Source organism: Glycine soja, chromosome 19 (assembly GCF_004193775.1).
Source record: "Glycine soja cultivar W05 chromosome 19, ASM419377v2, whole genome shotgun sequence".
In the NCBI taxonomy this organism is placed as follows: Eukaryota; Viridiplantae; Streptophyta; class Magnoliopsida; order Fabales; family Fabaceae; genus Glycine; species Glycine soja.
Window position 1 is genome coordinate 3,890,329 of NC_041020.1, and position 72,089 is coordinate 3,962,417.

General features: G+C 33.4%; 3 protein-coding genes, 2 long non-coding RNA genes and 1 pseudogene across 5 annotated transcripts; 1 reads left to right on the forward strand and 5 right to left on the reverse strand.

Annotated features, from left to right (window-relative positions):
- Nucleotides 1-4,216: 4,216 nt before the first annotated feature.
- LOC114400445 (protein MAIN-LIKE 2-like) lies at nt 4,217-4,867 on the reverse strand. The gene has a single exon (XM_028362889.1). It carries the CDS (start codon nt 4,865-4,867, stop codon nt 4,217-4,219), a length of 651 nt encoding a protein of 216 aa, XP_028218690.1.
- An 8,537-nt stretch (nt 4,868-13,404) lies between these two features.
- On the reverse strand, nt 13,405-13,959 carry LOC114398187. The gene is made up of 2 exons (XR_003663518.1): nt 13,825-13,959; nt 13,405-13,751 (listed from the first exon to the last, which is right to left on the reverse strand). It is a non-coding gene; the product is annotated as an uncharacterized LOC114398187 (long non-coding RNA).
- A 15,916-nt stretch (nt 13,960-29,875) lies between these two features.
- Nucleotides 29,876-30,472, reverse strand: LOC114398422 (annotated as a pseudogene).
- Nucleotides 30,473-37,089: 6,617 nt separating this feature from the next.
- On the reverse strand, nt 37,090-39,222 carry LOC114400889. Its single transcript, XR_003664026.1, has 2 exons — nt 39,061-39,222; nt 37,090-37,646 (listed from the first exon to the last, which is right to left on the reverse strand). It is a non-coding gene; the product is annotated as an uncharacterized LOC114400889 (long non-coding RNA).
- Nucleotides 39,223-47,606: 8,384 nt separating this feature from the next.
- On the reverse strand, nt 47,607-49,659 carry LOC114400447. Its single transcript, XM_028362894.1, has 3 exons — nt 49,151-49,659; nt 48,772-49,066; nt 47,607-48,218 (listed from the first exon to the last, which is right to left on the reverse strand). Exons 1-3 carry the CDS (start codon nt 49,657-49,659, stop codon nt 47,607-47,609), a joined length of 1,416 nt encoding a protein of 471 aa, XP_028218695.1.
- Nucleotides 49,660-69,876: 20,217 nt separating this feature from the next.
- On the forward strand, nt 69,877-71,104 carry LOC114400450 (serine/threonine-protein phosphatase 7 long form homolog). Its single transcript, XM_028362898.1, has 3 exons — nt 69,877-70,718; nt 70,826-70,910; nt 70,988-71,104. Exons 1-3 carry the CDS (start codon nt 69,877-69,879, stop codon nt 71,102-71,104), a joined length of 1,044 nt encoding a protein of 347 aa, XP_028218699.1.
- Nucleotides 71,105-72,089: the final 985 nt, after the last annotated feature.

Consider the following 72,089-nt stretch of genomic DNA (forward strand, 5'->3'; position numbering starts at 1 on the left):
TTTGATGATGATTATTATTTAATATCTAATTCATACGTTGAGGACTCATTAGATGAGGATGAGGATATTGATGAAATATCTGACATAGATGATGAAGCTGCCCGTTTGATCGAACCACTTACAGTTGTGCAATCGGGAGAAGGTGTATTTATTGTTATATATAAATAAATATTATAATATTTAAATAATTCGCTACCCTTGAATTATAAATTTTTGGTATATTGTTTTTGTAGGTGGAAGTCAGACTCCATTCTGGGATTCTGCTTCTCACTATAGTAATATTAATTGGAGTCATCCTGACCAAGAAGAAATTTGCGGTTTAGATATGGGATCAAATTTTAATATGGGTCAAGAATTATATGTTGGTATGGAATTTGATACCAAAAGCGTAGTAAAAAATGCATTACAACAATATGAAATGAAAGTGCATCAAAGTTTCAAAGTTGTTGAATCCAAATCGCAGAAATATGTCGTCTGTTGTGGAAATAGAAGCGATGACATCCCATGCCCTTTTTATATGAGGGCAATTTTATAAAAAAAAATGATACATGGAAAGTTATGCAATGGGGAGGACCACACAGTTGCTTGAATATGAGTATAACTCAAGACCATGATAAATTGGATTCTGATTTGATTGCCACTTGTGTACTAGGTATGATTATAAATTTTCATTCTTATTTATCCTTTTTTTGTGTTTGTTGGTGTACAATAATTTTTCGTACTTATTTTTATAGGGATGATCAAAGAAGATCCGTCACTCAAGATTTCTTTGATTCAAGAGAGGATCAATGGAATGTTTAATTACAACATTTCTTACAGGAAAGCGTGGAAGGCAAAGCAAAAGGCAATAACAATTGAATATGGCGACTGGGATGAGTCTTATGCCGTTCTTCTGTCATGGCTGAAACACATGCAAAATCATTCGCCAGGATCGTATTATCAAATTTGTGATGATGATTTTGTTGTTGGCAATACTGTCAGTCGTGAACACCGACAGTTCCATCGAGTCTTTTGGACCTTCGATCAATGCAAAGAGGCTTTTAAATATTGCAAACCAGTTATACAAGTTGATGGTACATTCATGTATGGGAAGTATCGCGGGACGCTGTTAATTGCAACAATGCAAGATGGAAATAGTCATGTTCTTCTGCTTGCATTCGCTGTGGTTGAGGGAGAAACATTAACAGCGTGGTCATGGTTTTTGGCACACTTGCGTGAACATGTCACAGATAAAGATGGTATCTGTCTCATTTCTGATCGTCATGCAAGTATAAAGTCAGCTGTTGCGAATGAAGCACTTGGGTGGCAACCTCCTCATGTGTATCATGTGTATTGAGTGCGCCACATTGCAAGCAATTTTAATCACAAGTTTAAGAATGGGAAACAAAAAGAAATGTTAAAAAAATTAGGTAACATTTCATATCTAACATATATTATTTCATATATAACATGTTATTTTTTATGCAAATTTGACTAATGTGGATAATTTATTATGTGCAGGATACACCCCGTGTAAGCATATTTTTGATAGAAATTTTGATAAATTTTGTGAGCTGAGTCCCCCAGTAAAAGCATGGATTGGGAAGATCTCAAAAGAAAAATGGACAATGGCATATGACAAAGAAGGCCGTAGATACGGTCATATGACAACCAATCTATCGGAATGTGTAAATAAAGTTTTTAAGGGATGTCGCAATGTACCAATAATTGCCCTTGTGAAGTCAACATACAGTAGGTGTCGAAAGTATTTTGTTGATCGCGGTCGTTAAGCACAAAGGGAAATACGCAATGGTCAAATATATTGCTCACACGTCATGAAAAAACTTCGGGAAAATCAAGAAAAAGGCTTGTTCTCACATTGTTCGGACATATGATATTCAGAGAACAATATTTGAGGTTGAGGAGGCTTTCGACCCTATGACTCAATGAGGTGGACATAAATGGGCAGTTAACTTGAATGAGCACTACTGTCAATGTGGACAATTTACTACTTACCACTATCCGTGCTCTCATATCATTGCTGCGTGTGGTACTGTTAGCATCAACTTCTATCAATATATAGATGTTGTGTACACAAATGACTACATATTACGTGCTTACTCCGCACAATGGTGGCCTCTTGGGAATGACGATGCGATTGTCCCATCTGATGAGCCGTGGACACTTGTGCCTAATCCAAGTTTTATTCGTGACAAAAAAGGAAGGCCAAGATCAACACGATTAAGAAATGAAATGGATTGGAGGGAGCCATCGCAAAGTCGATACAAGTGTGGGAGATGTGGGACAATAGGACACAACCGGCGTAATTGTCCATTGCAATCTCAACAAGGCAGTTATTGATGTCATGTATTAGATCATATGATAATGAAATGTTTACTTCATTTTTTGTTATTCTTAAACACATTTATGTGTCAGTGACATTATCGTAATTTATTTTAAAAGCATTGCATGATAAGATTGAAACGTTAAAGTGACAATAATATAAAATTAACATGGAAACAACCATACAAAGTACATGACAATGTTAAAACATGAAAAAAAAAACAATACAAAGTACATGAAAATGTTAAAACATGCGAATAAAATGTAAACCCATTATTAATCAATCATCACTATGTCTGTGATGCCGCGACGATGTCCCACATGGCCAATCCCAATTCCTAGCTGCCCTATCAGAGTTTCTTCTTCTACGATTCCCCCTTTCATTCACTTCATCAGCCTCGGCAGAGAAATCATGACATAAATCGACCCCCAATAAGTCATCCATGTCGGGTATATTTCCAGGTACATTCCACAGACCACCAAGTGGGGCATTTGGGGTCGATAGTTCATTATTTTGGGTGAATGAAGGAGTTCCCCCTGAAGGAGGAAAGGATCCAAATATGCCTGCCATACTGTACCCTGGTTGGAAATCATGTGGGTATGAATACATGGGCGCCATCTGCGATGGTTCTTGGGTGAATACCGGCAGTGTGTAATACATTCCATGTTCTCGTTCTAGCATCGGAGGCAAACTGTACGGTGCTGCATCAATAGTTTGCCGACGTCGCGCTAAGCCTCGAGTCTCCATACTTCGCTGTAGTATATTAAACTGCTGATGTTCAAATTGTGGTTGAGAAGGGGGAGCATCTTGATGTGCCTCAAGTATCCTATCCTCTTCGTTAGACAGAAGAGTGATCTTCTCGATACATGGTAGTAAATCGTCAAAAGTACAAACCCTTCTCCCAAAAGGCGACACCATAAAATGTAGTGTTTCCGCGATTTCACCCTGCATAAAAAATAAAGGAATAGTTATTAAAATAATCTTCAATAAGCGCAACATTATTTTCTAAATTATAATGAACAATGTATACCAATAGTCCTCTTCTTGCATGTTTTGGGTCGACATAAATTTTTGTCTTACGCCTGTACCACCTCATATATTCAGAGTTCAGACTAAGGGTCCCTGTTTGTGGCGGTGTTTGCTCTACTCTCCTTTCATAGCGACTATTCCATTCATTAAGCGTGGGTTGCATTAGTCGCATCCAATTTCTTCCTTCTTTTCCCTTTAAGGTCAAGTCATGTATGTTGTTGGGTTGCATTACTGGGCCCGGAATAGGTTGTTGCATTCCAAACTGTCGCATGACTCTATCCGGCTGGTGCCATTCCACTTTTTGAAAACAAATAAGTGGTACGATACATGTCCATAATACAGACCCAATAAAACAAACTTGACTCAAATTCATTTCCACATGTCCAGCATAAGAGACCCAAACAAACCATATAAAAGTTAAATTTAATAAATTAAGTAACAATTACAACATCATTTAATAAACAAATGTCAAAATTATTACCTCGTCGCGTTTCATGACATCTAATTTACGACGAAACTCAAGTAAATTGTCATTGCCTATGAGATGCAATTCACCTCCCAACCATCTTCACAAAAAATCAAATAACAAAATAAAATGTTACGTACAATAATGATTAACATGAAGCAACCATATTTATTAATTATCAATTCAAAATAGTAAAGGAAAGTATACCTGTAGGCAAGTGGTGCGTTTTGTTGTTGTGGAGGAATAAACGATGGGGCTACCGTTGAGCATCGTTCTCATGCCCATAATTGAATCAAGAGAGTGAAACCGCCTATTGATTTAACATTATAGTCAGTTGCGATGCACATCTCTCTATAAAGGTTACCCAAAAGAGCAGCTCCCCATGCATAAGTGCTGCACTATCTAAGGTCTCTCAAAAATTGCAAATATCTCATTGGCACCCTTTTGCTGCTTTTGTCAACAAACATCACGCCTCCTATGAATCTTAAGATCCAAGCTCGAGCAAATCTTTCAAGCCCTTGTTGGTTGCCTATAAAATCATTAATATTTGCAAATTGAGAAGTCAACCAACTCAATAAAAGTGAGTTCCCGTCAACTGCATCATCGTCAGGCATGACACCCAATAATTCATGGCACAACTCAAACCAGTCAATATTTCTATTGCCAGTTAAAGGTCTTCCATCCACAGAAATACCAAGTAGCACAAAAACATCTTGAAGTGTAATAGTTGCCTCGCCACACTTCAAATGAAATGTATGTGTTTCTGGCCTCCACCTTTCAATAAAAGCATTAACTAATGCTCCATTTACCTTCAACTGCGCCAATTTCATTATCGGGTACAAACCCGAAACTTGTAATAGAGGAATAATTTCCTCGGGCGGTGCTTCTCTATGATTGTACAGTGGTATAGCTCGTCGAATTTTTAACGTCCTTTGATTAACACCATTCCAAATATATTGTGATATATGACTTTTTTGCATCCATAATAAATCATCCTGTAATGCTCCAGATGCCACATCATAATCATTAGATGATGACGAACTTGCCATATTAAAACTCCTGTATAAAAAGAAAAAAATTAATAATCACACATATCATAAAAAAAAAAAAAACTTCGTACCCCATTGTCCAGAGGCTCTTCGCTATGCGAATGTATGGGGGAGGGATGTTGTACGCAGCCTTACCCTTGCATATCATAAATAATTAATAATAAATTACAATATATTTAAATACATTTTAAATACGTACGCAAACAATATTCTAAAAAATACATAATGTAAATTTTAGAAATGAACACATAATTTAAGTAAATGAATTATAATGACAGTAAATTGAAATAAAAAATTTCTTCAAAATTATTTTGTTAATATATAATGTTGAAGGTAAGTTCAATTTTTTAAAAAATGATTTTATGAAATGTACGAGATATATGAAATAACGCACACACACGCACACGCACACGCACACGCGCACACACACACATATATATAGCAGCAATTTCAGCAATTTTTTTCTTAATTTTAACTTTTATTTTAAAAGTTATTAATTATAATTTAGAGTTTGATTTTAATTTTAAACTATTGATATATTGTATCAAACTCAATATGCCTTTCTTTTTTAAATACGCTCAATAGCAATATTATAGTAATATTTATTATTAATTTTAATTAAAATTATATTCTAGAAATTAAAATTATCAACCCAACAATAACCAAGTCTTACAATTGCAAATAACATCAATTATAATTAATATCATTAAATATTAACAAAAAAAAATAATATAATATTTAAACAACAAATCATAAATAGCAATATTATTATCTATAATTATCTTCAACAATAATTAACAATTTTATATTATTATAAAATAAAAAACAAAGCACTAAAAGTATATATCAATTTAAACTGCCTATCTATCATAAAAAAAAAATATAACAAAGCACTAAAAATCTAATACACTATCACTAAAAAATATAAACTGCCTATTTGCAAATATATATATATATATATATATATATATATATATATATATATATATATATTAAAATATAACAATTTATAGTATTTAAATAACAATATTATTATTTATAATTATCTTCAACAATAATTAACAATTTTATATTATTATAAAATCAAAAAACAAAGCACTAAAAATATATATCAATTTAAACTGCCTATCTATCTACAAAAAAATATATAACAAAGCACTAAAAATGTAACACACTATCAAACTAATAATAATTACCTCTACAAATAAATCCACTAAAAAATATAAACTGCCTATCTGCAAAAATATATATATATATAAATATTAAAATATAACAATTTATATACATTAAATAAATTAAAAACACAAAATAAAAACTAACCAAACAGGGGAAGGGGGAACCTGCAAACAGGGCGGGAGAACCTCGCTGCAAAAAAATATATATATAAATATTAAAATATAACAATTTATATAAATTAAATAAATTAAAAATACAAAAAAAAAAACCTGCTGGGAAGGGGGGAACACGGGAAGGGGACTGCTGGGGGGAAGCAAAACGAAGGGGATGCTTGGCGGGCGGGCGGGGGGGGGGGGGGGGGGGAAGCCTGGGTGGGGGAGGGGGGGGACCCATTTAAGGGCGTCTGGACGTGCCTGGGGCAAGGGCGCGAACCAAGGCGCCTCGGGGAAGGCCACGGGTCAACGCACCTGCGTGCAGGGCGCGACCCTTAGCGCCTGCGTGCAGGGCGCTTCCAACCCAGTCAGCACCGCTTTCCAAAGCCTGCAAGCCACACCACGTGTCACATTCTGGTGGAACGCGCCCCTCAGGTAAGTGCTTTGTATTATAATAACAGACCCCCTTGATAAATAAGACTAAAACAAACCCATTCTGGTAATTAATTTGTAAAAGTGACCCAATATGGTGATTTTGCCGTGGAAGGGGTCAGCCGTTGGGGGTTTAATTGAATATCACGATTTTGTTCTTCAATAACTTCCCCCATTTGATTCTTTTTTTATTTCTTAACAAAAATAATAGTACAAGAAAATGTTTTAAAACTAGAGTAGTGAGTGATGCATGCGGATAAATATTGTTATAAAATATTAAATTTTTATCCATATGATTCACGGGATAAATAGAATGTGAGAGAATATTTTTGTATTTTGAATTTTTTTTATGTTGAAAATTATTGATAAATAAATATAAGGTAATATGAGTATAATACACATGTACTTATAAGTAAAGTGACATGACTCTTATCTATAATCTATAACAATAGGTAATACTTTTACCCTTAAATATCATAAGAAACTTGTACATTATTTTCTCTAAGTAATGCTTAAATTTGTAATTTGTAATTTAGTCAAATGATGCTTGAAAATTGAATAACTATATACTTTTCCATCTTTTGTTATTTCGTAATCTATAACAATAGGTAATACTTTTACCCTTAAATATCATAAGAAACTTGTACATTATTTTCTCTAAATAATGCTTAAATTTGTAATTTGTAATTTATTCAAATGATGCTTGAAAATTGAATAACTATATACTTTTCCATCTTTTGTTATTTCGTAACTGCATCCTCTTAATTTTCTTTCAACCTTTATATGTGTAATGCTTCAATTGTAAACAAATTCCAAACCCCCAAAAGAAGTAAAACTCGAAGAAGATGAAGATTAACGTCAAGACTCTTAAACTTAGTCGTCCAACTCTTACGGTAGGAATTAAAAAAAAAAAGGTATTGTTATATTTGTGTCGAATGACATTGAATATTTATATTTTTTTCATAATTTTTTTTGGATTGTTAATTTCTTTTAGATTAAACCATTTTCTTTTAGTTCTTTTGTAATTTTCTCGTTGTAGGAATTTTGTTTTTAGTTACATTTGTGTCAAAAGCTATTGAATATTTTGAATTTACAATTTTTTTGGAATATTAGAGTGTGTTTGGTTTGTATTTTCATTTTCTGTTTTTATTTCTTGTTTTCGTTTTCTGAAAACTATTTTTATTTTCAAAAGATTAGAATTCGAAATATTTGATTTGACTTCTTGTTTTCTACTTTCAAGACATAAAAATCCTGAAAATTTATGATATATTGACTTCTTGTCTTTTTGTATTTTTATATTTGCTTAAAATTATATTTATTGTCATCGCGTTTTCATTTTACCCAAAATGAGGTTCTAGTCTTTCAACTGAAAACGAGATTTTATTATTTCCATGTTCTGGTTTGTTTGGAAAAATATTTTCACTGAAAATGTTTTCAAAAATCCAACCAAATACATTTCCATCACCAATTTATATTTCCCGTGAAAATAAAGACAGGAAACAACCAAACCAAACAACCCCTTAGTTTTTGGGGGGATTGTTAATTTTATTGATTGATATTAGATTGCTATTAGATTGCTGATGTGAAGAAGAACACAGAGACATCGCAAGGTGTTGATGTTTACCTTATTACACAACAAATGCTTATTCATCATGGGAAGGTGCTTAAGGATGCCACAACCCTGGAGGAAAATAAAGTTGTTGAAGATAATTTTGTGGTGATCATCTTAAACAAGGTGATGTAATGTTTTGTTTTGGTAGTTGCATTGTTTATGTTCTCTTATTTTTTTAAGAATGAAGGGAGAACTATAGATATAGAATATGAAATCATATTTAAATGGTCTAGATTGAAAAAAAAAAATGTTATGAGATTCATACTTGTTAATGACTGTATTTGATAAAGTAATTTTTTAACACTTTTAAGTATCAATATTGTAAACTAATTATTTTATTTAGAAAGAATAATATCTTTTAAATTTAAGATCTCTTATTATACCACTATTTTCTTAAATAAATAAGTATTACTTAAATATTTTCATTTACTTTTATTTTTAAAATATCAAACTATCCCATTACTTCTTTTAATTTTATTTTTATTCTGAAAAACTTGAAATGTATTTTTTAAAAGAAATATAAGAATTATTTTTCCAACAATAAAACAAATATACAATAATGCTTGTGTTCTCTCTCTTCAATTTATATAAAATATAACATAATAGAAATATTGACACACAAACATAACAACATTTGTATTTTCGATAGTAATAATAATGTTTTTTTTTATCAATAGTAACACAACCTTATTATACTAATAATATTAAAACTCAATAAGTTGATTTTTTTTTTAATATAAGTAACATTTGAAACTATTGTGGTAGAGTCTTGTGTCCCACCATCTTCAAACCGACAAGTAATTTTCATGCCATCAATTGATCTTTTTCTTATATTTCCTTGAAGTAGTATCAATCTCGTTCAAATATTGTTATCCATACTTATTAAATGACATGTGACATATTTAAACATTAAAAAATTATTCGCATAACATTAGTCTCTTCTACTTTCAATCAATTTACTTTCCCACTTAATTCAATGTCTTAAAGATTAACCTTATGAAAAAAATTTAAAATATATTAAATATTTGAGACTTGATGACAAATTTTAAAGTGTAGGGGTTGTTCTAGGGTTTGGTTGTTTCTTTGGCTTTTTGACTTGATCTGAAGGTTTGGGTTTAGATGAAGATGAGGGGTCTTTTTTTTTTAATTGTAGTTTAGGTCTGGGTTGGTTGGGTTTAGGTTGAGCTTACTCCCCCTGCATCTATTGAGATGCAGATCTAGACTCAAGATTGACAAGTTGATCCTGAGTACACATCGTCTGACCAACCACAGATCTAGACTCAATAACACAATTGATCAACACATGAACATGGGCTGATTTGTGTTGTTCATCAGTTAACCAGCGGGTCAACTCCTTGTCAAAATGAGGACCGGGTTGATTAAAAACCAATAACATTGGTGGAAGCTCATGTAGCTCCATGTAGAGCTTGTAGACCTTGGATTTTCTTCATCAATGGAGTCCTTTGCTTCTTGAAGATCAATGACAGTGGAATGGAGAAGGAAGAAAGATGATTGGAGACGCCAATTCAAGGAGAAGATGAGTCAAGATTAAGCTCACCACCATAGGAAGCCATGGATAAGAGTTTGAAGGTAGGAGAAGATGAGTGGAGGGAGAGGGAGAGAAGGGGCACGAATATGCCTCAAATGAGGTCTGAAATTTGAAGTGTAATTTCTCAAATGATCAAAATTGAAAAAATGCATACACAAGGCCTTTATTTATAGCCTAAGTGTCACACAAAATTAGAGGAAAATTTGAGTTTCTATTTAAATTTAACTTGAATTTGAATTTGTGGAGCCAAATTTTGAGCCAAAATTTCACTAATTATGATTAGTGAATTTTAGCTATGGTTTAGCCCACTAATTCAAGATCAAGTCCAATATTCTCCACTAAGTGTGCTTAGGTGTCGTGAGGCATATAAAACATGAAGGACATGCATAGAGTGTGACTATATGATGTGGGAATAAAGTATAGTAAGCAAATGTTCACCTCTCCCTCGAGGTCCAAAATTTAATTGTATTGGACTTCTCCCAATTCAATTAAATTTCTCTCCTAACACATATCAAATAGTGCACTTAATGCATGTAAAATTACAAAACTATCACTAATACAAAAACTAGTCAAGGTGCCCTAAAATACAAGGGCTGAAAAATTCTACATTACTAGGGTACCCTCCTTAGAATATGGAGCCCTAAATACAAGGCCCAAAAATAATGAAACTTTAATCTAATATGTACAAAGATAAGTGAACTCATACTTAACCTATGGGCCAAAAATCTACCCTAAGGCTCATGAGAACTCCAGAGTCTTCTCCTGCATCTCTGGCCCAATCTTCTTGGAGTCTTCTATCCAAGTCACTAGATGTATTCATTTCATTTCTAGTACTTCTGAATGATAACATGAAGTTTTTGAAATAATGAGAACAAAAATGAGTTGTCTCCCGATGCAATTAAGCCACGCAAATTGATCTTTCAACCTTAGCGTTATTTTTCACTGATCATTTAGAAATCCCCATGAATCTACAAAATTAATAACTAGATGGTGATTGAGAAGTATTATAAATGAAATTCAAATAAAACATGGTGATATTTTAGTACCTCTCAAATGGATACATCCACCTATACTGCACTTGTCCACCAAGTCTTGCTTTATATGCAAGATGAATAGGAAGATGCTCCATTGAATAAAAAAATCCAAGAGGAAATATTCTTTCCAATTTGAAAAGAATTAATGGAGTGTTCTCCTCTATCCTAGCTAGGGCATCCTCCTTCAACATTGCAGAGAATAAATCTTTGAAGAAATGACTAACTTCAATATGTGGATTTAAAACATGCATCGGCAAAGAAATAAATGCAATGGGAAGTAAGCACTCCATGAATACATGACAATCATGACTTTTCATCTCGTGCATCCTTCCCTTGTCAACATTGGCACATCTTGCCAAGTTAGAAGAATAACCATCAGGCATCTTTGGTTATTTTACCAAAGAACAAACTAAGTTTGCTTCCACTACAGTTAAAATGTATTTTGCCTTTGGCTTTAACATCTTTTTGTTACCCAATGGCTCCAACAAGTATGATCGCCTACAATACAAAGCTAAATCCTTCCTTGCCTTCTCATTGTCTTTTGTCTTGTTACTCATATTCATCACGGTGTTGAATATGTTGTCAATTTTTTTTTCTCTATGTACAAAACATCAAGATTGTGCCTTAAAAATTATGTTATTAGTCTGGAAGATCCCAAAAGATACTTCTTTTTCTCCAGTTATGCCACTCCCAACATCCTTCTATTGTTGTGACACCACTTTTTGTAACTTTTGACAAATTCCTGACTCTACACCACACTTTATGTGGTGTCAACCTAAGTGGTGGCCCATTATGCTCCCCCCACCCCCTCTTTTTGAAGGTTTTTTTTGTTCGTCCTAAATGGATGATCATTGGTTAAGAACATATGATGTGAGTCAAACCAACAAACTTTCCTTCCATAATGAAATGTAAATGACTTCTTATGTTCCATGCAATATGGACAGGCAAATCTACATGAGTCCCTCAACCAGACAACATGCCATAAGCAGAGAAGTAGTCCACATCAAAGTTGCCTTCATCATAAAATTTTGCTTCCTTGACACATCATATGTCAAAACATCACTCCATAACTTCTTCAATTCGTTAATCGAAGACTCTAGATAAACATCAATACCCACCTTCAGATTAGATAGGCCTAGTATGAGGCAACTCAAAACATTATAACTTTAGACATGCACATTTCATGAGGAAGATTTTACAGTGTAATAATTACGAGCCAACAAGAATAAGGTGAAAAATGATATTTGGACATACAGATTAAATCCATCAGAGCATAATCCAAGTCATATGTTGCGTGGATCAACAACAAAATCTGGATGTACTCGATTAAAGTGCTTCCAAGCCTCATCATTAAATGGATGGCGTAACACTACAAAACTTTGTTTGTTTTGATGGTTCCATGTCATTTCTCATGTAGTTTGCATTGATGCAAATATTCTCTGTAACCAAGGAATTATAGGCAAATAGAACATTGCCTAAACTAAAACTTGTTTTTTGTTACATGATCCAATGTTGCAGTCATGATACCTTAGTTTTTTTTACAAAATTTGCATTCAAGTAATGCTCCATCATTTTTCCCATATTCATTGTCATAAAAGAGCATACAACCATCCACACAACAATCAATCCTCATTACTTCCAACCGCAGCTTCAATACCAATCTCTTGGCATCATAATAACTTTTTGGCAAACTCCCTTTTTATAGGTGTTATGTCCAAAAGCATTTGTATAATAAACTCTAAGCATTGATATGGAACATTCCAATTGGACTTGCAAGATAAAATCCTCATGCATATTGATAATTTAGAATCTTTAGCCCCTTCAAACAATGACTTATTTGACTCTGCCAACAGATTATAGAATCTCTAAGTTTCTTCATTTGAAGGCTTTTCCATGTTGTTTGACTAAGTGTTTCAACTGACTCATGTTGCCCAAGAGCATCAAACACCATCTCTTGCTTTGACGTCAATTGTTCCACTCGAGCCACATTTGCACCACTACTTTAAACTCCCATACAAATATCTTCAACATGTAAATTAATATGTGACCTCTCTTCATCATGATCATTCCAAATCCAATAATCAGGTTTGAAGTCAACTTTGTAAAGGTGAACCTTTACTATTTCATCCTTCAAAATAGCACAAAAATTGCCTTTAAGGCATGGATATCTGATCCCCCCATCATCATTATCATAAATGTTTTGTTGAGCTTTGTCTACAAACTCGTCTACCCCACTTACAAAAGACGGTTTCAAACCTCTTCTACCATTATAACACCTATCATACATCCAACCACGATTCAAAATAATGGACTGGATGTTCTATATATTCAAACCAATTCTTAATGTTAAAAACAATCATGTTAAATATGGACACATTCCTAAAGCTAAGGTTAAACTATTTCAGCATATAAAACTTATACGTTCAGTGTTATAAGTTTTTTAATTGTCGTATAATTTGGAAAATGAGAGTATAGATAAGAGACTTAATTTAACTCTAATAAGTTAGGGACTTAGGGAATACATATTAGCAATTAGCAAACTTGTTCAAAATACCAAGAGCAAAACTAATTGCTAAAGTATCTATGTCAATAAACAAAATATCAAGTCTTATTTAAGAGTTCTGAAAACATCATTGGTTAAGAATATTACATAGGATTATTTACCCTGTTTTCGCATCTTAGATTGAATAACAATTCTACAAGGAATGTTAGGAAATATATTTAAAAAAATAGTAAAAATGAAACAGAGCATAATCCTCGCTCCCGTTCTCTATATTGTTATTCTCTCTACGATTCTGCCACTCCGTGGCTGAACCCAAACACCAAAGACTCAAATCCGACGCCACTTCCAGTCCAATGCCACCAACCGCCTCCTCGTTGAAAACCGCTTCGCCTTCCAAGACATTGTCTCTTGTCTCGTCGCTGCCTGCTGCTTCGACCACATTCACCACTAGATTTCACTCCACCACATCAAAACAAAGGGACCAAATTGAGGGACTTACCAATTTTGTAGGTGACTGTGGCAGCCGTGGCAGCCGTGGCAGTCGTGCGATCGTGGCTTCGTGCAGTTGTGCGACGACGGAAGTGAGAACTAGGGAAGTGAAGGTTTTAGAACTAGGGAAGTATGGGTTTGAGAATGAGGGAGTGAAGGAGTCATAACGAGGAAGTGAGGGTTTTATTTTTTAAATTAATTTTATTTACTATTCAATTTTTAAGAATTTTATATTAAAATAAATTGGTATAATTAAAATAAAATCACGTGAGCTATTCCAAATAAAAATATGTAAACTTATATAAATAGATTTGATTATTTAAATAAAATTGTAAACTTAATATAAATTTATTGATTATTATTAGATTAGTGTTTATGTATATGTGTAGCACACAATAAATATTTATTTGTATCTAATTATATTTCTCATCTAATTATACTTCATATAAATCAATATTCTTAAATAAATTAATTAAGATTCTAATAAAAATATTTTTAAATATAAAATTTATATTTTGAAATTATAATAAATAATTTAAATTATGGTATAAAGTTATTTTTAAATTGAAATGATATAATTAGTTAGAAAAATTAAATATATACAAATAAAGATAAAAGATAGGATAAATTGATGAAGAGATATATTTTTTTAGTTAGTTGTGATGAAACTATTGAAAAAAAAATTGATTCAAACCAGTTTTTCACATCAATATATTTTTTGACACCAATTCTTAAATTACAAGTCGTTCTAAAAAAAATTATGGCATCTTGAGCCATCCATGAAAGTCCAGGAAGAAACGAAGAATTAAGCATGTGGCATAAGAAATATAGGAGTTGCACATCTAAGAGCACAAATTAAATAAAATTTTAATTGAAAACTAAATTTCTATTTCTGGTACATAACATTTAATTCACGAGTAAATTCAAGATAGAATTATAAAAGGTTATTTAAAAAAGTGGAGGAAAAAAATCAGTAAATAGGAACCAACAATATAAAAGAAGTAAAAAAAATTACACTAAAATACATTACTATTGATATCTCTCAAAACACACACACGAAAGATGAAAATAAAAAAGATAGTAACAAAGAAAAAAATAACAATCATTCTTATCTATAAAAACCTGAAAAATTTTAATACACACAGGAACATTCTTTAAGTGAATTATTCTGATGATATTTGTAAACACACAGGAACATTTTTAAAAATAGTAAAAAAGAAAAAATAAATAAGAATTGATGAGAACTTAATTATAAATTGATAAATTTTATAAATATTAATTTATTTATTTACTAAGACTACACTGCATTGTTTTTAGGTTGATAAAAATATGAAAGAGAAACCCAAAACACTAATCATTAGAATAGAGAATCACCAAAAAAATTAATATAATTCTAAAAAAATATAACAATGTAAACATTTTTTTAATATCTCCAAACAAAATCTACAATGTAAGCATTTTTTTTAATATCTCCAAACAAAATCTACAATGGTGGCGACACCAAATCAGTCCATTATCAAAAAGTTAAACCAAGTAGTCCAAATTTATTTTGATAATAAATATGCTAATCATCTATCAAAGCTTGTTTTTTTAGGTTGGTCTTGGTTGTCCTTTTTTCGGCCTAACCTATTCTAACCTAGCTAACTTTTTAAAATTAACAATGTTAATGTCTTCATTCAATTACATCTTTATAACCTATTTGACTCAATAAGCTTTTTTGTAAGCCCCACGACCCAAACCTAGCTATTAGTTATCTAAATAGATCAACATAAGCCTTGTGAGCGATTTGGCCTATTCTCATCCTTAGGACTAGGAGTAATACATTTCAGGATAAATTCAGTGTCATGTAGATCCAGATTTTTTTTCAAGTTGAGTAGAAAAATAAACTATTATTTCTCAAATGAAAATTAATATAATCTTTATCAAGATGGTATTAGCTTTGGAAAAAAATAAAAATTAAAAGGATAAAGAAGGTAAAAGTTAATTAATATATATACATATATATATATATATATATATATATATATATATATATATATATATATATATATATATATAAAATTTGTTTTCTCTTCTATCTTTACAACATTTTGTAGTCATCTTTTCTAAAAGATTAACTTAATTATGAGAGCCAAAAAAACATATTTCTTTAATGTTCAAGTAAAAAAATTTAATATATTCAAATAAATAAAATACGTGAATCAAGGGAGGATTTAAATTCATATATATATATATAAAGATTAAATAATTTATATAATTTATTTAAAATTATAGTTAACATTAGAAATGAAAAAATAATTTTTTATACATATTTATCAATTTATCTAAATTTTTATATATGATATTAATAGATATTCAAATTTTCATTTTAAAATATATTTTAAAAACATTTTTAATCAATAATAAGTATAACAATTTAATATAATAAATATATATATATATATATATATATATATATATATTATCATATTTAGCAACATTAATTATTGAAATCTGCTTATGTGTTTAGCTATTTATTGAGTCATTTTTATTATCTCATGTGTTTAAAAACATTTAACAAAGATTGTTTCTTTTTCCGATGGATTTTGTTTATTATCGACGGATTTTATTACCAACAAAACATCTATTGGTAATGCTAACATTTTTTATGGACATTTATCCGTCGAAAAAGTTCCATAATAATTTAAAAATCTTCAAAAATTTCCGTCGAAAATAGTTCATATTTCCTACATACCATAATCCATTGGAAATGACAACAGTTTTGACAAACATATGTTTGTCAGAATGATATGTCGGTAATTATAACGCTGCTGATGGATTTAGATCCGTCGGTTATTTTCCATCAAAAATCAATGATTTTCTTATAGTGATAGACCTAGGTTTTAGAAATTTTATATGTGTTGAGCCATCTTATTAATTTACTATTTACATTTGATACTTATTTACTTATGTTTGGTGTTCATGGAGGCTCATCTCAGATCTTTATATATATACATGATGTTATTTCAAAGATGTAAGGTGTTATACTTTAAATTTAAGTGTTTATTATGTATATCAACTTGTGGCTTTAAATGAAACAACATTTTGTCAATACGTATGTCGCATACGATTTTGAAAATAGATTGCTTTCTATTCAAGTTGATTGTTTTCATTAAAAGGACAAGGATTGGGGGGCCTTCATGAAAAGTTTATCTTTTCGTTTTCTATTACAACATTTATGGAAAGGCTTTGAACTCACTTGTTTATAAAGATAAATAAAAGGTGTTTGAAATGTATTTGTAAACTCGGATTTTAGGGTGTTACACATTCAACTCATGAACAATGTCATTAGTTGAAGCTAAAAATAGCTCTATGTTGGAAAAAAAGATGGGTCTATAGTATTTTTCAAAAGTGATGGGTATGTGTTGTTGACAATATTTGTAAGAGAATCTTTTGTATTGTCAATAAGCATATAAGATAGTATGTAATGGTAGTATTTTCATCACTTATTTCACCAATTGTATTATTTCCAATACCGAATACCTAATCCGAAAATTATTTCACCTGAGTCACATCTTTAGTTGAAGTTTCAAATTGAAGTCTCGTGATTTTTTGTTAAGGTTGGAACTTTAAATAAAGTCCAAAGGCATGAAGCATTAATACTTGCATGACCAACATCTTGTTTTGTTCCTTTTGGTATGATTGGAAGTATTTGTCTCAAATCTCCTCCCAAAACTACAATTTCTCTTCCAACGGAAGACGTGATTTTTCCCTATCAGAAAATCTTAATATATCCCTAAATGTTCTTTCAACAACTTCAAAACAATGTCTATGAGTCATAAGAGTTTCATCCTAAATTATGACTTTAGTCATCGAGATTAACAGTTAAAGGATTACCTTGCTTTATGTTGCAAGTAGAATCTTCATTTACGTTGAATTGGAATATGAAATCTCGAATGGGCTATTCTTCCACTTGGAATCAACAAAGCAAATATTCTATTTGTTACAATTAAAATAATTTCTCCTTTAGACATAAATGCAAAAGAAATAGCTCTCCAAAGAAAAGCTTTACCTATCCCTCCACAACCATAAAGAAAAAACAATCCTCCAGTATTTGAATATGTGCTAAACATGACTCTATCATAGAGTAACAATCAACCAAAAATTGTTGAAACAAACGTATAGACAATAATAATGAAGATTGTTCCATGACTCTCTGTTGAATTCTTGATAACTGCTATATATAGGTATATTTTGGGATTAAATCATATAGGAATTGCTAATTTCTCTCTCATATTTCTTCCTTTTATGTGAATAATTGAAATTTTAACATTATTTAAGTTTTTGTGTAGAAAGTGGTCAAGTTTGTGAATTTACAAGTGCTTGGTGAATAATTGTCACAGAAAAACAAAGTAAAGGCCAAGAAAGCAAATTGAAGATCTGAAGTTACCTGCTCAGTGCATCTCAGGTGCTCAGTGTGATGCAGTCACTCAACAGGCATAACATGCTTAATGTCAGGAAGTATGGAGAAGTCTGAAATGTGGAGGCGCGCTTAGCGCGAGTCACGCTTAGCACGAAGGAGAAGCAATCATTAGCATGAAGGTTGCGTGAAATCCAAGTTGAACTGCACTTATAAAAAAAGGAAGAGGAGAAGGAGAAAAGACACACAACTACACAGAATATTCAATAGAATACAATTCCTTACCGAAGACAATGGTTAGAAGCAATCATTAGGAACCATTTCTTCCTTCCATTCCCTTTCTTATCTATTCCCTTCATTAACCATTACCCTCTTGCAATTGTAAAACCTCTCATGACAATGAGAGGCTAAAACTCCTTTTGTTGGGAGCTTAACAGTCAATTATTCTTAATGTAATTACTCTTCCTATCTATTTAATATTATTCCTTTTCATTATTTTTTTATGTGTTTAATTTCATTATTTATGGTTTGATTACCCATATTCATGGTAAGTTTTAGAGGTAGCATTGGGAAGTGTCATTCCCTAATAGATATGGAAAAATGTATCTAAATAATTCATCTCTAGGGATAGAATGATCTTATTTAGCTTGTTATACATCTTTATTCTTAATGTAATTTAACTGTTTTATCTCTTAAAAGGATTTGGGAGAAAAAATAAATAAATTAGGCTGTTTAACTTGAGGGATCATGATTAGAGTATATGAGTAGATGCATGTGATGATTGGAATAATCTTAATTAGAAAAAAAAATCATTAATATTATATTAAGAGTAGTTCTGGTAGGCTAAGCTCCCAACATTTTCATCTCTTGAGTCAACTTTTCTTCTAATATTGGCTTCTCTCATCTAATCTATTCTAATTAATTAATTTACCTTGTGTTTGTTTTTTTTTCTTGTTTATTTTAATTTAATTTTATGTCAAATTATTTTACTATTCTTTTCACAACCTTCTAAACCAATTTAATTATTGCTTGAGAATTTTATATTCATCTACCTAAGTACAAACGAAGCATTTGTGGACTCAACACTCAAACTTTCATTTTAACTTTACTACTTGTATACATTGGTGCACATGCCATTGATCAACGATTATGTATATAATAAATTCTCTCATTGAAACCTTTTGCCTTTTGTTTGGTGTTGTTTATGAAACATCCTTCAAAGGAATATCATTTGTGTATCCAGGTTCTCCTCTAGGAAATAGCAATGGATACTGCAAAGGAAGATAAGCTTTACTTACAACAAACAAACGCTTCAAAACTCTTGATGTTGTTTCAACAATTAAATCCTTGTTTGATGAATGTGGGCGTTGGGGGCATTTAATAACATTAAATGCACATGTTTTCCTCATGCAGAAAGTCCACTCTTCAAAGCTTGTGTATTGAGTACTGCAAAAGGTGATCACTTCCTTTGTGTCAGAGTAGGTCCTCTACAACAAAACTCTTCTTTTGATGACGATTTAGGAATTTTAGACCTTGCCTTTATTTATTCTTCATAGGATTCGACAAATCCTGAGAGAATGTTTCTGCAAAAGAAATCTCAAACACAAAGTATTAAATTAAGTCTTAAATGTTATCCTAAATGTCGTATCAAATCATGACTATATCTACCTATCATCTGAAACATCAGACACAAATTTCTCAAGGCATGTTCTAATAAAACATCAGATATGAAACATCAGACACATATTTCACATAAGACGTAACTTTTAACCTCTGTCTTTGTTTACATCTAATCAAAATAATTAAGGGTCCTGATTCATTTTAAGACATAAATGTCCTTTGACTTAACACTTTGATTAACACACTATTCAACCTCGCTTCTAGTATGATATTTGATATTTCACTTTGTTCTCACTCACACGCTTTCTAAGAAATTTCCCTTAAGGTTACTCATATCATAACTACTTCAAGCCATACACATTTAACTATGGAGTTCTTAGGTGATGGGTTACCAAAAAGTAAATGCTTCTTGTTGGTATAGATAGTATCAATTAATTTCTTTGAGTCATCTTCAATTGTATAGTCTCATACTTGTACAAAATCTAGATCCCTCTTTTTTCTGGTGTGTTACATGCCCACCAAGTTTTGTCAAGTTCATCCTTGAACCACACTGTACTAGGAGAAAAGTTTACTCTGATACCATTTGCGACATACTTGATTGTTTGCTTCTCAATAGCTAACACTATGACATTTAACAAGGTGACATTTCACTTAACTTTTTTTGTTAGTCAAAACCCTCCACCGATCAAAGCCTCCGTAGGTAGCCCTTTTCTAGACCTCGATAATCTACTTCAGCTGCTTTCAAGATCAATGACTATCCTCACAAACCAACACGAGACTTTTTAGTGTATTTTGTTCTCACTCACAAGCTTTTCAAGAAACTTTCCAAAAGACCACCTATCCCATAACTATTCCAAGACAATCACACTTAACTGCGAATTTCTTTAGTGATATTTTATTTTACACCCTTCATAGCTAATTTTCAACTTTAAAATGAAAATTTCACGTACACGCTAGATTGAGCTTGGACTCTACATGCAACAAAAACAACCTATAACTTCAACTTTTTTAATACAAGTCAAAAGATAATATTGACAAGTGACAAAAATGAAAATTTGAAATAAAAATACAATGCATATAGAAAAGAAATGTCCCCATCCTTATTAAGAAATTATATTATCTCAAGAGAACAATTCACAACAACGCATGATAATCCTTTCCAAAAAAGTATTTTAGTGACCTTTTTAATTTTATTTCACAAATTTTTATATTCCCCTTTTATCAGTAATAGATCTAGAAAATACAAAGCAAAGCTCAAACTCCTTACAAGAGAATAATCCAATGCTATATTAGTTATCCCTTCCTAAATTTATTAGTCCACCTTCAATTTTCTGTGTCTTTTTTAAAATTTGGCAAGCAAGCCCGCCAACCCTCCCTTAATTAGGATGGACTAGATGTCCAACCCAACTCAACAATAGCGGGGAAAACCAGGTCTGACCCATATTTGGAGGGTTGAATGCAAGACATGTCAAAACAGACCAGTCCAACCTGCATTGCCAATCCCATTGGTGGGACAGAAATTAGTTGAACGTCAAATAAGAAGTCTTTGATATCATCTGGTCAGACAAAAAAAAGTGAAAATAAAACTTGTTTAAATACATAGGTGTATATAAATGATAGTTTTATTGATAATAAAAAGTTCAAATAAATCTAATTAATAGGCCTTTAAAGTTTAATTTTTCTGAAACTATCCGAAATCAAGGTTACTTTTTTTATAAGGAAATCAGGGTTATTTTACTTTTTATTTTTATATTTATGCAATCTAAAACTTTTTTTAGGGGAAATAAAGTTATTACATTTCATTCATAATTTCTGTAACAATACAAGCTGGTATATGATGGAATTCATGAGAGCTAGCATAAAATCCTGAAGCCTAATGAGGTTATTTGTTAACTTGCTTCTTAATAAAACTTACTGGTGTTTGGAATAGGAGAAAGTGATGATCTACATTTCTTTTAAATAACACAACAATTAATGAGGTTATTTGTTACTGTCTTGCAATTAGGGACTCCGGGTTACTTAATTTGCTAGTGATTTGTAAATGTTCTATTAAAAAAGTAAATTGAGCATTGATTAAAGAAATTAAAATCATTCACCAATACAAAAGTTTAAAGAATATCACTACAACTCGTATTAATCTTTTCCAAAATTGTCATAACTCAGTATTTCACGTGACCTTTTTAATTTTATTTCACAACTTTTTATAATTCCTTTTTATTGAGATAAAATAAATCATTAATAGATAAAGAAAAATATAAAGCAAAGCTCGAACTCTTTCTTGCAAGAGAATTTTTTTTTTTGCTGAAGGGGAAAAGCCCAAAGACAGAAAAAACAAGCAAACTAGAATGGGAGTTGCTACGTGCACCCAGCATTATTGCTGGGGCACCCAGCAAACAGTGAAGTGGCAAAATTGCCCTTCAATAATTCTTCTTCCGGAAGAAGTATTTCCGTAAACTTTTCGGAACAAGCTTTTCCGGAAAGTTTCCGGAAAAAGACTTCTTCCGGAAAAAGAATTTGGGAATTCCGGAAGTAGTCACAAACTTCGTCCGGAAGATCGTCATCCGGAAGTTTCCGGAAGAACCTTCTTCCGGAAACTTCCGGAAGAACCTTCTTCCAGAACTGAACTTTTTTTAAAAAAAAAATTATTTAATATTTAATGCGTATGTAATGACGATTTTGCCCTTGTGTAATTTTCTTTAAATTAACGCGTAAACGCTTCTTTCTACTGCGCTTTCGCTTTCTTCGCTTCTTTTTACTGCCTTTCGCTTTCTTCTACTTTGTTTCTTCCGGTTGCTTTGTTTCTTCCGGTTGCGCTTTCGCTATTTTGGTGGTGGTCCCGTGAAGTATTTAGAGATTCGGTGGTCCCGTGTTCGGTATTTGAAGTTTTGTTAGTGGCTGTTCTTCCTATTTTGTCGGAGGTACGCTTTTATGGGTATTTTTTTTCTTTTCCTGCTACTTTTTAGAGAAGAAAAGTAGTAAAAAAAATGTGTATCCGGAAGAAATTTTAGGCACTGACGCCTTTTCCGGATGAAGTGTTGCCGGAAAACCCTTCCGGAAGACCTTCTTCCGGAAGTTACTGAGGCCTATTCTGGAAGAAGTGGTTCCGGAAGTGTCTTCCGGAAGCACTTCTTCCGGAATGGGCCTCAGAAACTTCCGGAAGACGTTCTTCCGGAATGTTAAATTATTAGATTTTTTATTTATTTATGTTTTATAATTTATATATATATATTTGTTTAATAATGGATTATTTGTTTAATTAGGTATAATGGTATATATTGTGGACATTAAAATTTATAACAATAAAATTCATTTAATAATTTTTTTGTTTTATAATGATATATATATATATATATATATATATATATATATATATATATATATATATATATATATATATATATATATTTCTGTTTTATAATTTTTTGTATTTCTGTTTTATATATGTTGTGGATAATTTAATTAGGTATAATGGTATAATATTAAATGATTTAGGTAACTTAAATGTATAATGGTACAAAAATGTTTTATTAGTTGTTTATTATAGTGATAAGTTTAGTTTAAGTAAATAATGTAGTTATAAATTTAGAATATAGTGATAATTTTAATATAGTCGTGTATGATGCATATGTCCTATTAATATGTTTGTTATTTAAGGTGTAGTAAATTTTTGGATGTGGTTATATGATAATTTGAATGTACTTGTGTATGATGCATATGTCCTTAAGATGGACGAAGATCAATGGAGGTATGACTTTGCGATGTCACAAGAAGTTCATATGGATTATGATTATGATAATCAAGAAGAATGTGGAGTGAATGAACCACATGTCGATTGTTCAAATGCTTTTAATACATCTCAGGTAATCATAGATAATTTGAGTCATTGGTTGAATTGATGGTTTGTATGAAAATTAATGTGTTAGGGTTGCGTTGTAGGTATTCGCTACTCGAGATGATGTTTTGCAATGGGCTCGAACAGTTGCCCATGAAAATGGATTTGTTGCAGTGATTATGAGATCTGACACAGAGACCGGTAGCAGAGGAAGAAGTTCATTTGTGTTAATTGGGTGTGAAAGGAGTGGTACGTACAAGTGTAGAAATAAAGAATTCGTTAGAAAAGACACCGGGAGTAGGAAATGTGGTTGTCCCTTCAGGCTTCGTGGGAAACCAGTGCGTGGAGGGGAAGGTTGGATGGTGAAGTTGATCTGTGGGATTCATAATCATGAATTGGCGAAGTCCTTAGTTGGACATCCATACGCCGGGCGATTGACTAAGGAAGAAAAGAAAATTATTGCTGATATGACAAAGTCGATGGTGAAACCGAAAAACATCTTACTAACGTTGAAGGAACACAATGCCGACAGTTACACCACGATAAAGCAAATTTACAATGCAAGAAGTGCATATCGTTCTTCAATAAGAGGAGCTGATACCGAAATGCAGCATCTGATGAAGCTTCTCGAACGTGATCAATACATTCATTGGCATAGATTGAAGGATGAAGTTGTGGTGCGTGATCTGTTTTGGTGTCACCCAGATGCAGTAAAGTTATGCAATGCATGTCATCTGGTGTTTTTTATAGACAGTACCTACAAAACAAACAGGTACAGACTCCCACTACTTGACTTTGTTGGAGTGACACCAACGGCGATGACATTCTCTGCTGGGTTTGCATATCTGGAGGCTGAGCGTGTTAATAATATTGTATGGGCTTTGGAACGATTTCGAGGCCTATTTTTAAGACACGATCGCCTCCCTCTTGTTATTGTCACTGACAGAGACCTAGCACTGATGAATGCAGTGAAAACTGTGTTTCCCGAGTCTACTAATTTGTTGTGCAGGTTTCATATCGATAAGAATGTGAAGGCGAAGTGCAAATCTTTAATCGGGGAAAAAAATGCGTGGGACTATGTAATGGATAACTGGGGTACTTTGGTTGATTGTCCGTCCGAATACGAGTTCCATGAGTCATATCAGAAGTTTCAAGTTGCTTGTTCGCCTTGGCCGATGTTCGTTGACTATGTTAACGACACATGGATTATCCCCCACAAGGAAAAATTTATTACAGCATGGACGAATAAGGTCATGCACCTAGGCAACACAACAACAAACAGGTATTAACAACTGATTTTATTTGTTAGTAACGATTAATATTAAATGGTATTTAATTGTTGTATATTTTCATGTTTGTTGTGTATTTTAAATGTAGGGTTGAATCAGCTCATTGGGCTCTCAAAAGAGTACTACAAAATAGCGTTGGAGACCTATGTAGTGTTTGGGATGCCATGAACAACATGATCACGCTGCAACACGTCGAAATTAAAGCATCCTTTGAAACCAGTACGCATGTGGTTGGCCATGTATATAAAAAAACCTTATACAAGAGGCTTCTTGGGATGGTTTCGAGGGATGCTTTAAATCAGATTGCTTCTGAGATTGACCGTCTACGTTATCTCGGCAACAATCTCTCTTCTTGTGGTTGTGTGATGAGAAGCACGCACGGGCTTCCTTGTGCATGTGAGCTTTCTAGGTATACTGCTAGCAGCATCCCATTGGAGTCAGTCCATCTTTTTTGGAGGAGACTTTGCTTTTCAGACCAAGGGTTATGTGAGACGGAAGTCACCATCAAGGAAGAAATAGAGGTCATATCTAAAAGGTTTGATGAACTTGATGTGGCTGGCAAAGTAAATCTGAAGAGTAAACTTCGAGAAATCGCATACCCTGATCATAACTCTATGTGCCCTCCTCCATCAAAGGTGAACACTAAAGGTGCACCGAAGAAACCGATGAAAAGAAGTCAAACATCCACAAAGCGTGATCCGTCTTACTGGGAGTATGTTGATGCTTTTCATTCTGTTCAAAGCAGCAACTCTCCAGTGAAACGAAGTGCATCATGTTCTCAACCGCGTCAGCCAACAAGGATCATCCCGATGTTGGATCAATTTGCGTCATTCTTTCAAGGTTTCATTCGTGACGTTGTGGATGTGAAAGCGGACGGTAACTGTGGATATCGGTCCATTGGCGCTTTATTAGGTATGGGGGAAGATTCGTGGCCGTTAGTGCGTAATGAATTGCTTAAAGAACTTGGCAGGTGGTCGCATGAGTACATGAACCTCTTCGGTGGCACAGAGAGATTTGAACAATTAAAGTTGTCCCTACTTGTTGATGGATTTTCAAAGGTATGTTTTTAGGTTAATTTTTTTTAATAACAATGTTTAAATTACTTACATGTGTATGTTTGGTTCATTCAGGTTAGTGTGGACAAGTGGATGGATATAACAGACATGGGATATGTGATTGCTTCACGGTATAACGTAATCCTTGTATCGTTGTCCCAACAACAAAGCATGACATTTTTCCCTCTTAGAAGTCAACCATCATCTGACTCTTCTGGCCACCGCATCATATGTGTCGGTCACGTGTTTGGAAATCATTTTGTTCAGGTACATTGAATATAGTTAGTGTAACAATTATGCAATGACTTCGCTTGTTCGTTTGGCACGGTCAGCGCATGATATAATGTTTGTTCATGTACAACCGGTTTATTTGAAAGACCATTGTCCGTTGCCGCCCCCAGCGCTGTTGTGGTCAACCAATTGTTATTCTCAGGCAAAGCAATGGGCAATTCCATATATTAGTAGAATGCAGGAATACACAAGCTTGATGTCAATCAAAACACACTATGTAGACCTAAATGAAGACTAAACATTCATTGTTTATTTATTTGTATTCATTATGCGATATAATTCGTTGTAACCCGTCACTAACCAATTAATATTATCAACTACTCGTTTGGTTAAGCAAGGAAATTGTTGGTCCAACAAAAATCATTTACGCGTACAGCATGCATCATTGTCATAATTGACAACACATAATGACATGCATGCGTGTTACAGTTTGAGCGTGACAACACATTGGTTGACTTCAGTACACATTTTGAAACTAGCAGTCGCTCAACAACACATTGGTTGACTTGACTACACATTAGCGACAACACATTGGCTGACTTGACTACACATTTACGCGTGTCTATTTTTTTGTAAACAAAGTTAAACAAAGGCTCGGTCACAACCATCTATATATATGGCAGACTAGGCTACTAAATCACACATTATCTTGCTTTCAAATAATCTCCCAACTGATACACAAACTATGGCATTTCTAGGAGAAACTAGCAGTCAGACAATTGTCAACTCAAGGTTGGCTTTCATTTATCCAAATGGATCGATTATTCACAATGATACTGGGGTTTACTTCCAAACTTCAACTCCGGTGCCCATTCGAGTACCAAATAGGTGTGATTTTGCAAGCCTAAAAACCAGAATACACAATACCCTTCAGCTATCCGACAAACAATTTTTGGATGAAATTCACTACCGGAAGCCATTCACCGATACAGGTAACCAAATTCGCTTTGAGTGTATCAAATTGATAAATGATGACGATGTCAACACAATGTTAATGTGTAATGATCAATTTTCTTGTGTTGGTCCGATTGAGTTATTATGCACCGTTGGAAGAACACCAGATGGAATAATAAACTTACTTGAACGCACTATGTCTCGTATTCATGACGCGATCCTGTATTACAACGGCAAATGGAACATGCCACCGCAGAACAAATTTGTTGGTTGCGCGTTCACAGGAAAAAATCCTAAGAAATTTCAAATTCCTTCAACATGTACCATCGATGAACTGAAGAATTTAATCAAGCAAGTTGCACCTAAAGGGATTCCCCCTCTTGGAATTCACGAATCACAAACGGTAAGACGATTGTTTTTCCGCCAACCAGCTCGGTTTGAGTATTCAGATACGGTTATAAAATATGAAATAAATGAGCTGATCACCAACGAAGAACTGCTGAAGGTGTTAGTACAATCTAACTACTGGAAAAAATATGGACCAATAGAAATTTTAGCTGTCTTTACTAAATATGTTGAAGACGAGGTCAGTGGGACGTCGCTAAACAACTGAATGTCATGTTTAATTTTTTGTTTTTTTGTTGATGTAACCTTTATATGTTTACGGCGTGTTTAATTCCCATAATAAAGTTGAATGCGTTGTTTCAGTGGTCCAAAAATTTAATTGTTAAAAGGGTTCATTTCGTAGTTTTTTGGATTTTGAGACTTTGTTTTGACGTGTTAGTTGACGGAACTGGGGAACGAGACTATTTTTTTTGGATTCTTTGACGTCCAAACATGAGAAATGGCCGCCCTCCATTGTCTCAGGGCACAGGCACACCCACGCAAAAAAATCCCAAACATGGGTACTTGAACATGGAAAAAGGGTTCATTTCTTATTTTTTTGGATTTTGAGGCTTTGTTTTGACGTGTTAGTTGACGGAACCATGGAACGAGACTATTTTTTTTGGATTCTTTGACGTCCAAACATGATAAATGGCCGCCCTCCATTGTCTCAGGGCACAGACACACCCACGCAAAAAAATCCCAAACATGGGTACTTGAACATGGAAAAAGGGTTCATTTCCTATTTTTTTGGATTTTGAGGCTTTGTTTTGACGTGTTAGTTGACGGAACTGGGGAACGGGACTATTTTTTTTGGATTCTTTGACGTCCAAACATGAGAAATGGCCGCCCTCCATTGTCTCAGGGCACAGACACACCCACGCAAAAAAATCCCAAACATGGGTACTTGAACATGGAAAAAGGGTTCATTTCCTATTTTTTTGGATTTTGAGGCTTTGTTTTGACGTGTTAGTTGACGGAACTGGGGAACGGGACTATTGTTTTTGGATTCTTTGACGTCCAAACATGAGAAATGGCCGCCCTCCATTGTCTCAGGGCACAGACACACCCACGCAAAAAAATCCCAAACATGGGTACTTGAACATGGAAAAAAGATTCATTTATGTAATTCTTACAAACAAAACTCATGATTCTAAAAACTTATGTTTTTTATGTAATTCTTACAAACATGGAAAAAGGGTTCATTTATGTAATTCTTACAAACATGGGTACTTGAACATGGAAAAAGGGTTCACTTATGAATTATTAATCATTTTAAAAACTTTTATTTTTTATGTAATTCTTACAAACAAAACTCATGATTCTAGGTTCCCTTTTTTAAAAATAAATTTAAAACAACCGTAAACTTCGCTTAAGGACCACAAACAATCGGAATAACAAACTATATTATAAAATAATAAACTGTGCAAAACACGTCAACTATATTAAACAAAAACTTTAATAATTACAAATATTCATGTCAACTACAACACAACAAAATAAATACAATGATCAATGGTCCGTGCGGCGTCTCTGACGAGCCCTGACCGTCCCATCAGCACTGGGTCCCCCTCTCGCGATCGTCAGGCAGTCCTGCATTATGTCATATAACTCTGTGCCTGCAGTGACTATCCTAAGGTTGAGCACACGCTCCAACCTCTGTGCAATCGCCTCATATCCCTCGTAATCATCCTGTCAAAGTCAGTAAAAACATTTATTATGAAATTCAAAATAAACAACAACTCATAAAACATTAAACGCGCAAATAATCTTACCACATATGGAGGGGGGTCAAATGCCACTGGAACCTGGGGGCTGGGCGGCTGTATGTAGTCCTCAGGGTCTGCAGCTGGTGCATCCCTCTGCTGGTCAGCTGCCTGGGTCGGTGTCATGAAAGGGTGAGATATGCGGAAAAACCACTCAATGTAATCCGCAGATACCTGCCCAGGCACTAGACAAGGCTGACCCGCAGGTAGTAAGTGATCCGCAAACTCCATCCACCTGTTATCTATCTGATCATGTGACAATCGTGCACTAACAGGCGGCGGAGGGATGCTCTGGATGTAACCGAACTGGCGTACCACCCTCTCCGGTCGAACTGTGACGATCATAGGACCCCATCTGAGCTGACCCTGGAACGATGAAATCTCCTGAAACGCCCTAACACCCCGATGCTCCGTGTACGGAAACCAGGACACATCTGTGACGGTCAAACCATCACAACGTGCCCTGTAGGGTGCTCCTGTGATGCCCTTCATGTGCGCCTTCGACGTCAACCACCGGGAAGCACGTGGGGACGTCTCCTGGTATGTATCGTCAGTCACGCACTGATGCACACTAGGGAAGTGCTCATAGATCCAGCACTACACAATAATTGAGGTTAACATAACATAAAAACATGTTTAAATCATAATCGAACCTAACATATTAATAAACACAAAATTTACCTGAAGTAGCGTCAAGTACCCCGCAAGCTGTCGGGTGGTGGTCCTACAAGCCTCATCTAACTGGTCATACATATGAACCAGCGCGGCAACCCCCCAAGCGAAACCACCACTATGAGCGAGGTCCCGGAAAGCGTCAAGGTGGACCACATGCACGTATGTTGCACTCTTATTAGCAAAAAGAGTGCAACCGACAAGGTGCAGCAGATAAGCGCGAGCTGCGACAATCCACCGCCGGGCCTGACATCTGGTCTCATAAATGTCACGAACCCATCCTAATCGTACATATGCTCCACGTGTGAGTGCTGTCTCAGCTCTGGCCTCTTCCTCAGACACTTCCAGCAACTCCGTAAGCAAGAATCTGGCCTCCTCCGTAGAAAGAGCGTGGAAACTGTGCAAGGCGCCAGTGATGGGCAAATGTAGGATGGACGACACATCATCCAATGTGATCGTCAGCTCTCCTACAGGAAGGTGGAAGGTGCTAGTCTCACTGTGCCACCTCTCCACAAATGCGGATATAAGTCTAGGATCGCCAGTAATAACTGAACAATCTATCAGTGGACTTAATCCTGTGGCAGCCACCAGGCCTTCAATCTCAGGCACTGGCCTCCCAATCAGTGCCACCTTCCTCCCATGTGACACTAACTTCAAATCAGGACGTTCCTGATTTGAAGTACAAATTATACAATTATTAAAAAAAATTTATCATAAACAAATAAATAAACAATGACAAATAATTAACAAATTAAAATACCTGTCCACTCCACACGGCGTGTGCAACATGCTCGGCAAATGATGTGAGCACTGACGGGTCTCGTGGACCACCAGGGAATCCCTCTGCAGCATCATCACCATCTGACCCCTCACCACTATCAGCACCCTGTGCGTCCACACGCATCTCAGGTGCCTCCGTAGGCTGCTCAGGGACATCATCAGTCATGTCAGCGACGTCTTCAGCCATATCACGTCCCTCCGCAGTCATCTGATGAACGCGTAGCCTACGGGCTGAGGCAGTAGGCCTACGCCTCTCAGGAACATCAGCAACATCCTCATCAGCAGGTCTATCTCTGCCTACAACTCTACCTATCGCACGACCTAAACCTCGTGTTCTGGCCATGATCTGCAAATCATGTCGAACACGTATTTTTTTCGGTCAAAATATACACAATTTTCTTTATAAAAAAACAACTTTATTTATAAACAAATAAGACTAACTTAAATCAAATTATTTTAAAACATACACAACATATTTTTTTTAAAAAAATTAAACTTCATTTATAAAAAAAACACTCCTAATGTAAAAAAAATTTATTAATAAACATCCACAACTTAATTTTAAAAACAAAATTAAACAACTTCATTAAAAAAAACACAACTAAATTATTTAGTAAACATCCACAAGTTAATTTTTTTTAAAAAAATAAACAACTTCATTTATAAAAAAAACACAACCAATATAAAAATAATTCATTACTAAACATCCACAACTTAATTTTAAAAAAAAAATTAAACAACATCATTTATAAAAAAAACACAACTAATGTAAAAAAAATTAATTAGTAAACATCCAACTCTTAATTTTAAAAAAAAAATAAGAAACTTTATTACTTAAAAAAACACAACTAAATTACTTAGTAAACATCCACAAGTTAATTTTTTTTAAAAAAATTAAACAACTTCATTTATAAAAAAAAACACAACTAATATAAAAATAATTCATTACTAAACATCCACAACTTAATTTTTTTAAAAAAATTAAACAACTAATGTAAAAAAAATTATTTAGTAAACATCCACAATTTTTTTAGAAAATAAAATACTTCATTTATAATAAAAAAACTAATTAATTTAAAAAAAATAGTATTTTTATAAAACTTCCAAAACACACAACTTTAATTATAAAAATAGACAACTTCATTTTTAAAGAAAAAACACTAATTTAAAAAAATCAACAATAAACAAAAACAAACACAACCACTTTTATAAAAAAAAATTTACAAATTAATATTTAATAAAAATACACAATGTAAATTATAAAAAAAAAACATGACATCAAAAATCCAAACCTCATTTTTCATAAAATCTATAAAACAAAATAATCAACAGAAATATAATAATTCATTTAAAAAAAAACAAAAATCATTTTTCATTTAAAAAAAAAAGAAAAAAAAACAACTTTCCGGAAGAAGTGTTCTTCCGGAATAATTCCGGAAGAACACTTTTTCCGGAAATCCAAAACGTTTCCGGAAGAAACCTTCTTCCGGAAAGTTTCCGGAAGCAGGGTTCTTCCGGAAAACGTTTGGTTTCTTCCGGAAGAACACTTCTTCCGGAAAGTTTCTGGAAAATGTTCTTCCGGAAGTTCCGGAAGAACCCCTAACGGGTCTTCCGGAAGTCTCGCCGTCAGCCCCCTTTCCCCATTTTTTCCGGCACCTCCTGCTCTCGTCTTCTACCCTATGGTTCTGCTAACCTAAGGTTCTTTTAACCTAGCCTAATGCTACAACTACACAGTGCATAATAAAACCAAATGGAAGGTTAACGAAACTTACCTCGAACGGCAATGGCGTCCAGGCGAAAGAAGCAGCAGCTGGGCTCGCGGTGGCTTGCGGTGGAAGAGAATGCTCCCGGAAGAGGAAAGAAAAGAAACAAAAGCAAAAGCAGAAAGTGAATCCGGGAGAAAAGAGGGAGTCTTTTAAAATTTTTTAATGAAGGGCAAACTTGACCTTCCAATAAATTGCTGGGTGCACCAGCAATAATGCTGGGTGCACCTAGCATATCCCAACTAGAATACATGCAAAAGGCCTGCTACATCAGAAGCTAAACAAGCAGCAATAGAAAGAGAAGGGCAGAAGGCTCTTCCAAAATAACAAGATACTTCCCAAGCCGCAAGGCATCTTTAGGATGGGAATCTGCAACATTATTTTGACTCCTAAGAACATGCCTAATAGAGAAGGCCACAGGCAAGCAAGCAAATCTTCTGATATATATCCAAGACTATTGAGGCATGCGTATAATCCACCAAACCTGAATTTGAGATCAACTTCATCGCTTCAGCTGAGTCAGACTCCACCGTGATATGCTTCCATCCTTTATCCAAAGACAACTTCAAGCCATGAAAAATGGCCCAAAGTTCAGCAGAAATCACATATGCTATTCCAAGACCAATTTAAAAACCAAACAAGAACTTCCCATGGTGGTCTCTAGCAACACCTTCTTGCAAGAGAATAATCCAATACTATATTAATTAACCCTTCCAAAATTTATTAATCCACCTTTAATTTTCTCTTTTCAAATCTACCGAACAGCCCGCCGGCACCGATCCAACCTTAAGGGGGTGTTGCTAGGTACGGATGAACTTCATCGTAAGAAGTTTCTTTTTTTTTTTTTTGAAGTTTTTTTCTAACCAATTGAATTAATGAATCAATTACATTATAAAATAAATAATGTTGTTATACGTAAGACTAAAATTTCTAATGTATATTTAATGCGCATGTAAATTTAAATAATAAATTTTGTGATAATTAATTTTGATATAAATTATACGAATTATTTAATCTGTATATTTTTTATAAATAAAAAATATTTAGTATTACAAAATTTAATATATATTAAATTTTGTAATAGTAAAAAAAATTTAATGCACAAATGAGTAATTTCACATATTAATAATTTAAAAAAATAAAACTTTAAGGTAAATTATTAATATGTTTTTTAACATATTAATAATTTTTTCTTAAAGTTTTATTTTTTTTTTTAAATTTTTAATATGTTAAATTACTTATTTGTGCATTAAATTTTTTTTACTATAACAAAATTTAATATATATATATATATATATATATATATATATATATATTAAATTTTGTTAAATTATTAATATGGTGCTCACAACCTATCTCAACTCCAAATCCATCCAATTCCACACCCACCAACATATCAAAATCATTGAAACAAAATAAAAGAAATAGAAAATGAAACATAAATCAATAAAATCAAGCGAACATTGTAGCTACAAAAATGAAATCAAAATCAAAGGAACATAAATTGATGAAAAGAAATAAATAGAGATGAGAGAGAGAGAGAGAGAGAGAGAGAGAAAGAGAGAGAGAGAGAGAGAGAGAGAGAGAGAGAGAGGAAAACCTATCAGTGAGTGGAAGAAAAGATTGTGATAAATAGAAAGAAAAACCTACTTGTCAATGGAGGTGGTCATGATTGTAGAGCAAGTGATAGCTCATAACGCCAAGGTGTGCTGAGAGGGAGAGAGAGCTATGGAGAGTGAGCTTGAGCCTATAGTTTGTCTAGAGTGAGAAATTTGAATTCCTTTATTTTTGCTGAGAATTTGAAATTATGTCAAGTTAGTATATTAAATGCTTTACAAAAATAATAACATTTCAATTACTTTTAAAATATCATATCCAAATAGATTACATTATAGGAAGACATTTTAATATTCCAGTTGAAATACTTTACCTAGTTTAATTTCTCCATCCAAACATAAGGTAAAGAGTCTTCAATTCTCTTTCTTGTATGTTGTCATATGAATCTCCAACCCTTTCTACTTGCATGCTTCCAAAGGAATCTTCTACTCTTTCTTCCAAACAAATATTATTACAAGTATCTTTTTCCATTCTTTTTTATCTGTACGTAGTTTAATTTCATATGCAACTTTTCCTTTTAAACAAAGATGAACACACTACTAAAAAAACTTAATTTTACGACACACTTTCTAAGACGGATATTAATAACCGATTTAGAATGTATGATGGTGGTATTTTTGTAATTAGGGGCAAAGTTTTTTATTTTTTACATCGCGATTTCTAAGACGGTCACACGTAACCGTCTTAGAATGGTGGACCATGATATTTTTGTAATTACAGGAAACTTAAACAAAGACGGATTTGCTGAAGGACCGTCTTTGTTTAAGTAACCCTAATTATCTCTTGAATGTACATTCACCATAAAGAAGCAATGAAACACTAACAAGTTCTCTCATTGGGAAAACAAAACATTTTATGAGCAGATACAAAGTATTGAAACTTCTCTCAATGTAACAATTCACATTCTTTTGGTGAATAGGTAATAAATACAACCTTGAATTTTTTCAATTATTTACTATCTAATTTTATGAAAATATATAAAATAATTAAAGGATACAAGGGTACAAGTGAGAGAAAAAAATCAATATTGCCTTGAAATATGAAAATGACATATAAGAAGGAACATAAAATTTCAAAAATGGGACACTTAATAAGAAACAAAGGAGTAACTATTAAAAATATTTATACTTAAATATGAGGTTAACTGAGTAATAATATTAAATATTGTATTCCTTTTTTCTTCTTTTTCTTTTACTTCAGTTTTTAGTAATTAAAATTACTTTTTTTTCTTCTAAAAACAAGTTACTTCGTGTTTGGGTGTTTTAATTTAAAATCAAGTTAGGAGTAAAACTCAATATAATTTTTTTTATCTAATGTAAAAGTACGCAAAGTTTCTTCAACGCAATCATTTCTAGATCCAAAAGCATTTCTAAAATTTTCTCCAACTTGAAATTAAAATGTAAAAATTTATCTAAAATTAATTCTAGACTTAAAATCAAAATTTTCTAATTTTTTTTATTGTTCATAGACACTACTTCATGGAGTTTTCTACACAATATGAATGATCTCCCATGTGTCCTATCTCCTAACATAGTCACACTCTATGAGCGGCTGACCATTCTAGGAGTCTCTTGGGTTGCCATACGAATAGGGACAAAGCAGAAAATTTTATTGAGGGGGCAAAAATTTAACAAATGCTACGAACAATAAAAGAAATTAGATAAATTGGATTTTGAATCTAAAATTAATTTTAGTTTAAATTTTTACGTTTTTTGTTTCAAGTTGGAGAAAATTTTAGAAATAATTTTGGATCTAGAAATGATTAAGTCGAAGAAACTTTGTGTACCTTTTACATTAAATTAAAAAATATATACAAAGTTTTACTCCTAACTTGATTTTAAATAAAAACACCCAAACACAAATTAACTTATTTAAAAAAAAAAAATTTAATTACTCAAAACTAAAGTAAAAGAAAAAGAATACAATATTTAATAACATTACTCTGTCAGCTTCATATTTATGTATAAATATTTTTAATAGTTAAAACTTATTACATATTGAATTTTTTGTATTAGATATAATAAAATAAAGTTTCCCGATATTAATGATTTTTTTTTTGTAAAGATAACACTACAGGGGTGCAATATATAGTAAGAGGGGGGCGATAACATTGAAATTTAGAAGTGGGAGTATATAATTATATACTAGTAATAAATTGTAAAAAAAAAACCAAAATATAAATAATATAAATATAAAAAAATAAACACAAATTTTATGTGATCTATCACGGTATTTAAAATGAAAAATGAAGATAAAAAAATCATAAAGGAAAGGAGATGTTTGAATAAAAATAATTCACCAGTGTAGTAATAAATATGGTGTGAGTTATTGTTCATAGTCGGCAAGTGTACCGATTTGCACAAGTAGTATATAAAATGATAAGATCGAGTATCGTATCCACATGGGAATTTGTTTCACCTAGACTATGTATATTCAATATGTAAACACTTTTTAACTTTGAAATGAAGTAAATATTGAGTGGTAAAATAAGTTTTCTGCAACTACTTAGACAAAAGTAAAATACTCAAAGCTGTAAAATGCCACAAATATCAAGATAAAAGCATTGGGGAGTTTCCTACTGAAATTTCTCTTGCTGTATACAAGAGTTTTTCTCTATTTAACGTTATCCTAGTGTTTTTACATCGAGAAAATATCCAGACCATGATTCCTCACATGAATGAGCCTAACTCTCTTAGCTTTTGTTCTTGATTTCTCAACAAACTTGTTCTAAAAGAGTGACACTAAGCATACGGTGTAAAATATACTAGATTACTGCATTCTATCCTTAGACATACAGATTTCTAGCTTGCTCTATCAAGTTCTAAGGTTTTAAAACATTTTCCAACACTAAAAAGCCTAACTAAACACACAAATGAGTGATCAAGCCATAAACATGTAAAATAAATATCGATAGAAACAAAGAACACCAGAAAATAACATTAAATAGATAGTTAGAACATTACATCAAGAGTTTTTAGTAGTTACTCCCCAACAAAGAAGTTCTAGCCTTCCATTACAAGCAAAGCTTCATACAAACAAGAAAGAAAATGTTTTTGGTGAAATAAAATGGAAAAAGATGAGGGAGAATGTCTTCTCCAACTTCTCTTCCCTATTTCTCCTTGTTTTTCATGTAGCAAATGCTTGCTAGATTGTCGTTGTGGTGGTGGTGACCTTTCATTTTCTGTTAATCTCAGTGTTTTAAAGTCTCTTGGACTTCTTAGCACACGAAGGCTCGCTCAGCTTTTGCTAAGCGAGCTTGGGCGCGCTGAACGCGAGAAGAGACGACATCCTCGCTGGGCGGGCTGATCACGTGTCGAGGGCGTGGATCTCTGACTTATCCTCTTCTAGGGTTTCCCATCCGCTAAGCGAGCTGGCTGCCTCGCTAAGCGAATGAGACTCGCTTAGCCAATCTGCCTCGCTAAGCGAGTTCATCAGCAGCTTTTTGCACCTTCTCTTCTTTGGCCTACAAACTGAGTTGAATTCAACATTAGGTCCAAAAATGGAGTTTCTATTCTCAAAATTCACACAAGAAAGAAAATATATACAATTTCCTAAAAAAGAACCATAAATTGGAGACACGCTGCTATTTTCTTTCAAATTTTCAATACAATAATAACTCATGAATAGCAACTAACAGTTATGGGGGTGAGTGGGGTGAACGTTGTTTTGTTCCTGCATATGAAAGAAGTGTAGTTTTATAAAAAAATATATGTGTGAACAATGACTTATCTTTGTAGGTTTGCAAGACCATACATTTATAGGAATTCACCCACTTGTCTATTTTATAGGTTCATTCCCGTTAGCCACCATGAAATCCTCTGACATTAGGTTAAGAGTCCACCTAACATCCTCAACTTACGTGCTTACTCATATGCACTATGCACCAATTGTGCATAAATGGTATATTTTTGTACACCAACTATGCACCTATCGTATACCAACGACAAACATATTCGAAATCCCCTGTGGTCTTAGATATGACACCTCTGTACCCGACAGCTCCCATGATCCAACTTAAGGGTCCAAATACATTTCAACACAACCAACAACAACACAATATAATGTTCTCAATGGTAGAAGAAATAGTCATAGACTAATCAATATATTTCAACATTTATAAGATTCATAATATCTAGTATCCACTTTGATATTCATCTTATCATTAATTCATTATTCTTCACCTTTATGAACCCATCTAGCAATTCTACATTATAGTAAGATATTCAACACCATGAATCCTTACAATTACAACACCAAAATCCTCATGAATGATGAATTCCATAACTTTAATAGAAATCCAACTTTACTTCTTCGATTTAACTTATAAACCAATTATAATTACACTCGGAATTGGTTAGGGAACTCTTTAGGAAACATTCAAGATTATTTTTTTTTATTAATTTAGATTAAGCTAGAAAATTTAACTTCATCTGAAAATTTAGTTTCAGCTAAATTTTTGCAGTTTCAATTCCTTTGGAATTTAGCTTTAGCCAAACATTTTAGCTTCATCTAAAATCAGGTAGTCCCAATTCTATTGAAATTTAATTCGGGCTAAAAATCGTGGCTACAACTAAAATTAATGTAGTGCTTTATTCTATTGAAATTTTCTGGAGGTAGAAAGTGTAGCTTGAACTAAAAGTTCTGCACAAAACTATATTTGAAAATCCTAGGTTTTGGTCTCATTAATAGCTAACCAACCTTCCAAACTCACAATAAACACATCAATATTGATCCTCTATGCTTTCTATCCAATTAATTTACACAAAAACCTCATCAATCTTACATAATCCTCAAAATTTCTTTACCTCCAAGCTTAGGATTCAAAGGGAGAAAAAAGAAAACAACAAATTTAAGGAAGAGATGGACAATGGAGGAAGCACTCACCTCTGGTAACACGTGGAAATGATTTTTGGGCATTGGGTCTTGGCACCGTAGCCCTTTCTTCTTCCTCTTCTTACTTTTTCTCCTCCTTTTCTCTAACCTGATTCCTTCTTTTCTTTTTTCTCTCTCTAACTTTCTCTTCTCCTCTTTACTTAAATCGTGGGGGTGTGTATGGCTTAGTGTGCCAACGCTTGTTGGTATTTCATACATTTATTTTTTGAGAGATTTTTCCATATTCTCTTCATAATTTATTATATAGCTTGAGAGATAACCTAAATTTAAATTTGTTTTCCCTTTTATGAACCTCTAGTAAGTGATATACTTTTTTATTTATTTATGAAGGGTAAGTCATATACTTGAAAAAAATTATATAGAAGAATATTTAAGTTGTGACATGGAATATATTAGGAAAAAAAAATTCACGAGTAGTGTGTCTGTGAGGATTGAAATTGTAAAGCACCTACAATTTTAGTATTTTTTTCTAGTATAGTCTAAGATAAGATGTAATCATGAGAAATATGTTAACAATATGTTCTTTAAAAAATTATTTTAAATTCATTCTTTATTATTAGTTGAAATTTATTAGAAATTATATTATATTTTAATTAATAATAAAGTATTGTTCGGTGTTTGAAAGAGTTTGCTAAAAAAGGTGTATTATTAAGTTTACCTCCTTAAGAATGCATTTGTTTAACAAATTAAAATTAAGTCTATTTTTGGGAATGTAACATTCCCATGTTTTTTTTATAAGTTTTAAAAATTATTTTTGAATATTGTTGATTCCTAGAAATGTCATAACTTCTTTTTTTTATTATTATGCTTTTCCATGTTTTTATTCCCACGAAGAGGGATGGAAATGCGATATTCCCATAAGAATATGAGAAGTTATTCTCTAATATACATGTAACTTCCTTTTTTACTTTTTTATTTAAATTATTTTGAATTTTAAAAAGTAATCCTAGAAATGTCAAAATGTAACCATACATGTTTTTAGATATACCCAAAAATGGCATTCATAGTCATATGATTCTGTGAAACAAATGCTTCCTAATATTTTTTTCCTTATTACCTTATATATGTTAACTAACTACTATTAGTAGTGAAATTTCACCAAACAAATGGGACAAAACTAGAAAATTTTATTGAAGGGGGGTCTAATTGTTGATGATGTTGCCTAAGTCAGATGTATAATGAATTTTGATGATTGGATGATGATGAGGACTTCGATAGTTGGTGTTTGATGTCACATGGTGGTGTTTGATGATTGAACTATGATACTATGGATTTCTAGTATGTATTAATGTACTTGCATGAGATGACTTTGTATAAATTGAGCTTTGTTGTTAATTTCTAGCCATTATATGCCTTATTTTTTAAGTTTATAAAGTTTAGCTTTATTTCCTTTTTCCTTGATTGGAATTTGTTTATGTTACATGTATGAATGAGTCTAACTTATGGATATATCTAATTAGCTTGTAAAAAGATGTCATATGTGATAGAGAAGTGATGTGAGCTCTAATTTGATAGTTTAGAAAGTGAAAGGTTATAAACATTTCTATTCTAGGTAGCACTGAAGTGAGATTAGAATGCTTGTGAGATGGGATAATGATTGTGAGATTAGAATGCTTAAGTAAAGAGAAAGGAAAAACGATGATAGTTAATAAAAGGATCGCTAGAATTAGAGAGTTAGCCAAGAGTTCGTGGGGCACTTACTGAGATATTATGTCTCATCCCTTTTAGTTTTCATTTTTTTTACTGGTTAAACAGATGGACGCTAGATGAGTGCAGCGTTGCACATGGAGCTTTTGCTTGAAGGAAGGCATATATCTATCTCCCAATTGATGGGAACATGTATTATAGCATATGTGTTTTGTTTAGGTTTTGTAAGCTAGATAAGTGCTAAGAATTTTGTTTTAGGTTTTATTCATGTTATGTATTCCATAAATTTTAGTTTCCGCATAGACAACTATGATGGTAACATTATTTTGGGTATTACAAATACACTTTGAAAAATATTTTTTTTTTAAATGTATCACCAAACATCCGAATTCGAATGTTGAAACTTATATTAGTGCAAATAGACATTAATCTAGATTCTTCATGTAGAAATGCTATTAAACTTGGACTTTTTTGTATGATTTACAAACAGAATTCAGTAAAAAAATGCTTTGTTGATCAAAGAGTACTACGAAGGCTTTATCACCTACAAAAGATCTTGTTAGAGACATAACACATATGGCGATTAGTCCTAAGTGTACATATCTTCTGTTTGTATTTAGGAGTTGTCGTCCTGTTTGATCAGAGATTAGTCTGATAATCTCATGTCTTCCGTCAGGAAGATGAAAATCATCAATCCTTCTGTATCTGTATAGGCTAGTTCTATCTGAAGCCATCCAATTTAAGTTATATAATTGTCTAGGATTAAGAGAGTCTATCCTAGAATTTGATCCGATATCAACATTGGATTCTATATCCACTATTTGTTCAAGTTGTCTGGTTCGAGAATTTGTTCTTCTAAAGAATCTATCTAAGATTCCAGGAGATTGATTTATGGATTCTGCAACAGGATTGTGTCCTGAGACTGTTTGTGAGGTTCCTGTAAATGGAATAGTCCTCATTTTCTAGGTTTTTCCAAAACAAATTTTGTTGAGGTCTGGCTTGGTGTCTTTCCTAAATCAAGTTTGGAAAGTTGTGTAGTAATTTTATCTAGTTCGGTTGTAGACAAACGAATTTGTTGGTCCTTAGTTTTTATGATATTTAGAATATTGTTAATTTTATTTTCTAATGTTTGGATTTTATTAAACAACAAATTTTGAGTTTTTGTTATGTTGTCTAATGATTCAGATAAATCTTCAAAAGATTTTATCGAAACTTTGTTGTTGGAGTTGTTATTATTATTGTTATTATCACGATATCTATCCAGAGCTAATGTGAGGCTCTGATACCAAAAGAGGTACCAGAAACCTAAAAAATAAAAGTAAAGTAAACAAAAGTAACTATAAAAGTAAATAAAGCATAATAAAGGTAGAAAATAATAAAAGCAAAAAAAGTAAAATAAAGCTAGTGGGAAGTACAAAAATATAATATAGATTAGTAAAGGTGGCAAAGCCTCCTAGTTAGATTTATATTATATTTCAAAGTTAAGAGTAATAACAGTTGAGAGTAAGCGATATGCGGAAAGAAAGGATCAAATTAGATGGATCGAGGGCAATCCTCAAGTGGACACTATAAGTTATCTTATTTGGAAAAATATAAAATATGATGAACCCGTAACTTTTTTTTTTTTAAAAAAAAAAAAAACAACGTCCTTATCAATTTTCTGGGTATTAAGCTGAGTACTGAAGATCGCGAACTGCCCAAACTTTCTTTTGGGTCTTATGTAGATCTTATTTTCCTCAAAGCACCAGCCTAACTAAAAAGGACTTTCATAGTTTTTCAAAAACAGTTATCAAGGGCACACCTTTGCAGGCTTACCAATCCCAGGTTTTCGAAAAACAAGTAAAGGAGAAAAGAAAAATAAACATTACTGTTTACAAGCAGCTGGGTTCTAAATCATATTCGCATTTTCCAAATAGAGATAACTAAGGCCCCTTGAGGGTGCCTTCACAAGAATTAGTCAGACATAGTGAGATTAGTACTTATAGTTTATCGGTGAAAACTTTTGGGGTAGAGGGGGAAAGATGTAGAAAAGAACTTGATATTATTGCATAGACAACTATTACAAGCTTCTCTTTCTAAGTAAAACTCTCTCTTAATATTGGGTATGATATTGTTCAGCGTGTGTCTTCAACTGAACCTCAACACCCTTTATATAGAGAAAGTTTACACAACAAGACAAAACCCCTTCAGTCGAGAACAGTAAAATCACTGTTCCTTTACTCTGTCACAGGGCTGTCCTTTACAAATACATTTATTACAGATAAGCTCAATGTCTAATCTATGCAATAGTAAAGATTCCTACCTTGGATTTTAGCTTTTCTTTAGGCAGGATACATTGGTCTTTAACTCTTGCTTGTCTTTGTAATTGTAACATCTTCTTCATCTTGGATATTTCCAGAACAAAAAATGTCAGATGAGTCTTCCATTGAGAGATTAGTAGAAGGGAAAGGAGGAGTTTGTTGTCCATGGCATCCGCTGGCTTCATAAATCTCCTTGTCTTTTTTCTCTTTCTGGAAGAACTAAACTAATTTGTTGATGTGGTCCACAGGAAAAGGAATGAAAATTTTTCCATTGTATAAGGGTAGGAAAAGTTTTGTGTCATGAGTTTCTTTTATCAGATCAAACTCACGTTTGTCCTCTTCTGAGAAGAACCATTGATAGCCCTGGATTTGTGCCCTCATAAGGCTATATTGGTATTGTGTATTGCCTTGTACATCCCAGCTTTCATATTCATCATTGAATAGGCAGGGATAATCTCTATGATCCTCGGGTAAGAGTTTCATAACATGGCAAGGATAATTCTGATCACTGAAATTGCTCGGGCAGGTAGTTATCTTAATGGCAATGTAGTCCATCATTTCTGCCTGGATTAAGTTTATGGCTTCATTGATTGAGGGATTAAATTCCTCGAATCTATCAGATGGAGGAATCAGGATTGATTCCAAACACCCATAGTCCAATAGACTTTTTGCAGAAATTGCTAAGTCTTCATATCCGAAGGACTTAAACAGGTCCATGTCCATGTCCAGTCTGGCTTTTCTAAAGAGGAATTTTATCTTGCACGGACAATTAGTTTTGTCTTGGCAGTATGGGGTTTTATTGATACATACAAATTTTTGGTTAAAATAAGCATGTACACCTATGTATAGTCCCGGAATTTGAGTTTGGTTATTGTGTACCTTAAATAATAAACTTTGTATTTTCTTAAAATTATCTAAGTTTAGGTCATTTATTGAGCCTGGGACATTTGGGCTAACTGTCTCTTTGTAGGTTTTTTGGCTGGTTTTGGTCTGGCCAGCGTTTATGATTATGGTCGGGTTTTCTGGTTCGATAGCCCTTTTTATTTTGTTAATGTCGGTGGTATTTAATTCAAGGGCTTTTTCTGCTTCTTCCCTTGAATAGAAACCTTTATAGATTGGGCTTTGAATACCCTCCTTTGCGAGGCAAAGGTCTTTGAAATTGGTATAAACACCTTTATGCGGTCCTGATAACAGGACAAAAGCTGTATAGCCTTTTCCAGAAGGAGAGGCTTTTGTAAGAAAAGGAACTCCTTGGTTATCTGCAATGCAGAAATTGTATAGAGCACAGATGATGCCCTTTTTTACTGAACAAACAAACTGCTCATTATTATTTGTATTTTTTGGAATATTCCAAATATTATCAATGAGACAATTGAATTTATCATTAACAGCTTCTCTACCGGGATAGTGAAACTCATTTGTAAGTACCGGCAATTCTTGATTACCGAACTTCATTTTCTGCTTTATGTTTTGGTAGGAAACCTTACAAGGTTTCATTTTGTTGTATTCCTGCAAAACGAGAGAGAATATCAGCAGCAACATTTTTTACTCCTTTTATGTGTTCAAAATTTATTTTTATTCCATTATGATACACATATTCTTGGAATAAAAGCCATCTTTTGTGGGGTTTTTTATTTGTTGACTACCATAAGCTACTATTGCTTCACAATCTGTTTTTATGGTGATTTCGCTTTTATTAATCAAGAAGAGTTTGAATCCTTCTAAATCATTTATTACAACATTTACTTCATAGTCTGTAGATGTTGAGTATACCTGAGGTTTTGTATGATATTTTCCCAAGGCATACCTGCAAATTTCTTCATCATGAATTTTTTTCATATTTATTTTTCTTTTTCTTTAGGATGGCTCTCCATCCTTGTTCACAACCATCACATCCTATAACTAGATAGTCAGAATCTAATGGTAAAGACAGATATGACAAGTTATTAATCATTTCTTTAATCTTTTGAACTAACTTTATATCCTCAGTATTGAATTTTCTTTGTCCAGTCAAAGATGTTTTGTTATAAAGAGGGGTTGTATATTTTCCTAGGTCTTTGATGAAATTTCTTGCATAATTAAGAAGGCCTAGAAAAGTTCTTAGGATTTTTATGTCTTCCATTTTGTCTGGGAAACTAAGGATTTTTTGGGATATATGGGGTTGTAGTCTTATTTTTCCGTTTCCTATTTCCGTACCTAAAAAGGAAATATGGGTTTTGCAAATTTCCATTTTTGATTTTGAAATAATTAACCCAAATTTTTCAAATAAATGAAGAACTTGTTTGAGATGCAAATAATGTTCTTCTTTGGTTTTTGAAAAAACAAGTATGTCATCTATATACGTACAAGTAAATTCTTTATAATTTCCAAAAATATTATCCATTTTTCGTTGAAAAATTTGTGGCACATTTTTCAGTCCAAACAACATTACTTTCCATTCAAATAATCCTTCTGAACAAGAAAAAGCAGTCCATTTAATTGAATCAGGATGCATTTTTACTTGGTGAAATCCTGATTTTAAATCAAATTTTGAAAACCATTTAGCTTTCTGTATCCTATTTATCAACACATCTTTTGAGGGGATAATATATCCATCTATGTTAGTGTTATCGTTGAGCCTTTTGTAATTATAGACCATTCTAGTCTTTCCTCTTTTTTGTTCTGAGTGTTTATTAACAATAAAAGCAGGGCTTCTATGAGGACTAGTACTGGGTGCTATAACTTTGAGATTTAATAGGGTTTTTATGTGATTCTTACATTCTTCTTGTTCGAAATTCCCATACTGAATATCTTTAGTTTTAATTATCAGGTATGGGTTTATGATTTCTAATTTGCATATAACTGGGTCTTTTTCCCAATATTTTGTAGGGTCTTCTCCTATTATGCTAGTTTTATTCAATCCATCTATAATTTGTTGTATATTGTCAAAGGTTATAATTTTGATAATTTTGACAACTTTGTAATCAGATTCTGCTATAGATAACTCATATTGTAGCTCTGTTTCAGTTTTTATGCTTTCCAAAATACTTTCATAATAAGAATCATGGGATGATGGTACCAAATCATGGGATGTGTCGTATGTTTTTATAGTGTTTATATTGCCATGATTTTTTTATTCTTTTATTTTACAACTACCGGGTGTATCACAAAGACATTGTTTATTCTTGGTGGGATTAGTGGAGGCATCACCACGCTGTGTTCGTAACTTTGATGTGATCTCATCTATTATAGGTGACATTTGTGAGTTTGTAGAAATTAATAGGTAATCTTTTGTAATAGTAATTGATCTATTATTATGTATAATAAAATCAAGTCCTAAAATCATTTTCTCCTTAGCAGGTCGTAAGTCTACCACATCTGCTTTATTTATAAAAATTTTACTACCAAAAATCACAATTTGTGGATAATTGGATAGTGAAATTTCGTGTTTCTGTATCGTTTGTTATTATGTCTCCAGACATTGTTCTAGTTTTGGTTATTATGTTGCTTTTGAAACAATTGTGCTTGGGTACAACACTTTGGCATATAGAAGTGAAAGAACAACCAGTATCTACCAAGGCTTGCAAAATTATTTCAGTTTGGTTAAATTTATTTATTTTTGGAAAATTTATTTTGACTAAAATGTGTAGGCTTTTATTTTTTTCTTTGTTACAAATTATGGGAATGCAATCTTTGTTTTGTAATGCCATAAGCCCACTAGTATGTTCTTCAGTACATTTTGGATCTCTTTCTTTTTGGAAATTTTCGTAAAGAAAATCTACCGTTTTTTCTATTTGGTTTAACCTGATTTCTAGAGTGGAGATCCGATTATTCATGATTTTATTTCCAGAATCATTTTCCTTCTTTGAATCAGGGAAATCTATTTTCAGGATAGTTTGTACGCAACTTATTTACTATTTGGTTTAACCTTATCTCGATCAGAGACAATTGTCCTTGGAAATCCATGCAGCTTTACTATAGTTTTCATGAATAACTCAGCAACTTATTTGCTATTAAAGTCAGACTTCAAACTAGCCAAATGAGCATACTTGGAAAGTCTATCAATGACTACCATAATGACCATATGTCCATTAGAAGAAGGAAGGCCAGTGATGAAATCCATAGCTACATCTTCCCATATTTGGTCTGGAATTGGTAGTGGTTCAAGCAAGCCTGATGGTAATGTTGTATCATGTTTAGCCTATTGACAAATGAGACAACTCTGAACAAACTCCTTGATGTCTTGCTGCATACCATGCCAATAAAACTGATAAGCAATTCTTTGGAATGTTCTAGTAAAAATGTACTGTGAAACTCATACAAAATTTTCTTTACAACTTCATGGCCTCGTGGTAACACTGGATGACCTTTCCAATACAACAACTTATCATAAACTGAATAACTCAGATTTGGAGGCTTGTTCTGCAAACAAAGCTGCATAATTAGATTCAATTGTTTGTCCTGTGCAAGGGCTTCCCTTAATTCTGGAATCAGCTGTAACTTAGGTTGAGATATAGCCATCATAAAAGATCTAGAAAGAGAATCAGCAACTACATTCTCTTTTCCTGACTTATACTCAATGGTGAAATCATAACCAATCAACTTATGCAATCAATTTTGCTGCTCAGGTGTGTGAACAACTTGATCAGTGAGTGACTTAAGGCTCTTTTGATCCGTCTTGATGACAAATTTGTGACCAAGCAGATAATGCCTGAATTTTGCTATTGCTTTAGTAATAGAAAAGAATTCCCTTGCATAAGTTGATTGTTTTTGCATTCTAACATTCAACTTTTTTGAAAAGTAAGCAATGAGGTGTTGCATTTGACTTAGTACAGCACCTACACCTATTCCATATGCATTTGTTTCCAAGGTAAAAGGCATTGAAAAGTTTGGTAAGGCTAAAACTGGTGCTTGTGTGATAACATTTTTGAGCTTTTTGAAAGCTTCATCTGCATCTACTCCCCACAGGAATTTATCTTTCATAAGCAAATTAGTCAAAGGTGTTGTAATTACCACATAAGATTTGATAAATTTTCTGTAATATCTAGTGAGCCCGAGAAAGCCTCTTAATTGTTTAATGTTAATAGGTGTTGGCCAATCCAAAACTGCCTGTACTTTGTCTTTATCCATTGACACACCTTGGCCTGAAACAGTATGTCCCAGGTAATCCACTTTTGGCAACCCAAATGAACATTTGGATAGTTTGGCATATAATTGGTGCTTCTGCAGCAATTGAAGGACTAGTTCCAAATGTAAAAGATGCTCTTTCTAGGTAGAACTGTATACTAATATATCATCAAAGAAAACCAGGACAAATTTTCTGAAGAAGTCTTTGAAAACATCATTCACGAGGCTTTGGAAGGTAACAGGGATGTTGGTAAGCCCAAATGGCATGACTAATCATTCATAGTGCCCTTGATATGTTCTAAAAGCAATTTTGTGTCTATCCTCAGCAGCCACGAGAATTTAGTGATAACCTGACCTCAGGTCAAGTTTGGAAAAATAATTAAAGCCATATAACTCATCAATGAGTTCATCAACAGTTGGGATTGGGAAGCTGTCCTTAAATGTTATTGCATTCAAGGCTCTATAGTTGGTACAAAACACCGCCACGTTCCATCCTTTTTCTTTACCAAAATGATGGGTGAAGAAAATGGACTAGTGTTGGGTGTGATGATGCCTGCAGTAAGCATTTCCTGTACCATAGTTTCAATTTGTTGTTTTTGACTGTGGGGATATCTATAAGGTCTCACCTTTACTGGTTGGCATCCTTTACCAATGGAATGGCATGTTTCTGAGTTCTTAAAGGAGGTAATTCAGTAGGCACAACAAAGATACTTCTATAATTATGCAACAACATCACCAAATCGGGTTCCATATCTTTAGGTAATTCAAGCCATTTATCCTGAGGCACATCTTGTTGCTTATACTGCAAGGTAAAAACTTCAGCTATAGCATGTGTATGATGCATTCTCCTCAGCTGGTTAAATTGAACAAGGCCCGATAATTTAGGGTGATCACCACGTAATGTGACAAACTGATTGTCCTTGTAGAACTTCAAGGTAAGCTGGCTATAATCGGAAACATAAGGACCCAATGTAGCAAGCCATGTCGCTCCAAGTACCAAATCAGCACCAGTAATTGGTAGGAGTTACACAGGTAATTTGAGAGAATGACCTTGAACCATGACTTCTAGTTGCTTCACCAAACCTTCAACAACTAATGAGTTTCCATTTCCCACAAGGACTTGGAAATTGGAAGCATGTTCAATTGGAAGCTTCAGACAATTAGCAATCCTAGGTTGCAAAAAGTTGTCTGAACTACCACTATCAAGTAATATCTGAACCACCATGCCATTAATTGTACCACTAAACTTCATAGTTCCTAGGCTCGAGGAACCTTTAAGGGCATTATAAGATAGGTGATGGTCTAAATTCAAATTTCCCATGGCTTCCTCAATTCTAGGAGGTGGGTCCGGTTGCACTTCAACATTTTCATCCTCATCCATTTGCAACAATAGGTATTGCCGATTAAGACACCTATGAGAATAAGTGAACTTCTCATCACATGTATAGCATAGCCCTTTCTCCCTTTGAATATGCATTTCAGTTGGTGATATTCTTCTGACATTTCTTGGTTTTGGAAAATTGGAATTGTAATTCATGTTGGGGCTTGGAAGTAAGGGTGGTAGGCTTGTGGATTTGATTGACTGAGAAGAAGGTAGGCTTGTGTTTATGTTTGTGTTTTGGGTTGTGTTTTGGTTACGGTTCTAGTAGGGACTTTGAAATGGCTTGTGCTTGGGTAAGTATTTCTCCTCAAATAGCTTGGCTAGAGATACACAACGTAGTAGTGTAGTTGGTGATTGGGCTATTACATCACGTTGAATATCAGGTTTAAGTCCTCCCACAAAGCAATCAATCAAAGCTTCACTAGTAACACCTTGTACGCAGTTTGCAAGAGCAGTGAACTGAGTGTGATAATCGTGAACGAATCCTATTTGTGACAATTTGAATAACTGAGATCTAGTACATTCATATGGAGATGGACCAAATTCCAGTTCTAAAGCACGAGTAAAATCAATCCATGACTGAAATGGAGTAGATTGATTAGTCATTTGGAACCAGGGAACTACCTCTTTTTCCATGTGAATTGCAGCAATGGTAAGACGTTGAGTATCCGGAGTGTTATAGTAGTCAAAAAATTGCTCAGCCTTGAAAATCCATTGAAGAACTTCAGATCTGTCGAAACGAGGAAAGTTAAGTTTCACATTGTGCACCTGAAATGGTGGAGGAGATGGCGAACCTCCAATGGAGTTGTTTCCCGCAACGTTCATGTGCAAATTCGCACCAGAGTTGTTGTTCGATTTCAGCAATGTGTCCATTGTAGCCTCTAGAGTTTCGGATCGAGCTTTATTCTCTTGCCTATCGGCTTCTAATATCTCGAGCAGCTTGGACATGTTCACAGAAAGCTCCTTAAGACGTGTATTATCTGGCATGTTCGAATGAAATCACCAAATGTAACAGTGATACCACAAGCAACAAGAAAAGGACAAGAAAAGGAAATGGAAACAGGAGTTGTATTGATTAAAATGCCAATTGCAGAAGTACAATGACAGAAATTGTAGAAAGGAATAACAGAGAAAGTAACTAGAACCCCAAAGAGGAAGGAAATGATATCACATAATAACTGCCCCCCTCTCTCTCGCATTTTTCTTCTTAAACTACTTTTGGGACCACACAAAATCAGCCAGCCTAGAGTTAGTTATTCTGGCCCTCATGCTACGCCTCTCTCCTTCCTCATTTTCCATGTGTCTTCTTGCTTTGGTCCCACCTTTTCCTTCTTCATTTCCCTCTAAGGCTGCACTTGTTACAGGTTCTTATGTGCTTATGGGTCATGCAATTGATGTACCACAAATTGTGGGTTGACAAATTTTTTTATTGGAGTGCTATGATGGGTTGATCGGAAATGCAGCTGAGAGATCTGGGTTAGGTGGCTTGCATCAAAGAGAGGAGACCAATGAGAGTAGTGAGTTATTTAACTTTTGAAAGGAGTGAGTGGGACAATAAGGCATGTGCTCTGATGAAATAAAAGGGAGCAAAAATTGCTCATTCTAAATTCCACTTTTTTGTCCAACATCTTTTATGGAATGCTATTGCAACAAAGAGGTATAAACCAGATTATGTGCAAAATTATAATTCCCCTTCAAAATTTCTCTTTCTCATTCTATGATCTATGTGTAAACAATTCAAATTGCACTGACTAGACCTTACAATTACTATCAAAGAGACAATTTACTAAGGTCAATATTTTTCCAATTAATTAATGTTGATACACTCATATTACAAATTTACAATTGAAACATTCATGCTACACTGTCTAGGTTTGTGCCTTTTCTGAATTTATCTCCACTTTACTTGTGTCTGTAGGTTGACTTAATAGAATATTGAGAAACATGAGTTTGTTTTTATGTTGTGTTGAATGAAGATGCTTGAAATGATGAAGTGAGTATTTAGTTAGTTGTAGCTCTTGTGACCATGTTGACTAATTATTCATTAGTTTCAATAGATTAATTACTTTTTTGTTTGCTCTAGGTGTATGTTGAGACCGTGGAGTTGATTATTCCTTTGATTTTCCAACAAACAAAAGCAACTTGCTTTGCATATGGTCAAACTAGTAAGATGTTGTTTATTTCTAATTGACAAATGAGTCGTTGAGCACTAACCACCAAATTATAGAAACTAAGAATACCTTTCAACATTTTAGAATTGAATTGAACAATTACTATCTTTTCACTATATTTTTTTTAGGATAAAGTCATTTAATGCTCCATGAATATTTCAAAACATTTTGGGTTTACAGGTATAGTGAAGGACATGAATGAAACTGAAGATGACTAATGATTTCAATTGTTTGTATGTTCTATGACTTTTTACTTCCATATCCATGAAGCATATATAATTGACAGTTAAACATATTAGTTTGCAACTGTAAAGCACTAACACTAACATGGGGACACTTCAAATTCTAAAAATTGTAGTACTTGGACAATGGACTCTGTGTGTGTAGGGAAGAAATGCACTTAGTTCAGTAGTAAATCTTCAATACTTACTCCACTAATATAGGATATATCAATTAAAAAATCTAAGCATTGAGTAATGTAATATTATCTCAATGACCATACATACCAAATTTTAGATTAAGTATTCTGTAATAAGTGAAATTAGAGGCTTGATTAACAAGTTAGTTGTCATATTATTTTAAGAAGATAATTAGTTATTAGCTGTCAAAAACAAAATAAAAAAGTAAGGGATAGGTTGCTTAAAATAGGAGTAGTAGTAATTAGAGGAAAATCTGGATTAAGAGGGTATAAATCAACACTCTTATGTACATTTTTATTCATTTATGAATAAAGTTCTGAATTGTTCCTCTTGTACTTTGAGGGTAGAGAGTGAGTGAGGGTTCAATTGGGTAATTCTATTCCCAATTGCTATAATTGGTATCAGATTAGCTCAATGACGATGGTGACCACGAAGGAACTCGAGAATTGCATGGAATTCTATGAAAAGAATCTCTCTAATCATCAAGAATCAATACAGAAAATGTTGGAAATAGTGCAGATATCGATCGAAAGCCTCACATCAGCAATCGCAGCGATGAACGCCAACAAGAAAATCACGAAAGACGAAGGTCATCACAATGAAATGCCGGAAACGGTTCTTTCAATACATGATAGAGCACAAATTCCATTTCTGCCCTTTGATGGCTCCAACTTTCGAGATTGGAAAGCAAAAGTAGAACAATTTTTTGAATTGGAGGGTACCCCTGAAGAACAAAGAAGTTGTTTGTTATTACTATCGATGGATGATAAAGCCTTTGCATAGCAAAGGCATTACATGCAGAACAATAATAACATAGGGAATTCTTGGCAACAAATCATTCACGATGCTGGAAGCAGATTCAACACGGGTGCATTCGATGATCCAATAGCAGAAATTTCAAGATTGAAGCAAGATGGCCCTTTGATCGATTACCTGGAAAACTTTGACACATTGTTAGCTCGAGTATTAATTACAGAAGACTTAGCATTAAGTTTCTTTCTTTTTGTTTTAACCCCTAAGCTTGAGAAATCAGTAAGGGTTCATAGGCCAAAGACAATTCAAGAAGCTATACGAATTGCAAGATTACAAGAGGAGGTCCTTCAAGGAATGGCAAAGAAATTCTCACTAGCAAAATCCATAAGTTTCGAATCTTAAGTCAAATATACAAGATCTTGGTCTTCTACATCTTCACACACTAAAAGTTATCCAATCACCACCTTACAACAAAGTCAATCTCAAAATCCTACATTTTCAACACTTCCAACAGATTCTAAGGTATCATCCACAAATCTCAGCTCTAGGAAGCAAATTAGTGAACGAATTGTAAAGGGACTATGTAGATTTTGTGGTGAAAAATGGGATAGGGATCATAAGCAACTATGTAAAGTATGGGGTAAACTAACTGCTATTTTCAGTGCACAAGATAATATGACTGCTGAATTTACATTTGAATATGAACGAGAGCAAGAAACTGAATTAGTAGAACAAAGTCTGGATTTAATTTGGGATGCAGATGTTCATATATCCCTTAATGCATTACAAGGTGTAGTTGGGGGGAAGACCCTACAGATGACAGGCTTAATTAAGAAACAACCAATGCCTTTTTTAATGGACACTGGAAGTACACATAACTTCATTAGTGCCAAGTGGGTAAAATCACTCGAACTTAAGTCTCAAAGCATAAAATTTTTTCCAGCTATGGTTGCATCTAATAAACAAATGGTTATTACTATAAGTTGTACTCTGGTAGAATGGCGGTTTGGTGATCATATTTTTCAAGCTGATTTTTTAGTTTAGCCTAGCAGTATTTTTGGGGTGATTCTGGGTATGCAGTGGTTCAAGACACTATGTGACATCAACTGGAATTGTGCTCAGCTGACAATGCAGTTTCAACATCAAGGAAAACTGGTCCACTTACAAGGTGAACAAATTTCAGAGAACATCATGGAATTGGAAGGTAAATTAAAACTAGCTCATTGCCAGGCCATGTTAGTAGCACTACAAGGACCAGTTTGCTATAAGGAGATATCGGTGAAGGATCACAAGTTGACTCAAGAATAGGAATCTAAACTGCATCCTTTGTTAGAGACATACTAGCAGTTATTCAAGGAGCCCACAACATTGCCCCCCAAAAGACAATACGATCACAAAATCTCCTTGGTTAGTGATAAACCATTCTTTTTGAAACCATACAGGTATCCACATGCTCAAAAGGAGGAAATAGAAAGACAAGTTAAGGCTTTACTCAACACTGGGTTTATCAAAGAAAGTGGAAGCTACTATGCATCGCCATTAGTTTTGTTTAAAAAGAAAGATGGCTCATGGAGATGTTGCACTAATTTAAGAAAACTAAATGCTTTGACAGTAAAGAACAAGTTCCTTATGCCTTTAATAGAAGATCTATTGGATGAATTAAATGGTGCGAGTTACTTTACTATACTGGACTAACAAAGTGGATACAACCAAGTCAGAATGGTAGAGAGGACATTCATAAAACTGCCTTTAGAACCCATAGTGGGCACTATGAGTGGGTTGTGTTACCTTTTGGACTCAGTAATGCACCATCCACATTTCAAAACCTGATGAATGATATTTTCAGGGAGCACCTTAGGAAGTTCATTTTGGTTTTCTTTGATGACATCTTGGTCTATACCAAGACATGGTCAAAACGCATTCACTACCTACACACTACACTACAAATATTACGAGAACACAACTTGGCACTCAACTACAAAAAATGCAGCTTTGGAACGACCAAAATCAATTACTTAGGACATTTGATTTTTGCCAAAGGTGTGCATCCAGATCCAGATAAAATTAAGGCAATCCAACAGTGGCCAAGACCTGAGACAGCCAAAGAATTAAGAGGATTTTTAGGTCTCTCAGGCTACTATAGAAGATTTATTCAGAACTATGGCAAGCTTGCTCATCCACTTACACAATTGTTGCAGAAAGACATTGAGTTCAGATGGACAGAAGACACTGAATCAACACTTGTTAAATTGAAAAAGGCCTTGACATCTGCTCCGGTATTAGCTTTACTAGAATTTGGTCAACCTTTCACAGTCAAAACAGATGCTTCAGGAGTAGGTATTGGTGTTGTACTTCTTCAAAAAGGCCACCCAATAGCCTACATTAGCAAAGCCATGGGCCCAAAGTATCAATTACTCTCAGCCTATGAGAAAGAATTCTATGCTATATTATTTGCTGTGAAAAAATGGCAACACTACTTCCTTGGACAACACTTCATAATCAAGACTGACCAAAAAGCATTAAAGCACCTTCTTGAGCAACCTCCAACAACCTTGATGCAAAATTGGGGATTAGAGAAACTCATGGGATTGGATTTTAGTATTGAGTATAAAAAAAGAAAAGAAAATGTGGTAGCTGATGCATTGTCAGGGCAAAAACAAGGAAGCATAGCAGCAATCTTCCAAGTCACATCTCAGTTACTGATGAAGGCTACAGATTCATGAAAAACTGATACAAAATTACAGAAGATAGTGGACAAAATCAGGATAAATCAGGGTTCTTACAATCAATACACATTTGATGGCACATTTATTAGAAGAAAAGGAAAAGTGGTAATCAAAGCATATCTGCAAATGAAAGAAAGGATCCTACATCACTACCACAACACTGTAACTGGAGGACATTCAGTGGACTATCTAACATTTAGGAGGATTAAAGAGTAATTTTATTGGAAGGGATTATAGAGGGAGGTCAGGAAGTGGGTGTTGTAATGCCATATCTGCCAGAAAAATAAACCATTGTTACAAATGCCTACTGAATTGCTTTAGCCATTATATATCCCAGATAGAGCCTGGAAGTCCATTTCAATGGATTTTATTATGAGGCTCCCTTAATCTAATGGAATGACAATTATCTTTGTGGTTTGTGATAGATACACAAAGTATGCTCATTTTATACCATTAGCTCACCCTTTTGGAGCAGCTAAAATAGGACAAGTATTTATGGACACCATTGTAAGATTACATGGTTGGCCATCCGAGATCATTTCTGATAGGGATAACATCTTTATGAGTGCTTTTTGGTCTGAGTTAATGCAACAACATGAAGTTAAATTGCTTAAATCCACACCCTTCCACCCTCAAACTGATGGACAAACAGAGACATTAAACAAGGCTTTAGAAGGATACTTGAGGTGTGTTACGGGTGAATTACCTAAGAAATGGACAGAACATATAGCCTTGGCAGAATTATGGTATAACACTAAGTTTCATACAACTATCAAGATGACACCATTTGAATCACTATATGGCTACTCTCCTCCTATGCCAAATATTACAGTACAAGGAGAATTATTAGTAGAAGCAGTAGCTTATATGATAAAAACCAGACAACAAATAGCAAAGCTTTTATAGGACAATTTAACAAAGGCTCAGGAGAGGATGAAGAAGTATGTTGATCTCAAAAGGGCATACAAAGAATTCAACTGTGGAGACTTTGTTTACTTGAAAATACAACCATGCAAGCAACTAAGTTTGGCAAATTCAGCATTCCACAAGCTGGCTGCAAGGTACTATGGACCTTTCAAAGTAGTAGAAAGAGTGGGCAAAGTAGCTTACAGAGTTGAGTTACCTGCTGGAACAAGAATACATGATGTATTTCATGTTTCCCTGCTAAAAGAACATCATGGTCCTCACATAGCATCACAAGAACTACTAGTGTACAATGATGAGGGTGAATTTGAACCACAACCACTAGTGGTTCTGGATAGATGAATGAAGAGAAAGGGCAACAGAGTTGTCACATAGGTATTGATTCAATGGCAACATACCAACCCATAAGATGCAGTTTGGAAGGAATTATACAGTATGCAACACCAATTTCCAGATTTTAATTGGAGAGCTAACAGGCCTTGAGGACAAGTCCTATGTTTGAAGAGGGGGAAAGTTGTAATAAGTGAAATTAGAGGCTTGATTAGCAAGTTAGTTGTCATATTATTTTAAGAAGATAATTAGTTATTAGATGTAAAAAACAAAAGAAAAAAGTAAGGGATAGGTTGCTTAAAATAGGAGTAGCAGTAATTGGAGAAAAATCTGGATTAACAGGGTATAAATAAACGCCCTTATGTACATTCTTATTCATTCATGAATAAAGTTCTCAATTGTTCTTCTTGTACTTTGAGGGTAGAGGGAAAGTGAGGGTTCAATTGGGTAATTATATTCTCAATTGTTACATATTCATAGGTATGTGTAATCATATAGATGAGCTAACATTTACTTATATCTTATAAAGTACATTATACATTAAAATGAAGTTGATTGGTGGAGTATTGTTATAAGTTGCTTAAAGTATTGTCTATGTATCTGAATAATTTTAAAATTAGTCACATCTGGATATGTGTAGTCAATATGTTATGTCGGACACCACCAAAATGGCATCTCTATGCTAGATAGGCTTGCAAACTTATGTCTGTGTTTCTTACATTAAAGGTTTGAATTACAAGACAAATTCTATGTTTTCTTTTTAACCCACATGAACTTATTTGGCTTTTGTTTTGATGAATTTCCCTTTGATAAGATTTAGCACTATCTCCAGACCTTTCAATGCCATAAAGAGTGTTCATTTTAATTCTCTCCTTTCAGATATTAGTTGTATGTGGTATTTGTTTCAATTTATACATGTCAAGTAAATATTGTCTTGGGCGCATAGTGGATCAAATTTTATTACATATACTGATATACCATTTAAAAAATTATCTGGGTCAATGATTTAGTCGTGCTTGATTTATTTTTTCCTCTTCAAATCTTCATTTTCTTCTTTGAATTCTATAAACTCACTCTACCCCATTTCCTATGTTTTCTGAACTACAAGTGTTATCCTAATTAAATTAGAATATCTTATGAATGTCTCTCTTTTTGGAGATGAATTTGAACAGATGTCGATGTTCTACTATATACTTTGAATAAGTTAATCACTATTTCATCAGTAATCGATGAAGCAGTTTGTTAAACATGTATTTTATTTACCTCGAAACATTTTAGTTGATATTGAATTACTTCATTATCTAAGGAGTGGGAAGACATATACTATGCAACAATTGCCTCTCAAAGCATCCCACAAGATTTTAAGATCATTGCACCACACATACTGGAACCAAGGTTTCCAATAGTTTCTTCGAAATATACAGGGGAAAACTTTTTTATCTCCTCAATGAACGAAAGTAAGTTATCAACTTGCAAACTGGAATAATTATAACTTTGAGGATTATTTGCTTGATTAGTTTTTGATTTTGTAGAAAACTTTGCATGAGGGAGGATGGGAAACAGCAGGTTTGCATTGTTAGCTTGCAAGAATATAAATTATCTAAAGTTGAGACAATCAAGGAATTTATTGAGAGGAAATTCCACAAGAAGTACTGGTACAAGAGGAGCAAATGAGGAATCCTCTCGATCACATGCTATACTTCAACTTTGTATCAAGGGATCAGCTGATGGGACTAAATCAAAGCCTGCTCGACTTGTGGGCAAACTATCTTTTATAGATCTGGCTGGAAGTGAACGTGGTGCAGATACGACAGATAATGATAAGCAGACTAGGTGGGATTTTGTTTTTATCTTCGATCATATTTTTAGCTGATATTTCATTTGAGTAACCGGAAGATTGCCTATTTGGTTGATTCACATGTTTTTTTAAGATTGCCTATTTGGTTGATTCACATGTTTTTTTAAGTTTTATTCTAGGATTGAAGGGGCAGGAATAAATAAAAGTTTACCCCGGGCATATCCCTTTCAGAGGAAGTAAATTGACTGAAGTTCTGCGAGATTCTTTTGTTGGAGATTCGCGCACTTTAATGATATCATGCATTTCACCTAGTTCAGGTTCATGCGAGCATACACTTAACACATTAAGATATGTTGACAGGTATATATTTTGAAATTTTCTGGTAAGGAAGCGATTAATCTAATACTAAAAAATGTTCTAATTGAAAGTTACATTTCAAAGTTAAGAGCCTGTCAAAAGGGAACACCTCTAGAAGGGATCCTCTTTCTTCCTCAAACCTTAGAGACTCTGCTGTGTTGCCTGGCTCTTCAGTTTTATCTCATGATGATACCTTGGAGGATGAAGTAACATATGTTTCCGGTGACAAGAATTGATTTGGTTGGCCCAAACTGCTAGAAAGAGAGCCCTCTTATCCGAATAATGTGGACCGTGTTCCAAGTGGTAGAATGGGGGGAAATTTGACACCATTTGTGTATTTTGATCCACAAAATGGTCGAATAGGCAGTCAAAAGGCCAGAACTGCAAATGAATATGATTACCTAGGACCGACATATGAACAAGATAGAACAAGAAAAACAAGTAAGAGGGTGGATAACAACCAATTATCGTCCATGGGGGATAGAATCTCGTGTTAAACATGTGGATGAATCGCATTTTGAGGCTAATCATTCTGATCCCGATGATAATTTAAATGCCCTCCTGAAGGTATATTCTTTTACTATACTGACTAAAATGTTTTTGACTATTAAAGTACTGAATGGTGCCTGTTTTGCTTGGTAAATAGGAAGAGGAAGATCTTGTAATTGCTCACTAGAGACTTGGAGACATAGTTGTCAAACTCTCGAGTTAACTCGCTAACTCTTACGAGTTTATAAGTCCGCTTGTTCTCTGCAAGTTGATTCTTGAGTAAACACTTTTTTAGAAGACTCTGAACAAACTCTATAAACTCTAAGTAAGCTCAGTAGACTCTCAAGTTTACCACCGAATCAACGAGTTAGCAAGTTAAAAAAATTAAACCAAAATGTAAATCATTTTTTATTGTTTTTTGTCTGTATAACATTCAGCATACCTTCATTTAATGTATTATTCTCAAATACAAATTTCTCACTTTTAATATTATCAAATCTTTATTCTCTAATAACATCAAACCCTGAATGAGAATGATCTACCTCTACTATAACCTCTGCAAGTTATTATCTAGTAGTGATATATTATTACCAGACTTGGTTATTTAAATATTCTGAACTTTATGATTTACTATTTTGTTTTATTATATTATTAAAATATTTATTAGTATGTTATTTATAGATATTTTATTATTATTTTCATATGAAGTAGACTCTTATGAGTCTACGAGTTGAGTCTATAAAACTCTCACGAGTCTATGTAAACTCTCGAGTTTGATAACCTTACGTGGAGGAAACAATACACATTGTTAGGGAGGTGGGTAAATAAGTGGATTTTTTTGTCTATATTTCAATTCAAATATAGTGGTTTACAATCATTGGGATATATATTTTTTCTTGATTTTTGAAATGAAATTTCTTTCTGTGTATGGTGACACTTTGTTTAGAGATCAAGAGTCTAGGTTTAGAAATCTTTTGTGCAAAAAGTTAAACTATTTTAATAAAGTGTTCATTCTTCATTTGTTTTGACCTCTTAATTATTTTATAGCACTAATTAATAACAGTTTGGGTAGTAATGACCATGTTGGAATAGACCACGACTTGGGATGGGTTCAGGGTGGACCCACATTCCTAAGTCTTAGCCTACTTCTTTAACAAAAAAGGATGTTGTTTGCCCCTTAATCATTTTTTCTCTTTTGCTTTTTTGATTTCTAATGTGGCAAGTATATTATGCAAGGAGAAGAAAACAAGGGTTGTTATGGAAAATTTATCAAGGAGGATGTACCTAGAATTGCCGATGAGTTTGAGAAGCTTATTAGAAGCTATCCTAATAGCGGTGTCATCTGGATAAAATAAATGGATTTCGCAATATCTATAGTTGATGTTGAGAAAGCCTGTTATGTCATATAATTGAGTAATTTTTTGTGCGTGTGCTCATGTCCAACTACTATGTTTAGCTGAGGTTCATCTAACTGATTGATATTCAAGTTGAAGTAATGATTTTGTAAGTATTTGGTTCATGGTATTTTGTGTGGAACAAGTGGCCTCAATAACTTAAGGAGGGGAGGGGGGTGAATTAAGTCTTAAAATTTTTTCGACTAACAAGCTTTAATCCTTTTTTAAATGATATGTGATAGATTTAGAATGTAGAAGAAGAAACAATAATCAATTTAACAATGTTCTTTAAATGTGCAAGATAAAGTAAATTGCAATAAAAATAAACGAGATAAGGGAAGAGAGAATTGTAAATTCGATTTATTTTGGTTCGGTCACTTCCTGTGCCTACGTCCAGTCCTCAAGTAACCCACTTGAGATTTTCCACTATCCTTGTAAATTCTTTAGAATTTCTGAACACACCTTGGGATTCCTCACCCTTGTGTTTGAGTTTCTCACATGCCAAGAGACAAACAATCTCTTGATTACAACTATTGAGTTTTATAAGATGAACAAAATGATTTCTCTCTTTTAGAACAGATGATACGACTTGAAGTTCCTAGAAGAATTCTCAATAATTTGCAAGAGTTTGACCAAAAATGTTTAGAGAGGTTTTGAAAGTTAAGTTCTTTGAGATTTTACCTCTTTCTGAAGTAAGGACATATATATAGGCCCATTGTGTTTGTTCAAAATAGTTTGAAGATATGTGTCTTTTCAAAAGATTTTCCAAAACTTTTTCACTAGTAATCCATTACATGACTCTGGTAATCGATTACACAGTCATAGATAGCCTCCACATGGTAGCCTCCCCCTCAAGTGGAAGTCATTATCATCCACGAGTATTCCATGGTAGCCATTAGAGTCCACATACTCTAGGTACTTGCGGTACTTGCACCGCCGCATTTTGTGTTGGGTTTTTTAGGCTTCCTTCCTATGTGGAGTAAAGGACCAAATGAGAAGACTCATTTTGGCTGACTTATTTAAGTGGAGAGGGTTCAGATTAGGGAGAGAAAAAGAGACTCATTTGAGAGGGAAAAATAGTTACAAAACATTGAAAGAGAAAGGAGAGGAAAAATCATTGTGATTTTCACACACCCACCCGAGAGTGTTTTTCAAATTGCAGTTGTAGATTCGTTCACCGTTGGATTGAGCTGATTTTTGGGCAGCCGATTCTAAACACATGATACTTCAAATTGTGTGGTTAGATCTTCAACAAAATATACAAATAAAGAGATAAGTATTTTCGATTCTCTACTCTATATTTTGGGGTTTCATCTTTTTGTCTCTATTGTAAAGCCTTGGGGTCTGTTTTGATTTGGCTATATGTAGCATGTTTCAGGGCACTTATTGGAGACTCTCTTGTATCTTTATTGATTATAGTGGAGTTATTTCTTTGTTCTGGACGATCCATGGTTTTTACCCTTGCATTGAGGGGTTTTCCACGTTAAACAAATTGCGTCTCTTGTGTATTTTTTCTTAATTTCTATTTTGCGTTCTATTTTTATTCGTGCTCCTCACAGGTTCTTGCAAGTTTTTAGGGAATTTATTTTCGCTGCCTATTACTCTATTATAAAGTTTGTTATTGTGTTGGCATATTTTCCGTATTACTTCGTTTATCTAACATTGTGTGTATTCTCCTTATCGTCAATTAGATTCTGCCTTGTTTCCAATTCATTGTAGAACTTCCATAAAGTGGTGTGTCCCACACAAATTAGCTTTTTAAGTACAAAGTTCAAAACCAAAATAAAATAAACTAAAAAAAATATGGACACATAATTTTGCACTACCTCATATTTGATGTTGACTATAAAAAATATTTCCTTAGAATTCGTCAAAATTTTGTGGGCACTTAATTATATATCTTAGAAGTCAATGTTTGACCATGAAGAGCCACTTCGTAAAATTGTCTAAAAGCATTGCAAAGAGAACAAAAAAATATATATCAGTGAAATGATCACATTTGATGATGCAGAGATGATATATAAAGAGGAAGAAACAACGAGGTCATAAATGTGTTATTGCAAACCGAAATGAATGAGACAGAATAAAAAGAAGGCTTGAAATAAGTTTTTATACTTACAAAATATACTAGATTACTACTTAATATTCTTTTTTTTTTCAATTATTTACCTATTTTTTTTTTAATTTACTACTTGTCATTAATTTCCTTCCGTTGAGTGATAACTTGAAAGACGAAGTGTTACATCATCGTGCCTTATCAGTGGCACCTCATTGTCACATTATCAGTTTGGGTAGTAATGACCATGTTGGAATAGACCACGACTTGGGATGGGTCCGGGGTGGACCCACATTCCTAAGTCTTAGCCTACTTTAATAAAAAAAAAGGATGATGTTTACCCCTTAATCATTTTTTCTCTTTTGCTTTTTTGATTTCTAATATGTGGCAAGTATATTGTGCAAGGAGAAGAAAATAAGGGTTGTTATGGAAAAATTTATCAAGGAGGATGTACCTAGAATTGTCGATGAGTTTGAGAAGCTTATAGAAGCTATCCTAATAGCGGTGTCATCTGGATAAAATAAATAGATTTTGGGATTTCTATGGCTGATGTTGAGAAAGTCTGCTATATCATATAATTGAGTAATTTTTAGTGCGTGTGCTCATGTCCAACTACTATGTTTGGCTGAGGTTCATCTAACTGATTGATATTCAACTTGAAGTAATGATTTTGTAGGTATTTGGTTCATGGTATTTTGTGTGGAACAAGTGGCCTCAATAACTTTAGGAGGGGAGGGGGGTTAATTAAGTCTTAAATTTTTTTCTACTAACAAGCTTTAATCATCTTTTAAATGATATGTGAGATTTAGAATGTAGAAGAAGAAACAATAATCAATTTAACAATGTTCTTTAAATGTGTAAGATAAAGTAAATTACAATTAAAATAAACGAGATAAGGGAAGAGAGAATTTCAAATTCGATTTATATTGGTTCGATCACTTCCCGTGCCTACATCCAGTCCTCAAGTAACCCACTTGAGATTTTTCACTATCCTTGTAAATTCTTTACAATCTTTGAACACACCTTGGGATTCCTCACCCTTGTGTTCGAGTTTCTCACATGCCAAGAGACAAACAATGTCTTGATTACAACTGTTGAGTTTTATAAGATGAACAAAATGATTTCTCTCTTTTAGAGCAGATGATACGACTTGAAGTTCCTAGAAGAATTCTCAATAATTTGCAAGAGTTTGACCAAAAATGTTTAGAGAGGTTTTGAAAGTTAAGTTCTCTGAGATTTTACCTCTTTTCGAAGTAAGGACATATATATAGGCCCATTGTGTCTGTTCAAAACAGTTTGAAGATATGTGTCTTTTCAAAAGATTTTCCAAAACTTTTTCATTGGTAATCTATTACATGACTCTGGTAATCGATTACATAGTCATAGATAGCCTCCACATGGTAGCCTCCCCCTCAAGTGGAAGTCATTATCATCCACGAGTATTCCATGGTAGCCATTAGAGCCCACATACTCTAGGTACTTGCGGTACTTGCACCGCCGCATTTTGTGTTGGGTTTTTTAAGCTTCCTTCCTATATGAAGTAAATGACCAAATGAGAAGGCTCATTTTGTCTGACTTATTTAAGTGGAGAGGGGTCAGATTAGGGAGAGAGAAAGAGACTCATTTGAGAGGGAAAAACAGTTACAAAACATTGAAAGAGAAAGGAGAGAAAAATCATTGTGATTTTCACACACCCACCCGAGAGTGTTTTTCAAATTGCAGTTGTAGATTTGTTCACCGTTGGATTGAGCTGATTTTTGGGCAGCAGTTTTGAAGCACATGATAATTCAAATTGTGTGGTTAGATCGTCAAAATAATATACATAGAAAGAGATAAGTGTTTTTGATTCTCTACTCTATATTTTGGGGTTTCATCTTTTTGTCTCTATTGTAAAGCCTTGGGGTCTGTTTTGATTTGGCTATATGTAGCATGTTTCAGGGCACTTATTGGAGGGTCTCTTGTATTTTTATTGATTATAGTTGAGTTATTTCTTTGGCCTGGACAACCCATGATTTTTACCCTTGCATTGAGGGTTTTCCACGTTAAACAAATTGTGTCTCTTATGTGTTTTTTCTTAATTTCTATTTTGCGTTCTATTTTTATTCGTGCTCCTCATAGGTTCTTGCAAGTTTTTAGGAATTTATTTTCGCTGCCTATTGCTCTATTATAAAGTTTGTTATTGTGTTTGTATATTTTCCGCATTACTTCGTTTATCTAACATTGTGTGTATTCTCCTTGTCGTCAATTAGATTCTGCCTTGTTTCCAATTCATTGTAGAACTTCCAAAAAGTGGTGTGTCCCACACAAAATAGCTTTTTAAGTACAAAGTTCAAAACCAAAATAAAACAAACTAAAAAAAATATGGACACATAATTTTGCACTACCTCGTATTTGATGTTGACTATAAAAAAAATTCGTCAAAATTCTGTGGGCACTTAATTATATATCTTCAAAGTCAATGTTTGACCATGAAGAACCACTTCGTAAAACTGTCTAAAAGCATTGCAAACAGAACAAAAAAAATATATCAGTGAAATGATCACATTTGATGATGCAGAGATGATATATAAAGAGGAAGAAACAACAAGGTCATAAATGTGTTATTGCAAACCGAAATGAATGAGACAGAATAAAAAGAAGGCTTGAAATAAGTTTTTGTACTTAGAAAATATACTAGATTACTACTTAATATTCTTTTTTTTTAATTAAGTACCTAAAAAATTGTTTTAATTTACTACTTGTCATTAGTTTTCTTCCGTTGAGTGATAACTTGAAAGACGAAGTGTTACATCATCATGTCTTATCATTGCACCTCATTGTCATATTATCACCTTCAATGATGTGGCAATGACATGTCAATGATTAGATTTGATGATGTGACACTTTGTATGTCACATCATCACTTAACGTACGAGGATTAACGACATGTAGTAAGTTGAAATAAAAAAACAATTAGGTGATTATTTGACAAAAAATGAATTTTTAGGTAATAATTTGAAAACAATATATTTTTCAGATATGAAAAACATATCTAAACCATATATAATTGATGTTTTGTCATCTATGATCAATGTACTCATATAACATGTTATGTCTTCCCTCACTTTTCATTGACTATTCTCTAGATCCAAAATATATATCCTACCATTTGATCTTGTTGGGTTCTCTTTTACTTTTGTCCAGATATTAAATGCGTGTATCGTAACTCTTTACTTTCACCTTTAAGAGTATCTTACTAATCTAGTTCAGTTGGTTAAACATGATAAATTGATAAGTTATGGTAAATTTCAAATAGTATTTTTTTAATTCCTACCAATTAAAAAAATATCTCATTAATTTAATGCATTTCTTATTTTGAATGAGTAATTATCTTAAAAAAATAAATAGGATAAAATTTCTTAAGTCTATATAAAAGTAAATTACATATATGTTCATCAAATTATTATAATTAATTTTTATTTTTTTACAAGTTTACAAATTTATTTGATCAAATAAACGATTTTCTTTTACTTAGATTTATGATTACCATTTTTATTTTTATTTTCAATATAATAATAAAATTTATCATTTATCATTTCATCTAAAATTAAATTATTTATCTTGATAAAAGTCTTCCTTATCGTTTGTTAACTAAAAAATTATTTTTTTAGATTGGTTTAAATATATTTTTCATATATGAAAAAAGGTCGTTTTTATACTACTATCTAAAAATTCATTTTTTTGTCAGTCATCAATCCTAATTATTGACACGTCATTGAAGGTTATGACGTGACAATGAAGTGTCAGTGATAAAGCGTGATGATGTGTTACTCCGTCTGTTACGTCATCACTTAATATGTTCCCATACCTACCCGTACCTGATACTCGACAGATTGAAATTTATTATTCTAGCCCCATACCTGTCGGGTATTGGGTATTCCCGACCCCGTCCCGTACCTGATTTAAATTAGTAAAATATTTTTTTTAAAGAAAATATTAAAAGTTTGATTTTAGAAAAAATAAATTGATTGTTAAACATTTATTTTTAACTACTTATATATCAATAAATTTATTATAACGCATGTGTCTACAAAAATCGTTAAGAAAAGAATATTAAATTATGTAAAAATTCTAAAATAAAATTAACTAGTAATAAAAATTCTACGCCTTTGGATTAAATTATGCAAAAATTATAAAAATTTGAAGTGGCGGGGAGGGTTCGGGGTCGGGGCGGATGTAATAGTCTCATCCCCGTACTCGTACCCGACTTTTGGTTATCGGGAAAAACCGAACCTATACCCAGTCAACTCGGGTATTACCTGTCAAAGTCTAAACGGATCGGTCGGGTACCCACGGGTACGAGTTTTCTTGTCATGTCTAAGATGGAAACTAACAAGCAGTAAAATTGAAAAATAAATATTATGTAATAATTTAAAAATGGTCTATTTTTTAGGTATGAAAAAATTAATTAAACCTAAAAGAATTACCATTAGATGATAAACCAACAATAAAAAAGAGAAAAATGTAAAAGAAAAAAAAAACAATTTTTTAGTTGATTGATTTCTTTAGAGTAAAAGACAATTTTGCACAAAAATAACTATTAGGCCAGAAAAAATTAGTTGCGGTACAACTTTCTATTTCACAATTTATAGAGAAGTAGAAAAACAGGAATTTTATTTTTTGGAAAAAAAAATCTGAATCATTATGTAATTCAATTAAAATTTAATGTACCAAAATTTATTTATGGAAATAATTATCTATGACATTCAATTTGGTCCATGAAATTGCAGCTAAAATATTGCCCTAAATTACAAATTGAACTATCATAAAGGTAAGAAAATGTGTAGTAGTTACTTTTATTAAAAAAAGTCACTTAAAAAAATCAAATTCAAAAATTAAATGTAGATAGTAAAAGGAAATTTTTGAAAACCTCGTAATTATGAAATTTTGGTTACAAAAATTAAAATTTCAAAGTTTAAAAACTGAAAAAATTAGTCATCATAATTATAATTGTGATTTATAGCTGAATTAAATATTTACAAAACATCGTATGATGACACACTGTCATCCAAGACTTGTAGAACAACCTTGAATAGCCAGTGGATTCCAAACCTATTCTTGGATTCCTAAGTTTATTATTTTATATTCAAAATTTAAATGTACATATTAAAGGCAAGTTTTTAAAACCCCTTAATTATGAAATTTTTGTTCTAAAAATTAAAATTTAAAAGTTTATAAAAAAGGTAAAATTTAATCATTATCATAATTATAATTATGACTTGTAATCGAACCAAATATTTATGAAACACTATATGATAACGCGGGCAAAATCACCATTCTGGGTTACTTTTAGAAAATATTTACCAGAATGGGTCTGTTTGCTTTTTATTTACTAAGGGGTGCTGTTTTGGCAGTGAAAGTGCTTACCTGAGGGGCGCTTACCGGAGGAAGGCGACACGTGGCCACTGCTGCAGGCGGTGCTGCAGGTGGTGCAGGCGGTGCTGGAAGCGCCCTGCAACAAAGCGCCTAAGGTCGCGTCCTGCATGCAGGCGCTACTGGTCGCGCCCTGCACGCAGGCACGTTCCGTTGTGGCGTTCCCGAGGCGCCTTGGTTCGCGCCCTGGCCCCAGGCGCGTCCAGGCGCCCTTAAATGGGGTCCCCCCCTCCCCCAAACCCCCCCACGAAAGCTGTCCCCCCCTCCCCCTTCGTGTTCCCCCCCCCCCCCCCCCCAGCAGTCCCTTTCCCATTCCCCCCTCCCCAGCAGCAGGTTTTTTTTTTTTTAATTTATTTTATTTATATAAATGATTATATTTTAATCTTTTTATATATATATAATTTTTTTTTTTGCAGCCAGCTTCTCCCCTGTTTGCAGGTTCCCCTTCCCCTGTTTGGTTAGTTTTTTTTATTTTTTATTTAATGTATATATATATATATATATATATATATATATGTATATTTTTTTTGCAGATAGGCAGTTTATATTTTTTAGTGGATTTATTTGTAGAGGTAATTATTATTAGTTTGATAGTGTGTTATATTTTTAGTGTTTTGTTATATATTTTTTTCTAGGTAGATAGGCAGTTTAAATTGATATATATTTTTAGTGCTTTGTTTTTTATTTTATAATAATATAAAATTGTTAATTATTGTTGAAGATAATTATAGATAATAATATTGTTATTTAAATACTATATAAATTGTTATATTTTAATATTTATATATATATATATATATATATATATATATATATATATATATTTTGCATATAGGCAGTTTATATTTTTTAGTGGATTTATTTGTAGAGGTAATTATTATTAGTTTGATAGTGTGTTATATTTTTAATGCTTTGTTATATATTTTTTTATGATAAATAGGAAGTTTAAATTGATATATATTTTTAGTGTTTTGTTTTTTGATTTTATAATAATATAAAATTGTTAATTATTGTTGAAGATAATTATAGATAATAATATTGTTATTTAAATATTATATTATTATTTTTGTTAATATTTAATTTTATTAGTTATAATTGATGTTATTTGCAATTGTAAGACTTTGTTGTTGTTGGGTTGAGAATTTTAGTTTGTAGAATATAATTTTAATTAAAATTAATAATAAATATTACTAGAATATTGCTATTGAGCGTATTTAAAAAAAAAGGCATATTGAGTTTGATACAATATATCAATAGTTTAAAATTAAAAATAAACTCTAAATTATAATTAATAACTTTTAAAATAAAAAGTTAAAATTAAGAAAAAAAATTGCTGAAATTGCTGCTATATATATATGTGTGTGTGTCATTATAATTCATTTACTTAAATTATGTGTTCATTTCTAAAATTTAAATTACGTATTTTTTTAGAATATTGTTTGCGTACGTATTTAAAATGTATTTAAATATATTGTAATTTATTATTAATTATTTATGATATGTGTGATTATTAATTTTTTTTCTTGTTATACAGGAGTTTTAATATGGCAAGTTCGTCATCATCTAATCATTATAACGTGGCATCTGGACCATTAGAGGATGATTTACTGTGGATGCAAAAAAACCATATATCACAACATATTTGGAATGGTGCTAATCAAAGGACGTTAAAAATTCGACGAGCTACACCACTGTATAATCATAGAGAAGCACCGCCCGAGGAAATTATTCCTTTATTACAAGTTTCGGGTTTGTACCCGATAATGAAATTGGCGCAATTGAAGATAAATGGAGCATTAGTTAATGCTTTTATTGAAAGGTGGAGGCCAGAAACACATACATTTCATCTTAAGTGTGGCGAGGCAACTATTACACTTCAAGATGTTTCTGTGCTACTTGGTATTTCTGTTGATGGAAGACCTTTAACCGACAATACAAATATTGATTGGTTTGAGTTGTGCCATGAATTATTGGGTGTCATGCCTGACGATGATGCAGTTGACGGGAACTCACTTTTATTGAGTTGGCTGACTTCTCAATTTGCAAATATTAATGATTTCATAGGCAACCAACAAGGGCTTGAAAGATTTGCTCGAGCTTGGATCTTAAGATTCATAGGAGGCGTGATGTTTGTTGATAAAAGCAGCAAAAGGGTGCCAATGAGATATTTGCAATTTTTGAGAGACCTTAGAGAGTGCAGCACTTATGCATGGGGAGCTGCTCTTCTGGGTAACCTTTATAGAGAGATGTGCATCGCAACAGACTATCATGCTAAATCAATAGGCGGTTTCACTCTCTTGATTCAGTTATGGGCATGGGAACGATGCCCAACGTTAGCCCCGTCAGTTATTCCTCCACAACAACAAAACGCGCCACTTGCTTACAGGTATACTTTCCTTTAATATTTTGAATTGATAATTAATAAATATGGTTGCTTGATGTTAATCATTATTATACGTAACATCTTATTTTGTTATTTGGTTTTTTGTGAAGATGGTTAGGAGGTGAATTGCATCACATAGGCAATGACAATTTACTTGAGTTTCGTCGTAAATTAGATGTCATGAAACGCGACGAGGTAATAATTTTGACATTTGTTTATTAAATGATGTTCTAATTGTTACTTAATTTATTAAATTTAACTTTTATATGCAGTTTGTTTGGGTCCCTTATGCTGGACATGTGGAAATGAATTTGAGTCAAGTTTGTTTTATTGGGTCTGTATTATGGACATGTATCGTACCACTTATTTGTTTTCAAAAAGTGGAATGACACCAGCCGGATAGAGTCATGCGACAGTTTGGAATGCAACAACCTATTCCGGGCCTAGTAATGCAACCCGAAAACATACATGACTTGACCTTAAAGGGAAAAGAAGGAAGAAATTGGATGCGACTAATGCAACCCGCGCTTAATGAATGGAATAGTCGCTATGAAAGGAGAGTAGAACAAACGCCGCCACAAACAGGGACCCTTAGTCTGAACTCTGAATATATGAGGTGGTACAGGCGTAAGACAAAAGTTTATGTCGACCCAAAACATGCAAGAAGAGGACTATTGGTATAAATTGTTCATTATAATTTAGAAAATAATGTTGCGTTGAATATTATTTTAATAACTATTCCTTTATTTTTTTATGCAGGGTGAAATCGCGGAAACACTACATTTTATGGTGTCGCCCGTTGGGAGAAGGGTTTGTACTTTTGATGATTTACTGCCATGTATCGAGAAGATCACTCTTATATCTGAAGAAGAGGATAGGATACTTGAGGCACATCAAGATGCTCCCCCTTCTCAGCCACAATTTGAACATCAGCAGTTTAATATACTACAGCGAAGTGTGGAGACTCGAGGCTTAGGGCGACGTCGGCAAACTGTGGATGCAGCACCGTACAGTTTGCCTCCGATGCCAGAACGAGAACATGGAATGTATTACACACCGCCGGTATTCACCCAAGAACCATCGCAGATGGCGCCGATGTATTCATACCCACATGATTTCCAACCAGGGTACAGTATGACAGGCATATTTGGATCCTCTCCTCCTTCAGGGGGGACTCCTTCATTCACCCAAAATAATGAACTACCGACCCCAAATGCTCCACTTGGTGGTCCGTGGAATGTACCTGGAAATATACCCGACATGAATGACTTATTGGGGGTCGATTTACGTCATGATTTCTCTGCCGAGGCTGACGAAGTGGATGAAAGGGGGAATCTTAAAAGAAGAAACCCTGATAGGGCAGCTAGGAATTGG

Coding starts and splice junctions, on each gene's coding strand:
- LOC114400445 (XM_028362889.1), bottom strand. CDS start 4,867: ATGGCAAGTTCGTCATCATCTAATGATTATGATGTGGCATCTGGAGCA.
- LOC114400447 (XM_028362894.1), bottom strand. CDS start 49,659: ATGAATTACAATTCCAATTTTCCAAAACCAAGAAATGTCAGAAGAATA. Junction 49,067..49,150: donor CATTCTCTCAAATTACCTGT/GTAACTCCTACC, acceptor TTCCGATTATAG/CCAGCTTACCTTGAAGTTCT. Junction 48,219..48,771: donor AGAAACATGCCATTCCATTG/GTAAAGGATGCC, acceptor CAATTGCTGCAG/AAGCACCAATTATATGCCAA.
- LOC114400450 (XM_028362898.1), top strand. CDS start 69,877: ATGGCAAGTTCGTCATCATCTAATCATTATAACGTGGCATCTGGACCA. Junction 70,719..70,825: donor AACGCGCCACTTGCTTACAG/GTATACTTTCCT, acceptor TTTTTTGTGAAG/ATGGTTAGGAGGTGAATTGC. Junction 70,911..70,987: donor ATGTCATGAAACGCGACGAG/GTAATAATTTTG, acceptor TTTTATATGCAG/TTTGTTTGGGTCCCTTATGC.